Below are 72,089 nucleotides of genomic sequence, written 5' to 3' on the forward strand. Positions count from 1 at the left end.
GAATCCCTCCCCCTACACCATTTCTTCAGCCATGTATTCATCTGATATATCTGTTAGTTCTACTCTTGCTAGCATATGACACTGGTAGTAATCCTGAGATTACTACCTTTGAGGTCCTACCTTTTAATTTATGTCCTAACTCCCTAAATTCAGCTTGTAGGACCTCATCCCTTTTTTTTACCTATGTCATTAGTACCAATATGTACTATGACCATTGGCTGTTCACCTTCCCACTTTAGAATGCTCTGCAGCCTCTCTGAGACATCCTTGACCTTGCTACCAGGGAGGAAACATACCCATCCTGGAGTCTCTTTTGCAGCTGCAGAAGCACCTATCTGTTCCCCTTACTATTGAATCCCCTATCACGAAAGGCCTGTTACTCTTCTTCCTCTTCTCTTCTGCAGCAGAGCCACCCATGGTGCCATGGACTTGGCTCCTGCTGTTTTCCCTTGAGAAGTCATCTCCCCCAAAATTACCCAAAACGATATATCTGTTAGAGAAGGGGATGGCCACAGGGGACTTCTGTACTACCTGCCTTTCTCTACTCTGCCTGATGGTTACCCATCCTCTTTCTGCTTCTTCAGTCTTTACCTGCAGTGTGACCACCTCAGTGAAAATGCTGTCCACGATAATCTCAACAATGCTGGTGCTCCACAGTGAATCCACCCGCAGCTCCAGGTCTGAAATACGGTTAGCAAGTAGCTGCAGCTGGACACACTTCCTGTACACATGGTCGCCAGGGTCACTGCATCATTTTTTGAATCGTGACATACTCGTGCTACTTTCAGCCCCAAATCTCCCTTGTCAGTATTAGGAGGTTGAGGGGGGTGGAAGGATGGGGGGGCGGGGGGGGGGGGGGTGCTCCGCCTGTCCTTGACCTCTCCATGTTCTTATGGCTCCTCTTCTCCTCTAAGGACAGAGGAGCATTGATTAGTCCACTCTCTACCTGCAGCACCATTGCAGCCTGGCCAACAGCCCCTGAGGAACACCTCACAGGACACACTTGAGTCATGGCCCTCTAGCCATAAGGCACTCAGTCCAAGCAGCCAGGGCTCACCCCCTTGGCCATCTCCGGTGTCATTGACAGGGGGCACTCAGACTAACACCCCTGACCTCTACGGGGGGACGGCCAGCCTTTAACACTTCTGCACACTGATCCATGCCAACACAGTACTCACCCTTGCCAAGCGCAGCAGGTCATTGAACCTTTTGCAGCACTGCACCCGTGTGCACCTCACAGTGTCATTGCTGCTGACATCAGCTGCCACCTCCTCCCAAGCTTTTTTGGTGTGGTGCAGTGACCTCCTCCTGCCATCCCTCGGAACCAGGGTGTCCCAACTGACACCCACCCCTTCTTCGAGAAACGTGAGGCACTCGTCTGAAAAACAGGGAGCCGAGTGCCCACCCAACCTGCCCTCCCGCCTTATGTCTCCAGCTGCTGTTGAGGCCATTGTTCCAGTCTCAAGACAGTTGAATACGATTCTCCTCGGCAGCCTTCAGGGAGCTGCTGCTGCTGATTTTAAACCACCCGCCGGGTCGCCATTGGACCCAGTGCCCGACAGGCCCCTGCCCGGCCCTTCCCGACCATTGGGAAGATGCATTTCATGCTGGACAGATGCTTCCCATTGTCATGACGCTATGCCCCTTTAATTTTGAATATATGGTTTACACACGTTCAACTGACTGGAAATGTTGCAATTTGAAATCACCCCTGGGCCGATCGTGCTCGAGAGCCTGTTTCCCAGCTGCTCCTGGGCCCACCAATTACATGCACCCAGCAAAGGAAAAAGTCAGCCCCAGTTGAGATCTCACTAGTGCTCTGTATAACTGAAGCATAACTGTATAACTGAATAAAATGTATAAATGCATAATTGTATTCAATTCCCCTCATAATAAATGATAACATTCTATTAGCTTTCATAATTACTTGTTGTATCTGCACACTAGCCTTTTGTGATTCATGCACTAAGACACCCACATCCCTCTGCATCTCAGAGCTCTGCAATAGGCATTAGACCTACTACAGATGAAAATAGGGAGTCTGTTGAGGTCGCCTTTGTTAAATTGGACTGTCCTGAATACAGATGTGAAGATGACAGTTTGGATTTTTGGCCATAAGAGATGTAACAGAAAAGGATAGATTTCACTAAGGAGAAGCCAATTCCTTCACAATGTGCAGCAAGCATGGCAAGAGATAGGTGATGGTGGGCGTGGTGGCTCCCTTGTTTCCTGGTTGAGAGACAAGAAGAGATCTCTAGGCCTGAGGAAAAGTGTCAAGACAAAGTAGCCCACAGTTTGACACTTAAGCCTCTTAAAGATGCTTCCCATTGTCATGAGGCTATGTCCCTTTAATTTTGAATATATGGTTTACACACGTTCAACTGACTGGAAATGTTGCAATTTGAAATGAGGCAAAACAAACTACTTAAAAATGCAAGGCCACCTTCCAATGTGAAGGTGAAAACAAACAAACCTTCAGACCCATTGAAACTCGGCACTGTCTAAGGAAGAGACATTAAAATGCCAAGTGCTGGATATTGAAACAATGACTGCCCCAGACAGACCCATGCAAAACCCTGTGGAAATACACAATGGGTGAAGTATAACAGACCAGGCTGCAGCTACTGCAGAGAGATTGCAAGAAAGACTTCAGCAGAAGAAACAGGCTGAAAACTCATTCTCTCTCTCCCTCTCTCCCTTTTGGAACAAGTATAACCAGCCTGTTATACTTCACCCATTGTGTATTTCCAAGGAGTTCTGTCTGTGGCAACCATTATTCAGAAGGCAATGTTACTAGAAACCTACCAGCAAACCGAGGCCTCGTAATAATTGCAACATCATCTACACCTGACCACAAAACCAACTAATCTAAATCGGCCCCAACATTTAACAATCTACGCCTCAAGGACAAGCAAAGGACACTTAACCATATATTATTTTAACTTTTCTTTTATTGGGCTCCAACTTCCTTTATTTCTGATACCTGTGTGCTTGACGTCACATTTTTATTATTTTTTTCCCTCGTGCTTAGTGGTTAATAAATTTGCTGTTGCTTTGACTCAAAAGAGATTTGTTTGACTGGTTCCTTATTGCCTACTGTGTAAATACCATATTCTGATTTGGAAAAGACATATCCTTGTAAAAAATAAACTTGAATCTTGAATCGACCAAGGAGGCTGAATGGAGGAGAGCCATTTCACTCCTAGCCTGGTCGTAACACCAGGCCACACTTAATTGTTGCATGGTGTCTTTTGTAGGGTGGCCAAGTTGTGCGATTTGTGATAGAGTTGATCTGCAAACACTTCTTGAGTGGAAACATTAAGTTTATTTACAATATACTCAGCAGCAACTACATGTGAGCTTTCAACTCCAACTTTATCTCTACATTGAGTGCTGAGGTAGCCTGCGCTACTCTCCTATTGGTTATTACAGATCATGTGATCTGGCCTAACAAGTATCATTCTTAAAGGTACATTACACACTAAATAAAACCATAATTACTACATTCCTCCCCCGTAATTTTGCTATACATATTTTTCAAGATAACATAATATTTACACTGGGTAAGGAATTTACAAATTCAGATTTTCAGGTGGTTTCCTGGTACATGTGGAATGTCGCAGCTCCACAACTTCAGATTCTTTGACAGGAACCTCCTTTACTGGTGTTGCCTGAACATCTGGTGCTTTGGTGGGCACTGGCAGTTCAGTATCCTCAACTCTTACAGGAACATCAGACATGTCAACCCTGGGTTGTGTATCCTCAACAGGAAATGCAGACCCGGTCATGATCACTGGTCGAACCAATTCTTGGTGATTTGTCTCTCTCTCTTCCTTAAATGGTCCACATGTTTACGGATGACCTTGCCTTCCACCTCCACGTGATAAGATAGAGGTCCAGTCACCGCACTTGTTTCGCCCGGTAACTACTTTAGTCCTTCCCCGAAATCTTTCATGCATACAGGCTCTCCCATGGTAAATTTCGTCTCGCAACTATGCCAGTTGTGTCTAGTTTTCTGGCTTCCCTGACTCCTTTCCACCTTCCCCTCTAAATTTGGCATTATTAAGCTTAATCTCATCCTGAGATGGCATTTCAACAATAACTCTGCATGTGTGACACCTGTTGTTGTGTGAGGAGTAGTCCTGTAATGAAAAAGAAAGTGTGCTAGTTTGGCTGCCAAGGAATCAGCAGTTAGCTTTTTCATGCTTGCCTTGATTGTTTGAACCACCCGTTCAACCAATCCATTTGAGGAAAGGTGGTATGGGACAGTTTTCGCATGGGTGATACCTTTGAGGCTGATAAACTGTTGAAAGTCAGCACTCGTAAATGCCATGTCATTATCAGAAGCGACTACTTCTGGTAGTCTGTGAATGGCAAAGTTCTGATGTAGTTTCTCAATTGTAGCGGCCGACATTGGTGACTTCACCTCATATATGTCCAACCATTTTGAATGGGCATCGACAATGAGCAGAAACATACATTCACTATGTTGGACCTTTCCTGTGAACAATGTGTAACAGCACCCAGGGTCTACCTCAGTGAAATGGAGCTGTCACTGACAACTTTTGCAGTTTCTGAAATTGCACACAGTGTTTTACTAAACTCTCTATTTTGCCATCCATCCCAGGCCACCCTAGATAGCTGTGTGCAATGGTCTTCATTTGGGAAATTCCTGGATGGGCACTATGTAGTTAAATTAAAAGTGACTCCTTTCCCTTTGAGAGCTTTCTGCTCTGAAGAAGGGTCATACGGACTTGAAACATTAATTTTGTTTTTCTCTCTCCACTGATGTTGTCAGACCAGCTCAGTTTTTCCAGCATTTTCTGTTTTTGTTTCAGATTTCCAGCATCCGCAGTATCTTGCTTTTATCTTATTGTATAAAGCCCAGTTCTTCTAGTCTGCTCAGTTCAATGTCGACTTTTCCTGGCAGGGCATATGGCACCGGTCTCGCCTTTATGAAGCGAAGAGTTCCTTTTCGGATCCACATGAATCTTGGCCTGCAGTCCCTGGATTTTCCCCAGTGCGTCTTTAAAGACGGTGACGTACTTCCTAAGTAGCTCTGGTAGCCAATTTGCTCTCAATTGGGAAATTTCAGCCCATTCTAGCTTAATCTCCTTTAACCAATTTTGTCCCAGGTGGCTTGGCCCTTCATCTGCTACCACCATCATGGGTAGCTTTGCTGATTGGCTTCCATAATGGACAGTTACTCTGCTTACGCAGTTTACTTGAATGTCTTCATCCATATATGTTTTTAGCTTGGCGCCTGTTTCTTCTAAACTTAATTGATGTTCACCATAATTCAAATATCTGAAGGTATGTTCCCCAATTGCTGTAGTGGAAGCTCCTGTGTCCAATTCCATTCTAACAGGTTTGCCGTTTACTTTCACTGTGACAAACATTGGTTCCGTCTTTCTAATTTCCAGGTTAAACAATGAGTTAAATGTCTGAATTTGTTGTTTCAGTGCTCTTCCATATTATAGATTTCATTGGGTTTCTTCTTTTGTTTAGGAGCCTCCTTGAATCTTTCCTTGCATTGCTTCATCATATGTCCATTTCTGTGACAATAGTAGCATTCTATTTTTTTAAAATTGCCAATCACTAAAAGACTGATTGTTACAGTCAGTCAGTCAAAATTATTCTTCAATTTTGCTTATGCTTCAGCTAGTGGGGGCTGTTTCATGCTTCTTGGCGGAGTCTTGCTTTTTCACTCCTCTTTAAGTTGAGCTTTCCCACCCGTTATGCAGGCACCATTTTGCGCACCCCGTATTGCTTTTGAATCTCTTACTGTGCTTTCCAAGGCCAGCGCTATCTCTAGCATCTTCTTGAAATCAGATTAAGTTTGGACAATAATCTTTTCTGAAGAGTCCTCTTTCACACCACATGCTAAATGATCTTTGAACATATCGTTCAGAGTCGTACCAAAGTCACAATGTTCCATTAGCTGCTTCAACATTGTCTCACCAAAATTGGCTCCATTTCACGAATTAAACCTGAACCTCTGCATCGTGACTGAGGGCTTGGGTTGAAAGTGACCTTTGACGAGGTCCACCAATTCATTGAACTTCTTTCAATCAGGGGCACTGGCTGCTGTCAAATTTTCAATCAGACTGTAGATTTTGGTCTCACAAGTAATCAAGAGGATCTCTCACCTCTTCCCCCATAACCTCATTTGCTTGAAAAAGGAATGTAAGGCATTCAATGTATTGAGACCAATCGTCTGTGGCTGGTTCAAAAGGATCAATTCTCTCAAATTGTGGCATGTTGAGAGAGGATAACATCTTCAATTCTAACAGAGCTTGCTATTTACGATCACTGAGTGAGGTACAGAGCTGATTTCTTCTTAACTTGATGTCTTCTGTTCAATCCTGTTTTATCCTCGTTGCCAGTTTATTGTAGGGTGGCCGGGTTGGCTATTAGTGATAGAGTTGATCTGCAGACACTTCTTGGGTGGAAACATTAAATTTATTTACAATATACACAGCAGCAAGTGCATTTGTGCTTTCAACTCCAAATCTATCTCTACACTGACTGCTGAGGTAGCCCGCACTGCTCTCCTATTAATTACCAAAGATCATGTGATCTTGCCTAACAAGTATTATTCTCAAAGTTATGTTACACACTAAATACAACCATAATTACTACAGTATCACACGAAAATTAAAATAACATGTGAAATTACTGGGTTGTTGTTATCCATGCACATAAGGTAATGGTCATAACCCCCAATTAGAGTTGGAAAGTGCTGGCCCACAGAAATGAGAAGAAATAAATGCACATTTACCTGGCCTTGAAAATTGCATTGCCACTTCTGTTCACTGGAGCTGCTTGGAGCCTGCATCGAAAGACTCCTCGCAGGCCCCTGCGAAATCTAGCTCCAGCGTATTCAAGGAGGCCAAGCCCCCTTTTTCACAGTACTTGCTGCTGTAAAGAAGGTGAGTTTAAACCGCCAGGGAAATTGACAAGCCAGGGGAAAGCAAATGTCTCAGGTAAGTAGATAGGAATTGGGGGTTGGGAGTGTCCAGATGTCGGGTGGATTGGGGGTACTGGAGGTTGGGGGGCTTGGTTGGGGGTGTCCAGATGTCAGGGGGGTTGGGGATGTCCTGAGGTCACGGGTGGTGGGTCAAGGTCACGTGGGGGTCAGAGATCACAGAGTGGGGTCGGAGATCGTGGGGTGTGTCTGAGATTGCGCGGAGTCTGAGGTCGTGGGGGTGCAGGTGAGATTGGTGTGGGGGTGATGTGGGGTTGTTGGAGGTTGGGGGGAAATGGGGGGACTCGGGTGGGTATGGGGGGAATCCCGTGGGGTTAGTCTGGGCCTTTACAATATTTACACAGAAGTTAGAAGAGGCTTTAATTCTTCCAACTTTTTCTGGGGTACTATTGGTATAACCCCGGCGGAATCAAACGAAGTTAGCGATTTAAACCGCATTTTCGGATGGTTCCCAGCACTGTGCAATTGTCCAGAGGAAGTTAGCACTTCCAGGCAATTGCTGTGTAAACCCTTACCTGGGAACTAGCCAGAGGAATCCCCAGCTTATCTTTGGGGTACTCCGCAAATCTGACGCTGGGGAGTGCGGAATTTATGGGCCAGTGTATACCTTGACCGTTAGGGTGCCATTCTATGTTAATGAAAAGTTAAAATCCAAATATTTGCCTGGTTCTAAAGGGAAGGCTGCACACAGTCATAGAGTCACAAACTAGACTGGTGGCAATCTGTGAAACTCCAAATTCAAAATCAGCTGAAGTGTAGCCTTATCAGTCATTGGAGTCAAAGAAAAGGAGGGACTGTAGTCCACAATGAACTTAATGGTAGAACAACAAGGAAAGAATCTGTTTAACTTCCCTGTGTGTCCCTTTCAAACTTTCTTAGTAACATGCACCCTGACAGCCATGGGCAGGACTGACCACCTGGTTAGACCTTGTGGTGGTTAATTTTGAAGAGGTGGCACCAGTCTCGTGACACAGGCTTCCATATGAAGCATTGATGGTGAAGGTGCAGAGTAACTGTGCTCAACTCTGCATATTCAGCTTTGAGGACAAGGCCAATGATCCAGTCACATCTGCCCCTGTTCCCTCCACCTGAATGCTTCTGCATCTCCCAGTCCACCATTGCCATTTCATTTCCTATACTGAACAGTGTGGTTGATGCTAATGAGACAGCAGCTCTCAACAACAAAATCTCTGCAGGATAGAATGGGCAGCAGAGTACTGAATGAGCTAAAATTTCCAAAGGGTGGAGTCTAGAAGGCTAGTGAGCAGACATCAGAATTGCACTGGAATTGATGCTACTTTTTTTTGATGGGGGGGGAGGTTTTAGTTGTTGGTCCACCAAAGTTACAAAGAAATGGGAGAAGCCCCACAGAATATTACCTCCTGCGCATTTGCTGCTGGCAAACAAGGATCTATGCACAATAATGAAAACATATTTCTATGCCAACAGCAAAGTGAGCCCTAAAGCAGTATCTTCCCATATTAACCAGTTAAAGATTGTCTGAGTGCATTTCATGCTGTGTCATTGCAGCATCAAGAGAAAAGACAATATTGTTGATGTTTATCATATGCCACAGATTATAGGTAAGTAAAATGTGATACCATTACCTTGGCACTCTTCCTGCGCCGAGAAGATTTAAAACAATTCTTTTATAGTTGTCGCTAGCAATCCTCACCTGCTCTGTCCCATGATCTTCGTGTGTATTTTAAACAACAGTTTCTCTGTGCAATGAGCAAATGGAGATTAGTAAAACAAGATGGCATTACAAAATGGTACAAGGTCAGCTATAGATGCGATGCACCTTCTGGTCTAGCCGAGACATTGCGGCTGCACAATTTTCTGACCCAATTCTGAGCACACAGCTAGTGCCTAATAAAAAGGACAAAAAATATGCATTGCAGTCCCTGCTGCATTGGGGAAGGAAGGTACACCTGAGTTTTGACTGCCTGTTGAGTGGAGAGACTGTGCAGTTTACTCCCGATTTTGTGTTCGAATGAAAAATTCGAACGCTGAAATTAGGAATAATTACAGATACAGCTGTAAACACACATAAAAGAAAAAAGATGAGTTAATGGGCAGAATTTTACCCTTGGCGGGGGTTCTCAATGGGGGCGGGTGGGAGTGGCTGGGATGCTGACTGCCGCCCGTGATCGGCAGCGCACTGTGATTTTACGCGGGCGGGCCAATTAAGGCCTGCCCAGCGTGAGACGCAGCCTGTAAATGAACACAAAGGGGCAGGAGCTTATTGTCCGCAAGATCCAATGGCGACCTGGTGGCCAGTTCAAATGCAGCCTCAGCAGCCCCTGGAAGGCTGCCACCAAAGGATGTGAAGCCCTGTGCATGGAGACCGTAGCGGGTGGACATGGCAGGCAGAAGGGCAGGTCAGCGGGGCATTTGGCCTCGTGTTTCTCAGATAAGTGCTTCGCTGGAGGAGGTGGCAGCGAGGAGAGAAATACTTGTCCCCAGGGACGGAAGGAGGAGGCCCCCCACCTCATCAAAAAGGCCTGGGAGGAGGTGGCATCCAAGGTCAGAAGCCATGACATGGTGAGGTGCACATAGGCTCAGTGCCGGAAGCGCTTTAACAATCTCCTGCGATCGAGAAGGTTGAGTAACATGTTGGCGTAGGTTACTTTGCAGCACAGGTAAGAGCTGCCCATCCCCCAAGGACCTCAGAGGTGTTACAGTGTGAGTGGCAAATGTCAACGAGGCAAGATCTGGCCAAGAGGGTGAGCCCTGGCTGCTTGGACTGAGGGCCTTGCTGCTCCAGGGTCATGAATGTGCTGAGCCCTGCAATGTTTCCCTCAGGTGTAGTTGGCCAGGCTGCAATGGCAATGCAGGTACAGGGTGGACTAATCAATGCTCCTCTGTCCTTTCAAGAGAAAACATCCCATAAGAATACTGAGACTGGTGGGGGACTCCCACACGCCTTCATCCTCAGTAAGTACGAGCAAGAGGCCCTGGAATAGGAGATGTGCCATGCACCTCGGTGAAGCAGCCGCAGTGAGGTTGGAGTGCCAGAGGGAGGTAAATGTGCAGTGCCCTGAGATGAGAATGTGGCTTTTTGCAACCATTCCAGTGTACTCTGTATATTGTTGTGAGCCTCGCACCTGGAATCCCCATTGATAATAGAAAGACGAGGGCACCATGATGCACATATCTGTCTTATTAGTGTGCCAGGCATGCACACTGACAGTCTAATGAGTTAAACTAATGACATGCCCTTCTTCTCCCTTTTAGGTTCACTAGCAGCCCTTAGTTCTGAGGAGCCTGAAGGCCCATCCCTGACCCCAGAGGACCAGCATGCTGAGCATGCACCAGCGTCAGACCCTCTCTGTCAAGCAGGCATCAGCGCAGAAACCAGCACCTCAGTGGGCATAAGATCGCTGTCTAGTATCTCGGTGCACATTGGTGAGAGCACTTCACATTCACTTGAAGTGCAGGCAGTTGGAGGACTGCTGGGGACCAGGACAATGCTCAGTCGTTGGCTGATGATGGACCTCTGGAATTGCCCATGAGGCAGCAGATGCTGAATAAACAGCAGGGTGTTTGGGAGGATCTGGCAGAGATAAATGAGGGAATGCGTGCCATGGTGTCCGTTGAGGAAGAGTCCATGCGGAACATAAGCACTGCATTGACCCTCATGGCTGAGCGCATTGCCTCCTCCATGGAGAGAATGACGACTCTCATGGAGAGGCCCCACCAGGGACTCAACCAGGTGTTCCTGGGGATGCGCTCAGACCTGCAAGCCCTCACACCGGCAATGACTTCAGCTGGTCAGTGTCAGTGTGGGAAATGGATTGGGCACCCAGTATCCCAGCTAGGTGCCTGTCCAACATTGGTGAACAGGGAGGTCCAGTGCGACCTCACGTTGGCATACGAGCTGTCTGTCATCCCTGCGGGCACGCTTTCACGGTGATCTGGATGATAGCAGCAGATCCTCTGCCCCTCTGCCAGTGACTGTGGCATCTGATTAGGCTGCGGCGACAGGGGAGATGCCAGCCATGGCACTGGCCACAGGCTCCACGGGCCAGAGGACGCCCGCTAAGGTCATCAAGGCCAACAAGACAGCAGAGTCAGCAGGCTGCCTCCAATGCTGGTGCCAGCGAGGGGGGAGCAACTAGACATAGCACCCGCCAGCAAAGACTTAAAGCACCTTAAACACAACACGGCCTGATCACGGGTGATATTTCTTTCCCTCATTTTCCTGTTTTTTTTAATGGTGTGATATGAAACACCAGTCAATGTTAATTTCTGCAATGTTTGTCAGTCAGCAGTAAATGAGATGTTTTATTTGCAACAGGCCTCTGGATGCTTCATTTGTTCTGTAGGTGCAGGGTAAGCCATAATGTCATGATGGACATGTGACTCCTTAAACTTTATTGCAGTGGCACATGATGTATGTTGTTGATCAAGGAGCTAGTCCTATCAGGGATCGAGTATGGAGCCTGCAGCCCTGGCATGTGATGGTGCTCCTTATTTGATAGGCTAGCTGAAGGAGCATTGGATCAAAGAGTCCTGGGTGTCCCTACCTCCCTGGAGGTTACCCAAGTCAGCGTGTATACCCTCAGCGTTCTCCTGAGCGTGCTCGTCCTCGGACTCACTACTTCACCTGTCTGTTGCCTGTGCAGCTGCGTCAAGATCTTCTTCCTCCACTGCGTCCCCCCTTTCCAGTGCCAGATTGTGGAGAGCACGGCATGCAACCGCTATCAGTGACACACGATCTGGGGGGTATTTCAGTGCGCCCCCTGAATGGTCTAGGCATCGGAAGCGCATCTTGAGAAGACCGAGGGCTCTCTCTACTACCACCCTTATGGAGGCGTGGCTCCTGTTGTACCATTGCTTGGCCTCTGTTCTTGGGTGGTGGCGAGGCATCATGAGCCGCCTTCTAAGTGGATAGCCCTTGACACCCAGCAGCCATCCATCTAGTGCTGGAGCATTGAAGAACCTTGGGACCTGGAAGTGACTCAGGATGTAAGCATCATGACAGCTGCCTGGGTACCTTGCACAGACTTGCAGAATCTGCATCCTGTGATCACACACACCCTGCACGTTCATGGAGTGGAAGCCCTTCCTGTTGACGAAGGCACCTTGATGGCCACGTGCGTGCAGTCAATTGCATCCTGGAACCCGGGGGAACCCAGCAATCACTGCAAAGCCTCTGGTTCATTCTGCCTGGCTGGTCTCGTCAGTATGGTAATGAATGAAAGTCAATGCACGCCTGAACAGGGATTCTGTCACCAGTTTGACGCAGCTGTGGACAGCTGATTGGAAGGCTCCACATAGATCCCCCACTGGGCCCTGGAATGAGCCAGAGGCATAGAAGGTTAGGGCCACTGCGACCTTCAGAGCCACTGGCATGGGGTGTCCACCCACACAGTCGGAGCTGATCTCAGGGCCAATCCTCTAACAGATGGAGGTCACTGTCTCCCTTGAGAGACAGAGCCTCCTTCGGCATTGCACCTCATATATTGAGGTAGCTGCATTGCTGACTGTAAACCTTGGCAGCAGGATATCGCCATCTTCTGCGGCCCTTTGCGCCTTGGCCATCCTGTTGGCCTTGCGCCCCTTGTGCCTGTGCCTCTCTTTCCACAGGTCACCCCCCTGGAAGCTGCATTGGGACACCTGGCCTTCTCCTCCTTCTGGCCCTCTCTTCTTCCTCAGAGGAGGTGCCTCCACAGAGAGCACAATCCCCATTCCCAGGGTAAGGGAAGGCAGTCTGATACTTGGAAGGCCCCACATGTTGTGAATCCTGTGGGGGCCTGGAAGACAACCCTGAGTCCTGAACTGAGGCCTCTAAATACTCTGAATGCAGCTCTGAAACAAAATAAATTTATCCTGTTCACAGAAGCAACCAGCAGCAAGTGATATCCAATTCGCTTACAATTCACTTTGTCAAGCCCACTGACCCCTCTTATCCTGCCTGCAAATGAGGTTTTGCAAATTGTGGCCTGCCCGCCTGCCCGTTTTGTCCAACGGCCCGAAAATCACATGGGCTACATAAAGTCGGAGACAATTGGTCTCTCAAGGGCCTTAACTGGCCACTCAGTTAAAGGCAGGCGCATCTCCAAATGAATCATGTGCCCACCTAGCGAAATATCGTGAGAGTGCACATTGTTGTCAGCATGCTCAGCTGATGTCAACATGCTTTATTTCATTCTCGGGTGTGTTGGGTGTGCACCCACACGTCAAGTGTAGTATTCAGGTTTCACTTTTTCGAGACTAAAGACTAAATAGGTAAACAATCTTTTTAATAAGATTGAAAATTATAGAGGCAAGGAAGGGGAGGAAGACTATGTATTGCCATTTAGGAAATGGAGTTATAAGGGCGAATGACCTGAAAAGTGTTTATTAGAAAATTGTTAGACGATATCAAAGATTTCAGTGATGCAACTAAAAGAATGAAAGTAGTTCAAATACTTGGGTAAAAGGCATAGGAAATACCCAAGCAAACAGTAATCTGTGAAAATTGGAGAAAGGAAAGAATAGTTAGCGCATTTATTCTTTGTTGGTTTAGTTAAACTTGGCATCACGTCCTTGTCTAATTGAATTTTGGGTCCTTCACAAACTGTGTCCAAAGGCAAAAACTCTGAAAGCTGATTCATCATCCCAGTAAATTACATTGCTCAGAGAATGCTGCAGACAAAAGTTTTGATTTGCTGGAAATTATGCAATTATATTTGATGGTCCAGTACTTTTCAGGAAATATTCTTTTGCAATTAAATAGTACTCAACTTGTGTGAAATTTACCCCTCAAAGTGTTAATAAATCTAACAGTAGGGACCTGTAGATCAAAACATGAGCAGCTGTTATTTTCTGAGTAGAAGTGATTATAGATTGGCCTTTTCAAAATGCATAACCATAAGAGGATATGTTTTTTTGTGTGTGACATTACCCAGCTAATGCTGTTCTCACAGTTGAATGTCAGATGTGGTAAAAATGTAAAATGTTGGAGGGAGTAGAAAAGAAGGTGATGAGACAAAATGCAAAACCCAGCAACTTAGTTGGTCAAACAAAGATGGAGGACTAGTATAGTCATGATCAGAACTTCCATTAAGGCGATTTGACTCACACTGAACAAAGCTCTTGGGCAGAATTTTGCCCTCATCGGGCGGGCTTGGTGGGGGTGAATGGGAGCAGATGTGAAGCCAACCGCTGCCCCGATCAGGGCCTGACCGCAATTTCACACTGTCAGGCCAATTAAGGCCCGCCCAGTGTGAAATGTGCACTGAAGCGTTCAGCGTTGCCTTTGTGGAGGGGTGGGGGATGTGGGGGGTGGGGAGGAGGGTGAGTGCGCAAGTTCACAGGTAAGCACAGGAAAAGCTCCCTGAGTAACTGAGCTGCCTCAGGGAGATGAAGATTTCGAACAATGAAAATAAAAAAATTAAAAATGTTTACAACATATCCCCTGGGACATGTTAGAAATTAACTTGAAAAATTGTTATTTTTTAAAATCACTGAACGAAATCTCATCCCGCCCGTGGATGACGTTTCACAAAAAATCCAAAGGCCGATTGGCTGCCTGCTAACCGCAAGGTTGGACAGGCAGCGAAAAATTTAATTCAATTGGTACTTTAATGGCCTTAATATACCTGTTAATTGTCAGCGGGTGTGCTGCCGACTCCTGCGCGCACCCACCCACTGAAATATCGCACGAGTGCACGATGACATCAGGACTCTTGCCTGACATCATCGTGTATCATTTTATGCTAGTTCGGGTCACGTGCATGCCCAGCCAACGAGCAGAAGTTTCTGCCCTTGAGATGTTGTAATGGTCTATTTGTCAGGTGAGAATAGAAAAGAGGTGATATTATTTGTGTAACTAGCTTATTTTTCCAAAACAGCCATTTATAAAACTGGTACTTCAGTGATAAAGTGCATTGGTTATGTATCCTTCAATGATGTGAAACTTAGAAAAGATATTGTATTTCATTTCCTGTAAGGTTCCAAAACAAATGCAGCATTAAATACAACTGCTGTTTATCTTTGTACACCAATAATTTCTGCAGTTCCTCTCCTGATCTCTTACTGTAACTTCAGCAGAAATCCTTGGTAAATTATATAAATAACTGTTTATGGAGGTCTTCTGGTGCATGGATAGTGTCCCTGCCTCTGAGCCAGAAGCTCCAGGTTCAAGTCCCACCTCAGGACTTGATGGCAAAGAAGCTGCATCCATAACACAGCCAAACAAGTTGAGTAATAACTTGTAAATCCTTCCAACTATGACAGGCATAAGAACAGTAGAGATTCCTCATCAGCCATGGAAAGAAATTGGAGTCTCTGCCATCAACCTCCATAGCTCTAAACTACAGCATGCATGTAAATGGGCATATTGCCACAGCGATTTGGACTCCTTGGGGTGACGGATGGCCATTGTGGATCACATTGATGCCAACAGCACAGGGTTCCATCCCTGTTCCAGCTGGGGTGGGTTCAGGATCTGCTTCCTTGCCCTGCCCATAGTGGAGGTCATGGCGCTGTGGGTCAGATCCTCCTTCAGGCAGAGATCTCAAAAAGAAGAAGAAGCTGCTTATGCAATTTCTTTGGGTTTTCTGGTATTCTTTCTTCTGCTGAAGTCAATATGTGAAATCAGGGAACACCTATGGGATTGTGTACAGCCAGCCAACCCAAAAGGGTCTGATTAGATTGAGCTGTTTTGTAACTGGCTGAGAATGGCTAACATTCTAATTATTGACAGCTGATAGCCAAAGATGAAAGTGAGAAATAGTGAGAATCGTGACCAACAGATGAGAGAGAGAGAGAGACCCATTGAAACAGACTGGAACACAATCAACCAGAGAAAGGTCTGAATGACTAAGTAACAGCTATCCACAAACTAATCAAAATGCTAAATTCAATATTTGTGGGGATTAGTACTGCCAAACCAACTTTATCTCTCATCACAATGCTGATAGATCTCACAATTCTCTTGATTCTCTTCCAAAATGCTGCATGACAACAGGAGAGATCAGCTGTTACTTTGAGCTAAACTGTTAAAACCAACCATTAGAAGAATTTTATAGCAGCAGCCAGACCAGATTTCTATTTTTCTAATTCACATTCCAAAGGTCTTTTAGAGCTGAAGTGCTGTGAATGGCCATCAGTGAGAGAAAGGATCCACCCTACACTGTTCTCCTTTGTTGATCTTATGTAACTGGAAAAATGAGTGAAAAAAATACCTGAGTATCCAAAATTATATATCAATACAATTAAAAATATTTTTAACGTATAAAATTATTCTGAACATTCTGTCAGAGAACTAAACCAGAAGTGGGTTATTCTCTGTTTTACAGAATATATTCACAGGAAAAGCTTTAGATGGATCTTCTGTACAAAAGAGCCTTCAGTGAGGATATGACCTTTAAAATACAAGTTACCTGACAAACCCATCTGTGCAATGGTATATTGCTGTCTTTTCATGCACAACGGGATAATTTTTTTGAACCATTAAATGGCTTTTCTAATACTTAAAAATAGCCTAGGAAACATTTTACTTTGTGAGAGAATTGCAGCTGCTTTATCAGCTGCCAAATTGTCACTGAAGTAAATAGATTTGTATATAACATGTCAAGAATGGAAGGAAAGTAAATGGAACAACAGGGGAACTTTCTAAGGGGCATCTTTCTGAATCGTCTTCACTCTGTTGTTTTACATAGGTCAACTGTAGCTTTTAACATTTCTGTTATTTTAGGTTTACATTGTTCTTTACATATTGTACTCTGCCATTCATGCCCTGGTTGCCAATACTTACAGATGTGTTAAGTTGAGCTATTGACATGGCTGTGTGTTGTTAGAGTGTCATGCAATTGACAAGGATACCTTAATTGTTCAATGAAAGGGGAAGACAGTGGGTATATAGCCACAAAAATTATATTGGTGAAGACTTGCAAATCGCTTATGAAGTATTGAAGCTCATGATTGGGATTCAGTTAAGATTAGAAAGTTCTGTGGCTGTGGGGAATTACTGATACAGAATTATTTTTCATACAACTGACCATTTCTTCTTGGCGGTAATTGAATATGTTAACCTAATTATCAACGTAATAGTTAATGGAATTTGTAGGATTAGCAACATGCTGGCTACCTCAATATTATCAATGTTTTATTTGAGGATTGAGTCTGGTAATTACTGTTAGTGATATTGTGGATGAACACATAATGTGTGCCAATGATAATTCTCTGTTCTTGATTCTTGTTGAAGTGTTAACCCATAAAAAAAACAGGTTAAGATTGCTTTAAAAGTAGCAGGCTTTACTGTTCATCTTTAAAGAAATGTTGGCCGTCAAGTGGAGAGGAGGGGCTAAATTTTAGTTCTAAGGTCCTGATCCTGATGGGAACCTGGAAGTGGCCTTGGCAGGACCTTGGAGGAGATTTTCGAGTGGGCGGCTAATTAGGAAGGCACCTCCAGGAGCCCAGTCCAATTAATGATGGTTGGCAGGTTCCACAGCTGGGAGGACCAATGAGACTGTACAAGATGGTGGCAATATCTGAAGAACTGCAACTGGTATCTATGTACTGTGACCACAGCTGCCCCTCCATAAGATGGCCAACGGCCATGTCCTTGGCAGCCCCAGAAGATTTATGCTGGGCTCCTTTGCAGAATGCACCTCTGCCCCCCACCCCCCCAGGCCTGCCATTGGGAGGCCGTCTCCATTCCATCTATGGCTCCAGTCACATTGGGGACCTGTCCGTCATCTGCAAAATCCAGATGGCTAATGAAGAGTGCCCTCGATTGGCGCTTTAATTGGCCTTATTGGCTCCACTTTGCTGGCAGGCAGATAGACATCACCTCAGAAACTGCCTCCCTGAAAAAAGGCCGACAACCCGCTATGCCAGCTGATAGCAAGAAATTGCCAGCAGACTCCACCTCGGGATGAAAATTCTGCCTGCAATTTCCAGCCTCTGGATGAAATACTCACATCGACAAGGAGTAGAATGCCTTCCCCATCAGTATTGTTGCTCCAGTGCTCTGGCCTCTGAACACTAGGCCGGCATGTCTGATGCCAAGGGATTACCATCCCTAACAAATGGAGCCCATCCATTGATCAGGATAATGACCTGTCCACATTAAAAAGAATCTTTATTATGTTAAAAGCCAGCCCATGATCTGTTGTATGTGGAAGGAGTTGCTTCGTGTGCTGCCAGGCATGGAATAGATAAGAATATTAAAAATGATAATTTCTGGACTAATCAGTCCAACAATCTACAATTTTGAGAATAGAAACTTAGGGTTTTTAGAAATGGAAATCTAGTGCAGTCAGGGCAGTATGATAGGAATTTGGGGCAAAATTTGTTTCCCTCAGATGTCCAGCCATTTTTGACTCCTGAAAGAGATTCTGATGAGGAGACTGGATGCTTCTCCCACTTGCCTCACCTTTCCATCATGCTGCTGATATTGGGGATGGAGCTGTCGGGATGCTTGGTGTTTCTGGAAATCACAGCCTTTCTGTAGTGTATTGAAAATTGCTTTGTGCATTTTGTCTACTTAAACCTACTATACATATATAGCAGAGAGACTCTGGGGAAGAATAAAGGAATCCATGTTTTAACAGCACATGCAATTATGATTCAGAATTCTTCTTACTGAATCTTATTTTTCTTGTCAAGACCTTCATAGCTTCTACCTCCTATACAGGCACACAGGAAATATACCTGCATGAAGTGGACATGGTTGTTCTACAGGACCTTATGCAGTTCCTACCGATTTCAAGCTTATTGAAGATGAGTAATCTCACTCAATCCATGTAATTTGTCTCTTCAGAAGAAACAAAAGTCCCCTGCCCTCATATTTGATTGAAGTACTAGGGGAATGCTGCACTGTCGGAGTTTTCAATGAGACTGCAGACTGTATACCCTCTCAGGTGGACCTAAAAGATTTCACGGCACTATTCAAAGAAAAAGAACATAATATTCCTGGTAAAAGCAAAATACTGCAGATGCTAGAAATCTGAAACAAAAACAAAAATTGCTGGAAAAACTCAGTAGGTCTGACAGCATCTGTGGAGAGAAAGACAGAGTTAACGTTTCGAGTCCGTATCGATCTTCATCAGAACTAAAGAGAAATAGAAATGTGGTGAAATATAAGCTGTTTAAGGGGTTTAGGACAGGAGGAGCTGGATAAAGGGTCAGTGAAAGGTGGAGACAAAGGAGAGATTGCCAAAGATGTCATAAACAAAAGGTCAAAGTGGTGTTGACGGTGGTGATATTAGCTAAAGGATGTGCTAATGGTGACATTAAGGGTAGAAAGAAGGATGAGCAAGTGACAGATGGCCCTAGTGGGGGTGGGGTGGGGGGAAGGGATTAAAATAGCTTAAAAGGTGGAGATAAAATAATAAGTGGAAATAAATTTTAAAAATAATAATAGAAATAGGTGGGAAAAGAAAAAAAAAATATATATATTTAAAAATTAATAATTATGAGAAAAAAGATCAAAAAGGGGGTGAGGATGGAGGAGAGAGTTCATGATCTGAAGTTGTTGAACTCAATGCTAAGTCTGGAAGGCTGTAAAGTGCCTAATCAGAAGATGAGGTGCTGATCCTCCAGTTTGCGTTGAGCTTCACTAGAACATTGCAGCAGGCCAAGGGCGGACATTGTGGACAGTATTCCTGGTGCTCTGGACAATATTTACTGCTGACATAACACAATGAATAAACAGATCTCTGGTCATTGGTCTCACTGATGTTTGTGGGACCTGGCTGTGTGCAAATTGGCCAGTACATTTCTCTACATTACTACATTACCGTGACTATACTTCATTGAGTGTTCTTAATGCCTACCTGCTCAGACTGATAGGCACCTCTCAGTCACATTCTGAGTTTTTCAATGCTGTTCACTAATTAAGTGTGAAGGACAACAATGGATTAACTCCTTGTGTGAGATTCCGCTGAAGTTATAAGTTTAAGTGGAAACAAAAAGTCACATATCCCAGTTCAGAATTAAAGGCAAAATAAACATATATGTTTTGCAACCACAATAGAGGAAGGGGTTAAGGCCTGATGACCTTAAAAACCAGACAATGGAGGGAGATCAATTCAAGTACTACGTAAATCATAAATCATAGATAAGCTACCAATTGAGACTAAAGGTTTGGAGCATTTGGAGACGTGATGGCCAAGCCAGCAGCAAGAAAATGGTATAAACATGAACAGAAATCGGTGTACATTACTGTTCCTGCAGACAGCTTGGGCAACTCCACCAATGGGGCTTACAGATGTCATCGGAAGACCACCAAGGACTGATTGTAAGGGCTAAGTTAAGAATAAGGGGGTTTAGCCTTTAACAGGACAGGGTCCTGGATAACATAATTGTAGTTGTAATTGTAACTTGTAATTGCTGAGTGTAACCCTTCTCTAGGGATTGTGGATAATTTTGAGTTATCAGAAGAAACTTGTCTCACTGGTTATTCTGTTTGAGACACATATTTGTAATTCTGGTGTCACAAACCTAAGTGTAGAGGGGCTCTGAGTGAGGAAGAGAATTCCCTACATGTGTGATGGCATTCATTTTTCCTTCCTATGTATAATATGTTCGCTTTCTCTGTAAATGTTCTGCTCACGTTTACTTTGTTGAACTTGTTCTGTAATTTCTGATCTGCTGTTTTCAATTGCAACGCCCATCTGAGATTAGTATCATTTCCAAAAATTAGCATCCACACAACTTATAGGTGAGATTTTCTGGCTCCATTGTGGCAGGATCTGTTGTGGGAGATTCGGCAGCCCAGCTAAAGGCCCATCGACTCCCGACAGGATCAAATGATCCTGGTGGCATGTGGGGCTGGAAAATCCTGCCCCTTGACTGAACGTCTCCAGTACATCAGTTAAACATGTTATAGATACAGTGCTAAACTTTGTATGAAATATTCCAAATGGTTGAGTTACTGAGGAATTTTGTATAAAGTAAAAATAATTTGTTCCAGTCTGTGCTCAGGTTTCACTGAGATATACTGTACTTAACATTTGACAAAAGTCTTGCTTTGATTGGACCTTTTTTTGTATTGATAACCATATGTGGTTATGCTGGTGTGTTACCATTCACTCAGGGAGTCCGAGTTGCTGTGGCAACATGCACTTTCAAATGCATGTTGTAGTCTGGAACTATGGATAGTGATGGTCGAGGCTTCAACTTTCTTTCCATCACATGACTGACCAGAAATTGTTCCTGCTCTTATCACTTGCCGCTGCAGTGAGTTGGAAGGATTTGCAGGTTGATGAGCAACCTGTTTAGCCATGGTTTTATAAATGCACCTTTCCTGGCCAACAAGCCCTGGGGCGGGAATCACACCCAGAGCTTCTGACTCAGAAATAGGAACGCTGCTCAATGCTCCACAAGACCCCCTGATATAAGAATGCATATGAATGAAATTACTCTGAACTGCAGTCCAGTGGATTGGCTTTTGCATAAATTCTGTTTTTTAACGAGAATATTTATTCTCTAACCAACATCACCAAAACAGATTATTTGATCATTGTCAAATTGCTATTTGTGCAACCTTGCTGTGTAAAATATTAGCTGCCATATGTCCTACAGCACAACACAATTACACTTCAAAAGAATGTAACTGGCTGTAAAGCAATTCAGGACATCCTGAAGTCATGAGGGGCATCATATAAATATACATTTTTTCTTTCTCACAGGTAAAAGAAAGCTAGAGAAGGAACCGTTCTATTCACTTTGCAGAGCAACATGAAAATTTATGAAGATATTTGGTCAGTACCTCAAGTAAAATTGTAAAGATATTAAAACAAAGTTCTTATGACTTTGCTAGAAACATAAACCAGAGGAGATTATAATGAATGCATTCATGCTTCTATAGATAATGATCAGAAGAATTCTTTTCCTTCCCAAGATTAACTCCTATTGTAACAGGAGGTGAAATATTACAATCAGCATTGCACAATTGGTTGTGAATGCTTTGTTTTTTAAAATCTGTTTTTGTTCGGGAACCCTTTCTTTTTATACAGTGACTACCTTAATGAATTACATGTTTGTTACAGGTAATGAAAGTAGAACACTATTATTAAAATGAACTGGAGACCTGTGTGAGTTACAAGAATTGTGGAGGAAAGACTTAAAAATGCCAGTTCAAACGGAAAAATCAATATTCCTTTTTTGCAGCACCATTCACCTTCCTTTTCAAGTTTGAATTGTACAGCATAAACAAAGGTACAATACATCCAAGAAACTGTATATTGCCATGGCTTTAATTAGAATCTGGGGAGCAGGTTACTGGCCAAAATAGATTCTTAGCCCCTTTATCACTTTCCTGCAGCTATTAGTATTTTTAATCCTTTGTTGAGAATGTAATTAGTATTGGAACAATGGAAAGAGTAATTGCTAATGGTGGCATGTGTCAGGAGATGTAGGTCATGAGTACAATTACTTTGCACAGAAAATGTTGAAAAATGTGCTGCAGATGCTTTTAACATTAAAGAGGATTTAGTCTGTATGGGGACAAGAGATGAAGAGACCTTCCCCCGACTCCCTGTGCCCCAGTAGACCCCTGGTCCTTGGCAAACCCAACAGGATTGTGAGTGGATTGTGAGTCCCCCATCTGCCGTTGGTTGAATACCAGCAGTGGACAGTCCATGGTCACCAATGCCCTTTTAGAGCTTGGTAACTGAAGGCAGAGGAGTCTTCACAGTATATAATAAAAATGATAAAGAATATATATTATCTTATGAGGAAAGTTGTGATCAATGCTTTAATAATTAATAAGAAACTAGAATACTTGAAGATACATAAGTCACCAGGTCCAGGTGAAATAATGAAAAGTGCAGAAATGGACAGCAATAGCAGGGAGTTGGAATTAGACATGATATTAAATACTAAGAAAAAGATGCTAATAAGATTCAATATTTAAATGGATCAAAATCATTTTCCTGTATATTAAAGGTTTATTAGTTGCTTACTTTTAGTGATAAATACTATCAATCTGTTATAAAGAAAATAATTCAAAGAAATGTAATGGAATTAAAAGGAAATAAATGCAAGTCATCCTGTGTTAATTACAGATATTTTATCTAACAAATTCTAATTATTTATCAGTGTAACAGAGTCAATAACTAAAAATAATTGGCATTAGCATTGTTGATTATTGATAAGGCCCTTTCAAGGAATATACAGCAGTGAGTTAAGGGGATCAAGGAGAAGATTGCCAATGCTAATTGGCAATGTCAATTTTTCTTACAGGGCAGCTGTGACTGGTAGAAGTTTCAGCAGTTTCTCCTGAGACACCCATCAATCATAATAATTAATGACTACTGCAAGTAATGCGAATATAATGTCTACAGTTGGCAAGTTATGATGTTCAGTAAAGAAACTATCATTTAAAAACCTGAATTTGATGTTTAGCAGATTGTTGAAAGTGTCATCAAAAGTATATCGTCATGAAGGTCGTTAGAAGAATTTTGAGCTACAGAAATAAGAGAGGAAGAAAATATCCATGAAAATTAATTTAATATCAGTTCATCTGCTGTTGAAACTGACCATTCCTGCATTTATTACCTCTGGACCTGACTGCTCCAATGCCCTCCTGACCATCCTACCTCCATGCACCCTCTGTAAACTTGAGCTCATCCAAAATTCTGCTTCCCATTTCCTAACTCACAGCAAGTCGCATTCACCTATCACCTCTGTGCTTGATGACCTATATTGACTCCTGATCCGATAACACCTTGGTTTTAAAATTCTCATTGTTGTTTTCAAAATCCTTCGTATCATTGCCCCTCCCTGTCGCTGTAACATCCTCCAGTCCTATAACCTAACAGGGTGTCTTTGCTGCTCTAATTCTGACTTCTTACGCAACCCCAATTTTATCACACCATCGCTGGTGACTTTGCCTTCAGCTGACTAGCCCTAAGCTCCAGAATTCCCCCATGTAGTAATTATAGTTTGGATAATCGTAGGGCTGTAGCTTTAAGAATAACCCTGTGTTGTAAGATTACTTGATCTTAGCAGCCCGGGGAATCTATAGGGGAGAGTTCTTCTTTAGCGATAGAGTTTGATGCATGCATGCAGTTGCTGCTGTTGTCTTGTACCAAGAAAAGTTGCCTAGAAAATCAACTCTATAACAAACTGGCAATAACAATAAAGCAGATCTGGTACTTCCCCTTAGCCAGCAATTGTGAGTATCTAAGATAAATAAAGAGAAAGGAAGATATACTCATCCAAGATGCCATAGTTTAGCAGAATCGATCCCTTTGAACCAGACACAGATGAATGGTCTCAATATATAGAACATCTGGTGTTCTACTTTCAAGTCAACAAAATCAACAGGGAGGAAAAGAGGAGAGCGATTCTCCTGAGTATTTGTGGAGGTAAAACCCAGGGCTGAATTTTCCCTTTGGCATGCAGGGGCGGGCCCTGCACATCCGCAGGTAAAATGAGATGCGGTGACATTTCGCTGGGCGGGTGCACGGTGATGTCCGACGTGCGCCCGCCATTAATTAACAGGCCATTTAAGGCCCTTGAGGCGCCAATCGATGCCAATTTCTTGGCACCCGTGCGATCTTTGGCTTGTGCACAGGTGAAATGGACAGGCGGGTAGAACACATTTGTATTGACCTCATCCACGGGTGGGATAAGAGGGCTCACTGGGGTTGTGAGTGTGCACAGTCAAGTATTTATTTATGAAAGTTTTTGAAACTTGTCTGTGTGATCTGCAGTACTTCAAAACGCATACCTGCTACTTTTTCTAGACTCTTAACCTTCAGGTCAGCAATCTGCAGTGAGGAATCTTTTCTGGGCCTGCATGTTTCAGGAAGCTTCCCTTAGCCTGGGAATGGGAGCTGAACTGTCCACTGGAGGCAGCTCCTCTGAGGAGAAAGGGAGGGCTAGAAGGGGGAGGAGGCCAGGAGTGCACATTCAGCCTCCAGGGGAGCCACCTTTGGGAGGACAGGTGCAGGCAGAAGGGGCGCAGGGCCAAGAGGTATTCCAAGGCAGAAGAGGTTGCAGAAGACGCCACTATCCTGCTGCCAGGGTATACAGTTGGTGAAGCAGCTACCTCAATATGTCTGAGGTGAAGTGCTAAAGGAGGCTCCATCTCTCAAGGTGGACTGTAAGCTATATCTGTCAGATGAAAGGGCCTGAGAGTGGACACGCTGTGTGAGTGGACACCCCATGCCAGTGGCTCTGAAGGTCACAGCTGTCCTCAACTTCTAGTCACTGGCTCCTTCCAGGGGTCAGTAGGTGATCTTTGCGGTGTCTCCAAATCAGCTGTCCACACCTGTGTCAAGCAGGTTACAGACGCTCTGTTCAGGTGTGCATTGACCTTCATCCACTACCGTTGGGACCAGACAAGCCAGACACAGCGAGCCAGAGGCCTCGTGGCCATTGCTGGCTTCCCCCGTGTCCAGGATGCAATAGACTGTACACATGTGGCCATCAAGGCGCCAGCAGGGGAGCCCGGTGCTTTCATCAACAGGAAGGGCTTCCACTCCATGAACATGCAGAAAGTGTGTGATCACAGGATGCAGATTCTACAAGTCGGTGCAAGGTACCCAGGCAGCTCCCATGAAGCCTACATCCTCAGACACTCCTAGGTGGCTCTTCAGTGCTCCAGCCTGGTTTGATGGATGGCTGCTGCGTGACAAGGGCTATACCCTCAGAAGGTGGCTCATGACACCTCTCTGCCATCCAAGAACAGAAGCTGAGCAGCAGTACAATAGGAGCCATGCATCCACAAGGGCTGTGGTGGAGAGAACCATCAGTCTTCTCAAGATGCACATCCGATGCCTGGACAGCTCAGGGGGCGCACTCCAGTACCCCCCAGATCGTGTGTCGCTGATAGTGGTTTCATGCTGTGCTCTCCACAATCTTGCGCTGGAAAGGGTGGATGCAGTAGATGATGAAGACATCGACGCAGTGGCTGTGGCTGCACATGATGAGTCCAATAGCGAGTCCAAGGATAAGCATGCACAAGGAAATACTGAGGGGGTAAATGTTGACCCGGGCATACTCCAGGAAGGCAGGGACTTTGGGATGGTTTAATCCAATGAACCTTCAGCTAGCACACCACATATGGACCATCAGGACAAGCCTGCGCTATAGGCTCAATACTCAACACCTAAGTGCAAAACCTGCCAGATTAGGAATAGTCACTAAGGGCCTTGTTAATAAAGCTGAATGTCCAACCAAGCACTCATTACAGTTTTGGAAACCATACACATGCAGAAGAAAAGAGGCACCCTCAGCCATGAATTTATTCTGTCAAGCAAACCAAATTATTCCAAAAAAAAGAGAATATTGTTAGAAAACAAAGCAAATCAAAAGGACCTCATCTCGGGCCAACACAAAAGCACCAGTAAAAAACCCTTGGTGTGCCTAAGGTACGTTATGTTTTCATTTCCGGGTGCTATCGTCTTCGTGCTGCCCCATCGCTCGGATTGGCACCTGAGACAGCATGCTAACTCTGCTCTCCTGTTCGCATTGATGACCTTGGTGGTCATCCTCTGGCCCATGGAGCCAGAGCTTGCCTCACCTGGGAGGGAGCTGCCAGTTCTGCAGCTGCATCTCTCTGGTTGTTGCAGCTGCACCGGATGCTACGGTCACTGGAAGAGGGGTGGAGGAGCTGCCGTCCTCATCCAGAGTGCCCTGAGAGATGCCCACAGATACGCCAGGCAGCTGCTGCACTGACATGAGGTCACTTCAGACCTCCCTGCTCACTGTGGATGGATGGGCACCAAGCTGTGAAAGTTGATGCCCAAACCATCTCCCTCACTGGCACTAACCAGCTGAAGTCAATGCCGATGTGAGGGCTTGCTGGTCAGAGTGCATCCCCAGGAAGCCCTGATTGGTCTCCTGGAGAAGCCTCTCCACGAAAGTCACCACTCTTTCCATGGAGGATGCATGGCGTTCAGATATGTGTCTCATTGCTTCGGTGATCATCTGCAAGGATTCCTCCACCGCGGAGACTAAGCCTTATGTATCTCCCCCAGATGCTCCCATACACCTTTCCGCATTTCCTGCACCTGCTGCGTTGCGGACGACTCCAGAGGCACATCATCATGCACCGACTGAGTATGTGTCTGATCCCTGCAGTTGTCCGACTGCTGGCACCGTGGGCACTCTCTGTCTCTGTCAGCTCCTCCAGCAACTGTGAAGTCCCCACACCTCTGTGCCCCGGGATACTAGCCAATGTTCAAATTCCCACCAAGGTGCTGATATTGGCGCTGGTGCCTGCCTCGCAGAGATGGTGTGACAATGGTGAGACTTCAGGCCTCTCAGGTGTGAGAGGGGGCCTTTGCTGCTCCTCCTCCCAGCCCTGCTCCAACGATGCAGAAAGGAAGAACAAGGACAGTGGATCAGTTAATATGAAGACAATGACAATGTGCATCCCTGTCCCCTGGGTTATTATGCACTCATCCTTCCATAACCAATGGTCAAGCCATATTGCAAAATTAAATCATTTAACATTCAGCAGGGAGCTGGAGAAAAATGCTGACCTCATTGTTGGGCATAAATACCAGGCCGTGGCACCCCAGCCTCACCGACACCAGTGGGCCTTGGCACATGGTGCCTCTCCAGCTCCCAGGGCCTCCTGCTCGAAGTGGCTTAGAATGGCGATCTGTGCCTGGCTGCTGCCAGTCCTCACACTCTCTGCTGCATTATGAGCATTCTTCTCCTGAAAATGAGAGGCGAGCATTGATTAGGGCAAATTGCACATGGACCCTCTTTGTACCTGTCCCACCCCAACCAGAGTGGGACAGATCAGAGCTCCAGAGCCTCCTCACCCTGCTGCTGCCGAACACTCAAACAAAGATGCAAGGCCTGCTCCACACCCACCTCTTAGACACATGCTGCCTACATCACATTAGGCACCACATGGTATATCCTTCCATAGCATGGAGGTGCAAGCATGTGGAGCGCAGAGGGCAGCAGATGATTCATTGCCTCACCACCTTGAAGCTCCCCTACCAGCACGTCATCACCCTGACTTGGACATGTCCTGGAGTTCAAACACAGCGCCTGGGTGCAGCACCTCCAGGTTGCCCCCAAACCAGTAATGTGGGACTCAGTGTACCACATGCTGTGGGGGTAATATACATCTCTTCATCACCCTCACAGCATGACCTCATCGCCCACGGCCGCTCCCGCTCCGCTCCCCCACCAAACAGAAAATTCAGTCCCTACAGTTTAATTTGATGGCCCCCAGTGCCCTAGATTCAAAGACCTATAGTGAATTAGTAGACCTCGTAAAGGGACATTACCAACCCAAGCCTTCAGTCACAATGCGGAGGTTCGGGTTCAATTCATAGAATAAAGCCCCAGGAGAGACCATTGCTACCTACGTGGCGAAATTAAAACAACTAACAGAGTAGTGATTTTGGCAAAACCCTGAATGATATGCTCAGGGATTGTTTGGTATGTGGCATGCAGGAGGACGCTACTCAGCGAAGATTGATGGTTGAAATGGATCTTGATTTTAAGAAAGCATTAGAAATATCGCTTGTAATGGAAAGCGCTGTAAAGGATTCACAAGCAATTCAAGGTGCACAAAATAGCGCCATTCTCCGAGTTGGGTGGGAACAGTCAGCCAAAAGTGCTGCGGAATGCTGGAACTCTGATGCAAATTGGGAGACAATCCACACTAAATGAAAATTGAGTTAAACAGCAAAATCGAAAACTAACTTTTATTGACGTGGCAATAATCATACTCCTAACGATTGGCAAGTTAAAAAGATAAAGTATTATTATTGTCACAAAAGTGGACACATATTGAAACATTGCAACGGGAGATTAAAACAGGCTTCTCGGCAGCAAATGAGGTCAAATGAAGTGTATAGTGTGGAAGAGCCAGAAACAACCAATTCTGACCTTCATTCCTTATCCAACATGAAAGTTGGGAAGACGGAGCCAATTATTGTCACATTGCAAGTAATGGTAAACCCTTAAAAATGGAAGTAGACACAGGTGTTTCTAGCACTGTAATAGGAGAACACACTTTCATATATTTAAATAAAGGTGCTCAATAATTAAGTTTGGAACAAACCTCTGTCAAGCTGAAAATCTACATAGGCGAAGAAAGCCAAGTAAAAGGTATCATCAGAGTACCTGTTTATTATAGATACCAAACAGCACAACTACCAGTGATGGTATTAGATGGCAGACGACCAAATTTGTTGCAGAAAATTAACATTGATTGGCCAGTGAGATTTCCAAAAGAAGCAGGAAGAGTTCCTGAGTTGTAAAAGGAACAAGGCAAAGTACTTCAGAAAGAGCCTGAAGAGCCCAAGGACTGCAACTGGATGAAAAAGGGGTGCGTAGCCATTCAGCAACCTGATGAAATGAAGACTCTCTGAAACAATGACATGGATGAACAGCAGAAAAAACTCAAGGAGACTCTGCTGAATGACAGAATTCAAGATGAGGAGAGTGAGTTTTGCAAAGAAAAGGAAAACCTGTTGAAAGACCTTCACACACTACAAGGATCCCTCAGGTCAAAGTTTGTAAAAGTCTGGGAAATTACAAAGAGAAACAGGAAGAATTCAATGTCACTCTAAACAAACTGAAGAACCAGTTGGCAGAGAAGATGCAACAATGTTCAAGGTTCCAGGAGGAAGCCAACAGATACAAGAAGGAGACAGAAGAGCTGAAGAATCAGCTGAATGAAGCTAAAGAGGCCTTGAAAGGAAAAATCAAAGAACTTTCCAAAATGCATGTAGATAATGAAGTCATAGGTAGCTCAATTACTGAGCTAAGACAAGTTGAGCTTTCACCTGAGAGAAGTCTGGCTGACAGTGAAGTAAAAAAAGAAGGCTGAGACTAAATTCCGTGGTAGAAAGAGGAAGAAACATAGGAAGAGAATGCAGAGTTACCGATGAGGTGCCATCTTGGAACAGGACTGAGTATGATACTTCCCAATTTGAAGGAGAAGGTGCAGGAAAGTCAAGGGAACAAAAAAGTGACTCATGATTTGCATAGTTGTGAGCGACAATTTACTGTTGGAGAAGCAGCATATGTAAGGAATTTCTGCAGAGAACCAAAGTGCTTACCTGGTATGACTATTGTCATACTGTGTGGAAATGGAGGGCCAGATCACCCGTAAGCATGTGGATCATTTAAGAAGAAGGGAGATATCCCAACAGAATGATATTCCACCTGTAGCCATTGTTGAACCAGTGGTTCCTGGTGAAGTTGCTCAACCAAAGACAGACACGCTCAATGTCCCTGTCAGAGTGGAAGACACTGAACTGCTTGTGCCTAATGAGGTACCTGATGTTAATGTGGTTACAGAGAATGTGGTTCCTGCAAAAGAATCGGAAGTCATGGAGCTACGATGTTCTACGCGGATCAGGAAACCACCTGAAATACTGAACATGTAATTTCATGACCTGTGTAAATATTGTAATGTCATGAGATAAATATCCTTGTAAATACAAAGCGTAAAGAAATGTTAAAGGAGAGAAATATAGTAATTATAGTTTGGATAAACATAGAAGTGTAGTTTTAAGAATAATCCTGTGTTGTAAGATCACATGATCTGTGTAAAACAATGAGTTAGCAGCACGGGCAACCTCTAGGTGAGAGTTCTTCTTTAGTTATAGAATTTGATGTACACATGTAGTTGCTGCTGCTGTCTTGTAAATAAAGTTCAATGTTTCCACCGAGAAAAGTTGCCTAGAAAATCAACTCTATAACACCCCAATAAATTTCTCCACCTCTGTATTTCTCTCTCCTCCTTTAAGTTGTTCTTTAAAACCTACATCTTTGACCAAGATGTGTCCTAATACCTCCATATGTGGCTTTGTGACAAATGTTGTTTGGTAATGCTTCCTGTCAAGTGCCAAGGGACCTTTTACTATGTTACAGGTGCTGTACAAAGACAAGTTGCTGTTCTGATCAAAATGGCAAAAGCTGAAGGAGCACAACAATTTCATTGCTGACAAGTCATCAACAACCTAGCATATAAACCACAGAAATCTTATGATTTGCTTCCAGCCTCAGGCATAACCTTGGAACAGGCCTATAGGAAGAAGCAACCTGTGGGTTTTATTCTCCTCTGGTCACTTTGTTCTTTTTGATTTATTTTTATTATTTGATTAAAAATGCTGGTCAAAACAAGTCCTCTTGCATTTGTTTACGACGTTGCTATGCAGTGATAAGAGGAAATCATGCACACTGGTCTAGTAAAAATGCTGAGTGCTAACAAATAACATTAAAGTGAACTGCTTTACTTCTCTTGGACTGGTACTTGCTATTGTAGTGCTTTCTCAGTCAGTCTTATCTTGTCAGGCTGAAGTCTTAGCTTTTTCTTTGGATGCAAAATCCTTCTTGAAAATAGATATTTTGGGAAGCTATTTTTGTGAATTCCTGACTTGTTAAAATTTGCATTCTGGCAGCTGGCAAAAGTACTGTGGCTATTCAGCTGGCTATGCCCTGTGTTTCTTCAAGCCACCGGCAGGAGCTGTTCATCGGCCTTACAGACATTTAGCTAGGTCTCACCAAGGAGCTTTTACTCTCAGGAATGAGATGTAAAGATTCCTAAATGTGCATTTCATCCAAAACTGTAGCTAACTGCTAAAATAATCAGTTCTGTGACATATTCCTTTAGTTACTCACTCGTCATTTTGTTGGGGGTAAAAAATTTCATTTCCTTAAGGCTGAAATGCTGTTCAAATGCTGTCATCCTCTCTCCTCAGGTGAATTCGAATGGAGGCCTAGTAAATTGCTTATTGCTATGCAGCTGTAAGCAGACACAAAAATATTTTCATAGCTTAATCTGTCAGTCAATGCATGTCCATACATAATTGCTTTTCGATAACTGCAATTTTTTCAATTTTTCCTGACCCGTGGTACTTTCTAGGATTAACTTAACTCTCCATTCGGTATTTTCACTATGCTTATTGTTAACTACTTTTTAAAATATTCTAGCGAAGTTGCTGTTAAGAAATTAGAGGCTGAATTCTCCTCCCGGTAATGATACTGCAGCAGGGCAGAATTCCCATCTCCTTCTGCATTCTTATCAAGACCCTATGTATTTTGGAGCATCACATATGCAGGATCAGTCCCTGGCAGATTTCTCATCATCAAATAGGGAGTCCACCACTGCGGGATTGGAGAGTTCAGGCAGGGCTGGAACATATGATAAATCTATTTCAAGTGGGTAGAAGACCCCTCACAATGGAGGAGGGAACATCAGGTTGGACCATCCTCCTCCAATGAGTCCAATGTTCAGTTGTATCAGCGGCAATGAAATGAGAGGAACATTGTGGGCCATGCTAGCATTTACAAGTTACCTGTGGACACAAAACAGCCAGCTTTTTCATTTGAAACATCCTTTGCAGAATCCTAAGATCTGAAAGGATAGAAGGAGACCAGTCAGCCCATCATGACTGTGCTGGCTCTTTGAAAGAATTATCCAATTATAGCCAATCCCCTGTTCTTTCCCTACGGCATTGGAATTTTATCCCATCAAGAGTATCTCTCTCTCTCTCATTCCTTTTCCTTTTCTTTCTCTGCCCTTTCTATCTGTTCCCTTTTGGAGTGTCCTTTCTGCCTGGTCCCTTTGGAATGTCCTTTCTCTTTCCTTTTCTTTTTCTTTCTCTGCCCTTACTTTTTCTGCTGCCTCAAGTTCCAATTTTTTTTATTTGCAACTGAATTTGAGCCCATTCAAATGAACCACCCCTTGAAGAACTCGATCTCCCGGGTATTCCTTCCAATTTCAAATGCTGTACCATTTCTTCAATTATCTCTGCTTTCCTAACTTTGGCAGGCAACCATACTCTTAATTTATTTGTCAATTCAATTAACCTGGCTTTTGGGATCCCTTGTAAAATCATAGGGATATCTCTTTCACTTGTAGGAAATCTTTAGCTGCTTCCTTTGCCATCTTATTTTTGACAGTAAAAACCTGGTGTTTCCTTTTAGCTTTTATTACATAATAAATCAACACCCAAAAAGATTGGTGAAGACAAATGTAGGTCCCTTACAGTCAGAAATAGGGGAATTTATAATGGGTAACAAAGAAATGGCTGACCAACTAAATACATACTTTGGTTCTGTCATCACAAAGGAGGACATAAATAACATACCAGAAATGTTGGGGAACACAGGATTTAGTGAGAGTGAGGAACTGAAATAAATCAGTATTAATAGGGAAATGGTGTTGAGGAAGTTGATGGGAATGAAGGCTGATAAATCCCCAGGGCCTGATAATCTACACCCCAGAGTACTTAAGGAAGTGACCCTAGAAATAGTGGATGCATTGGTGGCCATCTTCCAAGATTCTATAGACTCTGGAACAGTTCCTACAGATTGGAGGGTAACTAATATAACCCCACTATTTAAAAAGGGAGGTAGAGAGAAAACAGGGAATTATAGATCAGTCAGCCTGACATTGGTAGTGGGGAAAATTCCAGAGTCCATTATAAAAGATTTAATAGCTGAGCATGTGAAAAACAGTGGCAGAATCGGACAGAGTCAGAATGGATTTTTGAAAAGGAAATCATGCTTGACAAATCTACTGGAATTGTTCGAGGATGTAACTAGTAGAGTTGATGAGGTGCAGCCAGTGGATGTCGTTTATTTAGACTTTCAAAAGGCTTTTGACAAAGTCCCACATAAGAGATTGGCATGTAAAATTAAAGTGCATGGGATTGGGTGTGGTGTATTGAGATGGATAGAAAACTGGTCGGCAGACAGGAAACAAAGAGAAGGAATACATGGGTCTTTTTTCCGAATGGCAGGCAGTGACTAGTGGAGTATTGCAGGGATCAGTGCTGGGACCCTAGCTATTCACAATATATATTAATGATTTAGATGAGGGAACTAAATGGTCTATCTCCAAATTTGCAGTTGATATAAAGCTGGGTGGGAGGGTGAGCTGTGAAGAGGATGCAGAGATGCTTCAGTGATTTGGACAAGCTGAGTCATTGGGCAAATGAATGGCAGATGCAGTATGATATAGATAAGTGTGAGGTTATCCACTTTGGTAACAAAAACAGGAAGGCAGATTATTATCTGAATGGCTATAAATTGAGAGAGGGGAATGTGTAACGAGACCTGGGTATCCTCCCACACCAGTCGCTGAAGGTAAGCATGCAGGTGCAGCAGGCAGTAAAGAAGGCAAATGGTATGTTGGCCTTCGTAGCCAGAGGATTTGAAATTTGGTCAGAGATGTCTTGCTGTAATTGTACAGGACCTTGATGAGACCATACCTGGAATATTGTACGCAGCTTTAGTCTCCTTATCTGAGCAAGGATGTACTTGCTATAGAGGGAGTGCAGCGAAGGTTTACCTGACTGATTCCTGGGATGGCGGGATTGACATATGAAGAGACATTGAGTCAGTTAGGATTATATTCGCTGGAGCTCAGAAGAATGAAGGGGATCTCATAGAAATCTATAAAATTCTAACAGGACTAGACAGGATAGATGCAGGAAGGATATTCCCGATGGTGGGGGAGTCCAGAACCAGGGGTCACAGTCTGAGGATATGGGGTAGACCATTTAAGACTGAAATGAGGAGAAATTTCTTCACCCAGAGAGTGGTGAGCCTGTGGAATTCGTTACCACAGAAAGTAGTTGAGGTCAAAACATTGTATGTTTTCAAGAAGGAGTTAGATATAGCTTTTAGGGTGAAAGGGATCAAAGGATATTGGGGGAAAGCGGGGGCAGGCTATTGAGTTGGATGATCAGCCATGATCATAATGAATGGTGGAGCAGGATCAAAGAGCCAAATAGCCTACTCCTGCTCCTTGTTTCTATGTTTCTATGTGATAGTGTCACATGAGGGGACATGTCAGGAATACTTTTTCCTGCCTTTGATGAACTTTTGAATCTTAAGCTGAACTCCCTGAGGCAGCACTTTGCCTCAGGGAGATCTGTGCGCTCTTTCGTGCCTGCTCCCACACACCCTCCCCAGTGGGGGGTAAATGCTGCCCTATGTTATGCTTTAGTTACAAGCTTAATTTCCTCAAATTGCTATTATAAGAAATGTAAATCTTTGTCAGTATGGCCTGAAATTAGAAGAAAATGTGGAGTGAGAGCTGCACTGACTGATAAATCATAAACATTGCAAATGCTCTCTCTCCAATTCCCCACTCTTTCTGTCTGACTCTCTCACTCTGTTTGTCTGTCTCTCCTTTCCTACTCTCTCTGTCTGTCTCTCTCTCCTTTTTCCCACTCTGTCTTCCGGTCTCTCTTTCCTTTCTCACTCTATCTGCCTCTCTCTCTCCCCCTCTCCTTTCTCGCTCTGTCTCACTCCCAAACCAGCCTGGGACAGTGGAGGCTCTGGCCAACTCCCAGACCGAGGCTGCACCTGGACCTGGAGCCTGGGCCTCTTCCTCAGTCTGCAGAGGCTGAACTCCTGTCCTGGGACACCAATCAAGCTAGGAGGGGTAGGGGGGGGTGAACTGCCAATGGAGCCGAGTATCCTGCTTCCTTTCTCTCCCGCCCTGGGTTACTCACACTTCGCTGCCGAATCAGCAGCCAGCAGCTTCCCATCCCTGCCCTGCACCCCTGCTCCCAGACCTCGAGCCTTGCTCTCTCTCCATAACCTAGGCCTCTGATGACCATGACCGAGGCTCTGGCATCAGAACGTGGTGGCAGACGGCCCAGAGTGCAGCAAACAAGAGGCGGAGCCAGATTTCAACAGTTTTTGGCAGATGGGCTGGGGAGTGCGAGGCCTAAAATGGCAGAGACAGATGTGTCATGTGCATGTGATACATTTTTTTTTAAATTGCACCGTTGGTTGGATGATAAAATGCAAAAATCTGGATTCAGCCCCTGGGCCAGGGGTTTCACCACCCGTACCCTAAGTCTACTTTGCCTCTCGCTTTACCTTGTGCCAAAATGCATCAAACAGTTAATCTGTTCACTCTGCTGATGTGTTTCAGAGAGCAAGTTTATGGTGCTGAATATTGTAAGAGTGGCACAAATAGATTGGTAATAAAAAAAAGTTTCCATATGATATCACATATAAAGCAAACTTGGAATAGAAACCCTTTCAATGTATTGTGGAAACTGATGACATATATCTTACTTTGCCTCACCTGGTCTTCGAAGAAAGGCTGTGACTGTTTTGCAGAAGGTTCTGTATGTTGGTGCCTCCTTCAATAATACATAATGCTGACTGTAGTCCCGATAGAACATGGTCCAGTTTTTCGTCAGCTGAACCCTGTAAAGCATTTGGGTTTTTCATATTCATAATTTGTGAACTCACAAATGTTTCAAAAGGGAGAAATCATGTAGCAAGCAGAAATGAAGACTCATTTAGCTTTTCTTGCAAGCTTTTTAATTTAACACCGTGTCTGCAAAATTAAATTGCCTTTAATGAATGGAATTCCTCATTAATGGCTGAAGTGAAAATAAAAGTCATTTTCAAATGAGTCTTAATTGAGTTAATGACGGAAGTTTTTTTTCAGGTGATATTGAACCACATGTTGAACCTTATGTCGCTGGAGGTTAGAGAATTCATGGCCACTGCCTAAGGTATGTCGCAAAGCATGCTGGAGGAAAAATTGGGTAAGGCCCGAAAATGGGTGTCGGGATCATGATGTGCAATTAACCTGTACCTGTTTGTTGTGATTCAGGCAGCATGCAAACATTGTGCTGCTGCTAATTTACATGATTGTCATGTGCAGCCTGTACTCAGCCTGCTGTTGCGTGGTTACACGCTAGAATAGGTGGAGCAAAATCTTGAGAGGCTAGCATGAGCTCAGGCTCGCCTGCATTATTTAAAGCAAGCCTGCATCTCTTAAAGGTTGTACATTGTGGCTGGAACAGGTGCTGGAATTCATTGCAGAAGTGACTTGGACCTGACAAAGACAAATGAATGGCAGAACATGGCAGAAAATGGGTTCCTGGTTTTTTGATGCAACACTGGAGGCCTTGGTACAGGGGGTGGAGAGGAGGAGGGAAGTTCACCAGCCACTGGACACCAGGAGGCCCTGCAGGAAAATCCTGAGAAGGCAGTGGGAGCAGATAGCCATACAGATCAATACCAGTTACGTAGCCCCAAGGAACAAAATGCAATACAGAAAAAAGTTCAATGAATTCATTTAAATGTTCAAGGTTAGTGAATGCATCTTCAAATGTCATATCCTACCAAATAAACCATTAGCCTCACACATGCTTAATGCACCACAGCCTCTACACTCACATATCGACAATCTCCATCAAACTTGACTCATATTTCATATTCATAGTGTTCCGTGCACCCACCCCCATTGTATTTCTAAGGCAGTGCTGTGGCCAAAGGAGATGGTATGTCTGCAAAGGACAAAAGGGACCCTGACTCCTCTATTAAATACCTCAAGATTCCAGACCTGGGAAAATACATCTTTCATCCATCACCCAGGGAAGAAGTGGGAGGTCTGTCATGTGACCACTCCCAAACTGCTGGAATTTATAATATTGCCATGTGGAACTGAACCCAGACAGTTTACCAGTTTACGATCTAACAGGTAGCAGCAGAAAGAGCTCCGTCCAGATGAAGTGCCTGGCCCTCATCTACACTGTGAACTACTGGAACATTGGGACATATGTACCTGTGTCATCAAGAATAATTCACCTCTACATAGCTTCTCCCATTGTGGAAATCCTCGCTTCTGGAAAGTTGAATCACCCTGCAACAGTTTCAGCCTGCGAAACTCTGAAGGATTACACCACCTGGACATTTTATCCTGGACTCTAGGCTCACGTGAAATCATAACGATGCAATTGTGTGTGATTTTTCTTGGCCTGTCCAACCTTACGGTTGGCAGACGGGCAAATCAGCCAGGCAGCCTTTACATTTTTCATGAAACCTCATCCAAGGGTGGGATGAAATCTCCATTAGGAAATAAAATAAAAAGAATTAGATGGGGGCAGCATTTTTATGAGGTATGCCTTTAGGTGCTTGATTGTGTTGTGTGGACAATTTTTTGCAGCTTTTTAGTGCTTCATTTCATTAGTTGCAGGTCTGGAGCGCCCTGAGGCAGTTGTCTGCCTTCAGGGGACTCTTTTGAAGCGCTCGCCCACACCCGTGGTGATGTCATCGCCAGCCCTCTTCCCACCCCCCTGCCAACAGTGCTGAGCTTTTCAGTGTGCGTTTCACACTGGCTGACCATTAATTGGCCAGCCAGTGTGAAGTTGCGGTCTGAGGTCGATCACAGTCAGGGGCCGGTTTCCTGGCTGCTCCCGAGCCCGCCGCTTGTGTGTGCCTGATGAGGGGAAAATTCAGGCCCATAACTCTTATTTTTATCATAGTCTTGCCCTGTACCTCTTTCTTTCCCCTCATCCCTCTTTTATGTGGGAGGGCATTGTGAACCCCCTTTTCTGTGTTTTGCGTGTGTGTATAATAAACCAACCCTCTTATTTGACCTTATCTCGAGTTTGCTGTGGGGTTATTAGCAGAGGTTTGGGGGAAACATGCCGCCACTTATAAAGGGGGAAATTCAGAAATCAAAAACACCTTTCCATTTATGGCTGGGTGGTTAGAAGAGAAATCAATGCTGTTTAAATTAATTCCCCCTCTGGTCTGTAACAGAAATTGGGAGCCCAAGTCTGGAAAAACCCAATTTGAATTTGGCCACAGTCTAAAATTTTTAAAGGAGCCTAAATTGGATACTGAAAGAAACCAAATGGAAGCCAAAGAGGGAAAATTCGATGACTGGAACTAATTTTAATACAAGTAATTACCACAGCAAATTCCATGTCCTAATACTAAGAAAATGGCAACATTTGATGCCCAAATGTATGTTCAGAAAGAGAATTTAAGCGGGGAGATCCTGAACATAGATCAATTGAAAGTAGTAGCTAGGGAGATACAGTTCAAATTGCCCAGCAAAATCAATAGAAAGAAACTAATTCAGGCGTTGTTAGAATATCTGGATCTGATGTTACCAGAAGAGCTCTGATTCCCAAGCTGCAGGTGGAGTAAGCGTGCCCCTCTTGTTTTTTTACCTTCCTTGATCTCACCCAGACTGTTGTGCCTCACTCCTTTCATATATCCAAGACCTGGCAGTTGTTGAAGAAAGGCCAGGCAATGTTCCAGGAGCAAAAAGTGCAAAGGAAAGAAGAGTTTGATGATGATAAAACACCATCACTTGATCTCATGGTCACAGCTACCAGCTCAGATACTGCCATTGCAAATACTTTAGAGGACAGCATAGAGGTGGGATCTGCGTGAAGTGGCCTATAGAGAAGACAGAGGAATGGATCACGTAATTGCCATCTCCCTGCAGAATGGGCTGCACATAGGTTCTGATGTAGAGAAATGGGAACTTTGGCGCTAGCTTACAGAGAAAGACTGATGGATGTGGATTTTGAAATGTTTGGTGCATTGGCAATATACCTGCTGTCACTGTCATGGATCATGGAGGAGTTTGGCACCAACTTTGCACAGGGCTTTGTGTGAAGCTCGGCCATTGTTGTAGTATGGCTGAGTTGTACTAGTAATAACAGCATTGATCAGCAGACACTTCTTGGTTGGAAACTTTGGGCAGAATTTTGCGTTTGACGGGCAGACGGGCCTGACTGACTCAGCGGTGGGCGGGCAGCCGATCCCCGCCGCTGAAACAGGCCGCGCCGCCATTTTGCACGGGCGGGCCAATTAAGGTCCACCCAGCAGGGTTCCGACTCCCATGTTCATCGGGGAAAATTAAATCGGCGGCGGGCGTGTTCAGACCGCTGGTTCCAATGGGGAACCGGCAGTCTGTATAAAGAGTGGCCAGGCAGCCTCCTTTAGGCTGTTCACCATGGCCAGTCACGGGGCAGCACAAGAGCTGAGGGTAGAGGAGGAGGAGGGGGGCAGGTTGCAGGGTATACCAGTGAGGGGGCCACTGTGCCCCTCGGTTCTCCTATGCCTGTCTTGCTGCCTTCCTCGAAGAGGTGTCCAACCATCGGGATATCTTGTTTCTGGAGGATGGGAGGAGGAGGGCCCCCCACCTCACTAGGCAAGTGTGGCAGGAGGTGGCGGAGGCTGTTAGCTCTCATGATCCTGTGCGGCGCACCGGAACGCAGTACCGCAAGCGCTTCAATGACTTGCTGCGCTCTGGTAGAGTGAGTACCATGTCGGCCTTGGCCATTTGATCCAACAGGTAGCCTTAGCCTTTGAGCCCCCCCCCCCCCCCACCACCCCTCTGCGCCATGTCTAAGTGTCGTTACTGCCTTGGGCATTTGATGCACGCTGGGTGGGCAAACAGATAGTGACCATGCTTCCATCAGCCTTAGTGGTTGAGGAGAAGGTGGGTTCTCCCTGAAGCATATGTTGGTGTTTGTCATGTTTGAGTAGTCTAGGGCAACCTGCAGGGGAGGCTGCTAGACACATACTCAGAACTTCAACACGTCATATTGATGGTGATAAGATTGTGGAAAGGGAGCCTCAAGATGTCGTGGCCAAGAGCCATCTGCTGGCCTCGGCGCCACACCAAGTTGCGCCTCCTTGCCATGGGTGTTAAGACCCGTGTGTTATTCAAAGTGAGGGATGCCGAATGTGTCCGAGGTATCTGTTGGGGGTGGATGTCGGAACCAGCCATACTATCTTCTGGGGACTGATCACCCGTGGTGTGGACAGGAGCCACTGGAGGCCTCAGATGGGCCACTGTGGTTAGGGTGCAGCATGCACATGCAGAGTACATGACAATCAGCCCCAATAAATGCTCTTCTAAGTTCTGTAGGCAAAAACTGAGAGCAACATGCGGGAGCGTCAGCAGACTGATAGTGTAGCACCTCACCACCTATAAGGAGCAGGCCATGGAGCTGGGGAGGAGGCAGGTGGCCAGGTCAGCAGGTGTTGGTGGGGTTGGGGTCCAGCAGCCAGGTATTTGAGGGTCACAGTCCCATCTACTCTGTCTCCCCACCATCCAAAGCACTGATGATTGCTGCAATCGTTAATGCAGCAACACTGCTTATTCACAGACTGATACAGTCAGACGTGTGGATCATACACAAAGGTCCTTTGGCCCCTTGAGGATGCGTATCTCTAGCATCTTTCAAAGTCACCTTATCCCATTTGTGACCACTATACCCATGGCCTAACATGCCATGGCATCGCTGCTGCACATCCAAATCCTTATTGCATCTTAGGAGGGTTTGTACCTCCACCACCCTTTCAGCCAGTGCGTCCCACATTACTCTGTCCAAAAGGTCCCCAGCACCTCACCTGTCAACCTCATGGCACTCAACTTAAATAAATGCCACCACATTAGTCATCCCTGTGCCAAGGGGAAATGTTGCCTTCTGTCCACCCGGTCTATTCCCCTCATAACGGTATGAAAGTCAATAATGTGACCTGTCGATCTCTGTAATCCATGGCAAATGTCACAAGTGTTTGCAATGTTTCCTCATCACTCCAACTCTCAGGCCAGCATGCATCCAGGTCAGGAACCTCTGCATTCTCCCCACTCCAGTGCCATCCCTCCCATGAAGTGCAGGTCACAACTGAGTGCAGAAGTGTAGATGTGGCCTCGACAGCGTTTTCTGCACTTGCAACATGACCTCCCTTTTCCTACATTCTATTCCTCGGCTAATAAAGGCAAGCCTGGCTTCGACCTTGTTAAACGCCTTATGTTCCTGTTCTGCTACCTTAACGGGTCTGCCCAGCAAGGTCCCTGTAATTGTTGTGACTTCCCATGGTCCCACCGTTACTCATGTATTCCCGTACCTTGCTTGTCTTGTCCAACTGCTTAACCACACACTTATCCACATAACATTCCATGTGGCATTCCTTAGGCCATCTGACCAGCCTGTCTGTATGCGCATGTAATGTTTGGGCCTCCTCTTGACTCTTTTCCATCCCACCAATGTTCATCTCCTTAGGTTCTTGAAGGGTGAGCGATTTTTGAGGCTGGGGGGGAAAGGAATGAAAGGCTTTACTGACTGAACGCTAAATGATGCATTGTTCTTGTTAATTTCAGAATCGCCACCACATGGTCGCCACCAATACGTCCAGTGCCCCCCCTCCACACCTGAGGGCCAAGACTTGCAACTTGCGTCACATCCTTTCAGTGAGCCAGGCACCAGCGCAGCAACAAACACTTAGGTGGGGATTATGACATTGGCTAGTGTCCCGGGGCACAGTGGAGAGGTTACTTCACAATCACTGGAGGAGATGGCACGGACAGAGAGTGCCAATGGCACTAGCAGCCGGAGGACTGCAGGGGACCAGACACATGCTGGGTCGGGCAGTGATGATCTGCCTCTGGAGATGTCTGCCATGCAGCAGCTACAGGACAAGCGGCAGGGTGCACGGGAGCATCTGGCAGGGTTGCATGAGAGTGTTCTTCAGTTGGTCTTTGTGGTGGAGGAGTCCGGGTAGAGTGTCAGTGAAGGCATGAACCGCAGGACAGAGCTTCAGGCTTCCTCCATTGAGAGATTGGCGACTCTCATGGAGAGGAGCTTCCATCGGATTGAGAATCTTCTGATTGGGTTATGCTCTGACCTGCAAGCCCTTACAGCGCCAATGCCCACAGGTGGTCATTTGCGAATTGGGAGATGTTTTGGGCACCAAGTCTCGCTGCTCGGTGCCCATCCATCTGCAGTGAGCAGGGAGATCAAATATGACCTCACGTTGGCGCAGCAGCTACCTGTAATCGCTGTGAGCTCCTCTCAGGGCGCTCCGGATGAGGGCAGCAGCTCCTCCACCCCTCTGCCAGTGACTGTTGCATCCGTTGAGGCTGCAACAACTGGGGAGGTATCATTTCTGGAACTGGCCGCTCCCTCTTAGGCGGGGCCATCACAGACTCCATGGGCCAGAGGACGCCTGCCAGGGTCATTGAGGCCAACAGGACAGCAGAGTTAGCAAGCTGTCTCTCAGGCCACTCTGAGCCATGGGGCGGCACCTAGACGTAGCATCCACAAGTGTAAGCATAAGGCACATTAAGCACTCCACTGGTATGCCACTGGTGATTTTGTGTTGGTCCGAGATTAGGGATTATATCATTATGTATGTCTGAGCGACGTTTGTGGTTTATTTTGGTGGGAATAAAGTCCATTTTTCTGACCATGGCTGGGGGTGTTTCCTTTGTGCTGTGTTTGTATGTTTCACAGACATCTCATGAGTGTTTGAGTGGACATTGATGTTTCTGTACTAAGCCCTTAGTTGCAGCTGATGAGGTAAAAGATGAAGCACCTAAGTGCCACATGTGTAAATGCCAGGCAATGTTGGTCCTGCTGATCCATGTGTGTGGAGCTAGCTGAAGGTTCGTTGGATTAAAGCCTCCCAGGTGTCCCTGCCTCCTTGGTGTAGTAGCGGGTTGTCGTGCTGCCCCTCATCATCGCCCTGTGCTTCCTCATCCTCTCAGCCACTGCTGGATTCATCACGTGCAGCCTCATCCAGGGCGTCAAGGTCTTCATCGTCAACTGCATCCCCCTTTCCAACGCAAGATTATGCAGAGCGCAGCATGCTACCACTATCAGAGAGGCGCGATCTGGGGGATGTTGGAGCGTGCTCCCTGAGCAGTCCAGGCAATGGAAGCGCATCTTGAGAAGACCGATGGCTCCCTCCACCACAGCCCTTGTGGTGCTGTGACTCCTATTGTAGCGCTGCTCAGCTTCTGTTCTTGGATGGTGGAGAGGCGTCATGAGCCACCTTCTGAGGGGATAGTCCTTATGACACACCAGCCAACCATCCAGCCGAGCCAGAGCACTGAAGAGCGCTGGCACCTGGGAGTGCCTGAGGATGTAGGCATTGTGGGAGCTGCCTGGCTACCTTGCACAGACTTGTAGAATCTGCATCCTGTGATTACACATTGTCTGCATGTTCATGGAGTGGAAGCCCTTCCTGTTGACGAAGGCACCAGGCTACATGTGTGCAATCTATTGCACCCTGGATGCGAGGGAAGCCAGAAATTGCCACGAAGCCTCTGGCTCACCGTATCTAACTTGCCTGGTTGCAGCGGAAATGGATGAAGGTCAATGCCCGTCTGAATAGAGCGTCTGTAACCTACTTAACACAAGTGTGTATAGCTGATTGGGAGGCACCGCAAAGGCCACCGAGCCCTGGGAGGAGCCAGATGCATAGAAGTGGAGGGCAACTGTGACCTTCAGAGCTTCATGGCATGGGGTGTCCACCCACACAGTTAGGGGAGATCTTAGGGTCAATCACCTGACAGATAAAGTTGACTGTTTTCCTCGACAGATGGAGCCTCCTTCAGCACTGCACCTCAGTCAGATTGAGGTAGCTGCTTTGCCGCCTGTATACCCTGGCAGCAGGATAGTCGTGTCTTCTGCGGCCTCTTCCACCTTGGGCAACCTCTTGGCCCTGCACCCGTTGAGCCTGCGCCTGGCCTCCCAAAGGTGGCTCCCCTGGATGCTGATTGTCCAGTCCTGGCCTCCTCCTTATTCTATTCCTCCCTTCCTCCTCAGAGGAGCTGCCTCCAGTGGAGATGTCAGAACCCATACCCAGGCTAAATGGAGGCCTCAAGAAAGCTGCAGGCCCGATAATGATTACTGTCTGCAGACTGCTGAGCTGAAGCTTCAAAGTACAGAGAAAGCTATTGGAAATCGACCTGAACTGGTAACAATCACACAGGCAAGTTTGAAACATTTTCTGCATTAAATACTTCAGAAAAAACATGAGCAACCCCTCTGAGCCCACATATCCCACCCGTGGATGAGATTTGTTAAAAAATCAATTACCCGCCTGCCCGTTGGGCCTGTGCACTGAGCCAAAGATTGCACGGGCTCCTCAAAATCGGCTTCAATTGCCGAGTTTAGGGTGTTAACAAGGCCTTTAATTAATGGCGAGCGCGCGTTGCGCTTCATAGTGCCCACCCGCCTAAATATCGTGATGCCGCGCGCTGACGTCGGGACGCTCGTGCCACATTTTAAGCGCTGACGTGCGGCCTCTGCCACCCACACCTCAGCCATAAAATTCTGCCCTTTAAGTTTATTTATAATATACTCAGCAGGAGCTACACGTGTGCTTTCAATTCCAACTTTATCTCTACACTGACTGCTGAGGTAGCCCGTGCTACTCTCCTATTGATTACTACAGATCACATGACCTTCCTTAACAAGTATTATTCTTAAAGATATATTACACACTAAATAAAACCATATTTACTAGCTGTCCTCTACAGTGTCAAAATGGTGGCCAACTCCAGGAGGGAACCTGCAAATCCAACCATGATGCAGCTCAAACAAAAGCCACCCAATACCTAAGCCCATTGGAAGCTTAGAATTAAGTCATGCAATCTCAGCTTGCTGCTCTGCAAGCACACTTGGTTCCCTTCAGGCTCAGACAGCTGCCATCATGACTAGAGTTCTCAGTGCTTAAAGGGGCAGGCTCTCACAGCAGTCCAGCAATCTGTTTTCCAAAGACTACATAGACTGCTGAGGTGCAGCCCAGGGGGAGTGGCAGTGTTACCACAGAGCATGAACTTGCTGTCCTCCCTTGTTTTCATCCTCCCACCACTGACCCTCCACGAGTGCCTTTGCTGTTGCCCATCAGCCAGCCAGCTCAGATTGCTGCTGTCCATGCCAATGTGGTGCAGTCTAAAGTTTGGCCTTCTAGGGCTGCTCAAGGTCATCCTTCAAAGCCATCTGTGTTGTCCCCACTGAAAATCAGCAGACTTACACCAACAATTCTGCAGCCACTGAAGTAGTACAGTGTTGGAGAAATAGGAGAGGCGAAAATACACAAGGCAAGCATTAAGGGAATGCAACGAGGTGATTGGTTTTCTTTTGTATGGAATGTTGGATGGTTTGTTTGATAAAGTTGGTTTGGAATATTTGTTTTGTGGTGGTTTTTATTTCAGTGTTGTGTCCATGAGGTGGCTGTGATGGGCAGTAACAGAGGAACGATGAAGTGTGGGACTGCTGTTGACTGAGTAATTAGGGTTATATTCACAGCTGAGTCTATCATGATAATTCCTACTGGAAAAGGATTTGTTGGTTGTCTCCTCCCCCTCCTTTAGCTGCTCGCAGAATTCTTGATGACAATAGATGGTCCTCTTATGGGCCAGGATATTTAGGTCAGCAAGCGATGTCTTGCCCCCGCTCGCCGACATGGGATGACATCGGGCAGAACTCCCAATGTCACCCTGCGTCATTTCAATTTTCAGGTCGGCAGGGGCGCAGCCGAATCAACTGTGCACCCGCCAACCTGTCAACGGCCTATTGAGGCCATTTAAAAAGTAATTGAAATAATTAATGGACCTGCCCGTCCAACCTTAAGGTTGACGGGCAGGCTGGGAGTCCTCGCGGGCTTCAGAAAAAGCATGAAACCTCATCCACGGGCGGGATGAGGTTTCATGAGGGTTTTTTAAAATTTAATAAATGTTTGATTAAAAGTGATGGACATGTCCCAACTCATGTGACACTGTCACATGAGGGGACATGTTAGGGAAACTTTATTTTTGCCCCTTCACCATTTTTAAATTTGGCACCTATCTTCCTGAGGCAGCACTTAGCAGGATACAACAGACCATCGTGAATCACAGCACCCACTCCAACGAGTACTGCAGTGCTCCTCCAGATTGGTCTAGGCAGCAGAAGCATTGCTTAAGCATCCTAATGGTCTACTCAATAATATTATGTGTGACAGTAAGGCTTTCATTATACACATGCTGCCCACGTGTTCTTGGGTTCCATATAACAGCTATGAGCCAGGCAGTCAGTAGATAATCCTTTCCATCCAGTGAGTACCCTCTGGTCTCTAATGGTGGCTCAAACACTGATGATACAGTGGACTGGCACAGAATGAAGGATCAATACTGCTGCTGGAATAGTGGACATCGACCTTCTTAATGCACTGCTATGGTCCAGGACAAGCTACACATTGAGGGAATGGAGTCCTCTCAGGAACACCTCTGCATCTAGTTACAGCGTCTGCAAAGCCATGAATTTTCAGTCAATGGTACCCTCTAGTAGGAAGTGCCCACTGTCCCCATGAAGCAACTTGCATGCTCTTGCCTGCTTTTCCCTGGTCAGAGAGAATGTATTCCCCTCTGCTGGTGTACAGAGCATCAGCTACCTCTAGCAGTGGATGGCAAACTGCAGATTTTACATGTGTCTTCTGCTCCAGCCTAGAAAGGCTCCCGGTGCAAAAAGTTTATGGCCATAGTCATTTTCACAGAGACTGCCAGCAGTGTCTTCATCATACTCTGAGGGTTCAGGTCTTCCCATAGAGGTGACAGATTTTTAGCGAGCGCCTTCTCATTGAAATGGAGACATTGTACATACTGTTCCTTGCTCAGGCTGAGGTCAGAAAAGTATTTACTGAACACACTGGGTGCCTAAGGCCTTGTGCTAAGAGCTATACTCCTCCCTTCCTCCTCCCTCTTTGAATAGTCGATCACTCTCTGCGTCACCTTTGCTCATTTTCCTTGTCATTCTGAAGTCCAAATCAAATAAAAACTACAGCATCAATGACTGCGAGAAAGTTGTCTGAGCAGAGCCCTTGCATTCAGAACTAAGGTCATCAACACATACACCACTCCCTGTAGCCTTCATCAAATGAAGTAAATAACAATAGCAGCAGAAAACTCACAGTAATGTAAATTCAGCATGAACTGGTAGAAATCAATCAGCAACTAACCTGAACAAAGCTGATGGTCCCCTTACATCACACTGGTGGGGGGATCTTTCTTGCTGCTGAATGCAGGTTCAGCTGTGCATGTTTAAGCAAGATTGTTAGTTGGAGCACTGATTTTGAAAATGGCATGACCAGCATCGAATCAGTGTTATACACTATTGTCATGATCTACCTACCTTGAGTACCTTGGGTGCATGTTCCTAAAGCCCATGCTAACGCTTTCACCAAAATCACATTGACATGCAGTGCAGAAAACATTTTTCGCCCAAAATAGCACCTGTGATTTTGAAAATATTGGTGCTATGGAGTCAAATGTTGTGCCCACTATATTTTGATGTACTGTGGCAGACTATGAAGAAACAATGGGCTAAATTTAAATGCTGACCAGAAAAGGCTCTCCAGTATGAGATAACAATGCATATTGAGTAGGATTTCTACCTTTTGTAACAATCAATTACTAATTTCCCCAGACATGAAGGCAAATGTTTTGTAAAATGAATGGTGAGAGCCCAAGGAGTTCTTAAGTTGTAATTTCCTAATTTTCAGTCAAGGAGGTATGAAACAATATCTAGAAACAACAGAAGCCTAGGTTAAATTCCCGTGAGCAACCTCGCAGCTAGTACTGAGAATATGTGCCTGTAAAATATAACCACGTGTAGTACTGAAGGGCAGAGGGAATCATTTACAAGCTCTAAGTCAGCTTTTTGATTTGTATTAACCTGTCTTCTATACTATCCGGATATGCTGATCTGATTCTGTGAAAATTAACAAGAACAGAAGTTTAATTATACTTACTGTCATCTTTAATATAACTGACTTCATGAAAAAGACAGCCATACTATTGAGATTTCAGAGAATGGATTCAAAAATCTCCATTCCTTTGAACTTACTAAATTACTAAAAGATGTTAAATAATAACAAAATGCTGGAAACGGTTCAGCAGCCCAGCACCATCTTCAGAGAGAGAAACAGAGTTAACATTTCAGGCGGTCTGAATCAAAAGATGTGTCTAAACGAGGTGTGCCATTCATGGCTCCTTTGGACACATTTTATTTATTTACTTGCCCCATTAGCACTTCTTTTGGCCTTGAACCATGAACCTTTTTGTCAGTTTAATCTCCCTTTCCGCCCACCCTATTGCCTTCCATTTTACGTATTTCCCATCCTCCCACCTTCAACTTATTCAAGACCAATTGTGTTTCCACCTTCTCTCAGCTCTGATGAAAGGTCACACACCTTAAAATTTGGGATGGAGTTATGGTTGCAGCAGTGGATCCACAAATCTTCAGTGCCCATTCCTGGGCAACTCAAGCGATTAACAGCTAATCAGGCACCTACCTGGTTGGAATTGCTGTTCTCAGATCATGGACAACAGATGTTCCACACCTGAGAGCTGCCAGGAATCAGACTCCAAGAGCTCTTCAGCACTAACAGTGCTACCAGGAGTGGTGGCCGCTGCCAGTACTGCAGTAACCCCAGGAGGAGGAGCAGCCAAGGAGCCCTGGAATGCAGGTAAATGAGGGGGGATGTGCCAGGGCCAATCAGACAGAAGCCAGTGAGGGAGAAGACTAGATCAGAAAGGGGAGCAGGGATGGAATTCCCACCGGGGTGGCCCTTGCCTTCAGTGGGTCCCTTCATTGGGCACAGGTTGTCCAAGCAAGAGGGATACACCTCCCAAGGTGATTTCCAGGCTTGGCAAGAAATTCCTGGCAGGCTGCCTACATGATGAGGCCCTGCCACTGGTAGAATACCAGCAGACCCTCAAGTGTCATTTGTTATGAGCCTGGACCAGAGCCCCCGATGTTTGATATGACCTGTCTGGGACCAGTAACTGTTTGTTTAAAGTAGAAAAAGTTTGGCATTCAAGGCACTTGCTAAGAGAATAAAGATTCCACAGGTTTTAAACAAATGAAGGTAAACTTTACAAGGTCAAAAAGATAAAATAAGATTTACAATAGCTTTCTTATACTCTTTCAGGGTTAATATGAGACACATCTGAATTCATAGGCACACTGTGGTCGAACACACCACAATGTATAATAAATGGCAGATGCAGTCAAGACAGATTCCATGATTTGTCAGCAATCCTCCCAGACATAAGTAAACACTGTAAGTCAACCAATCACATTGAAACTCCGTCTCTTAGCAAAGTCTTCACCTTTGAAGATCCCACCTTGGAATTTCTCTCCAAAAGTCAGTCCAACTAGGACAGCCTAAATGATGATCCACCTTGCAGCGTTTCAAGCTCATCTCCTGAAAATCCATTCCCCTGCATTCCCAAGTCTGCATTCCAGCACCAACTCACAAGCACAGCTTCAGCTTTTCAGTCACACTGAGCAAAGCACTACTGCTCCAAAAGGTTACCTGCGCCCCAATAGCCTGTAGCACAGAGTCACCAACCTTCTGCTGCCTACTCAGATCTCCAGGGCTTTACCTAAGCCCTCTTTATTTAAAGGCTGACAACTGCAGCCCTTTTACTGCTTAGAGCCTCTTTCTCTGCTCCTCTCTCTTTCTTCTTAACTGGGACCTCTCTCTTCCCCTTTCCCTTGTCTGGGACTCTTTGGGGCCTCTGCCTATCCCTCTGATGGTTCTTCCAGTGGTGATTCAGGTGGGCCCTCTCCACTGTCTCGGGTCTCCCTCCTTTTATAGCGCCATGCTGGGTCCCATGGTAAATTCTTGTGCCATTTTTGCACCAGCTGAGCTGCTGTAAGGTTGTCTGAGCCCTTTAACTGCAGGCGGAGAAACCCAGAACAGAGACATTGCCGCATACTGCACACGCAACGAAACTCGAAACCTGCCGGGGATCATAGTCCTCAGCCTCCACCTGAGAACAACCCTCCTTGAGAGGATGGTAAGTCAGTTTCATAACACATTTCAGTGGTCACTTAAGGGCCTCAATTGGCCTAGGAGTGGGAAGGCTGTCCTCAATCTTTCTTGTCCTGGATTTAATTAGGGGAAGTCAGGAAGGCAAGGGGTTCTCCACTCCAAACCTTTCCTCCATTAAACTGCCCCTCCACCCATCTCCCAGCCAACACCCCAGGGGTGGCTTCGGGGGGTGGGGGGGGTGGTGCTGGGGCGGCATTAAATTCTGCACATTAACTCTGTTTCTCTCTCCACAGACGTTGCAATATCTGCCAAATATTTCCAGCCATTTCTTTTTATTTTAGATGTCCAGCAACTGCAGTGATTTGACTTTACATTAAAATACATTATTAGCCCAGATATAAAATGTAGTCATTTCTATATAGTATACCTTGTTAGAACTTGCTCATTTGCATTGCTTTGTGATGAATCTACACAAATGGTATGTACAATGCCTGTTGCAGATAATTGAAGAATTAAATTCCCATTAGTTATTAGATTAAGAAAAACTACTGATTTTATGAATGGTGTCCTGTGGATCAAAAGCCATAAATCCTGGCACCTCATGCTCTCTTATATCCTTGTACAATTTGCACCATTGGTCTGTATGGGGATAATAACAAAGACTTTTAGAAGAAAGGAATCCCCACAATGCCAATGGAAAGAAAACCAATAGGCAGGATTTCACTTTTGGAAACTTTTACTGTAACAAACCACCCAAAACCAATTAAATTCAAACATTAACAGGCAAAGAATATTTCAAACAAAAAGATAAATTTCACTTTAAATAATATTGCAACAAAGATACATCTCACATAGTTACACAAACTAGCATTACTTCCCACAAATATGTCACCATGGACAATCTCACAGTTTTACAACCCAGCTTCCATTTTGTAGGATCTCTCATTTCACATCCAATCATTTCAACCCTTGAGTTGTGTAGTATAAGGGTCTGGCACATATAGAGTTAATTTAGGACTGAGTACGGTACCACTCACACAGTGATTTAAGAAGGCTTATGACCCAGAGTCAGTATAGTGTTGAATGGAGACGTGTATAGACTTAAGCATGGGGCAGGCCCTAGCTTGTATCCTTTACTGTACATGTGTACATAGTCCCAGCAGTTAATAAAGATTTATAGTTAACCTACAGGAAGACTATGGAGACTTATTTAAAACATACTGATCTCCAGCCAACACCCTCCCTACATGGTAGCAGCAATGGGATAAAAACCCAGAACATCACTAAAATGCAGAGGCAAACCGAAGTGCTGGAAGACTGAGAATAATTCAAACGACCATCTTGACCTGAAAAGAAGCCCCAGAAACAGAGGTATAGAGGCAACATCACCAGCAGAAGGCTCCAAAGAAAGGCTTGGAAGCTGAATGCAGAGATTTAAAATTCCTTACCGCAGCAGTAGCAAAGACTCCCCTGAAACTCTTCTGGAAGTCCAGATTCAGAGACAAGAGTCTGCAGAACTTGCAACGATGAGCTAAATGTTTTAAAATTCCAGGCTGCAGCAGATCCTGAGAAATCTTTAAATTAATTCAGTGTCAGAAGTGCTGTTTGAAAGAAAGCTGTTAATAAAACTCAATTCCTAAGTCAGAGCCTAAAAATGTGGCATCTGACCAAAACAAGACAGAGAATTAATTAAATATTTCTAGAACATTGCAACTGTCCATCTCAGTAAATAGCAAGTAGAAGCTGCAATTTGACTGACTTGAGAGTCTAAGAAGTAAAATACTGAACAAAAGAAGTCTGCAGGCTGCCATTGTTGAAATGTTACTTTCAAACGGAGCATTTTTGCCATTGTGCGGAGCCTGCAAAATACTGGAAAGCATGGGAAACGCCTATGGGCAGAAATTTGCTGTCAGCGAGCAGAGGGCAGGACGCACTCGCCAACGTGTAAAATGACGTGAGATGACATTGGGCGGAACCCCCGACGTCATCCGGGTCCATTTAAATTTTCAGGAAGGTGGGGGCACAGCCAAATCAGCTGCAGGCCCACCGACCTGTAAGTGGCCAATTGAAGCCATTGACAGATCAATTAAAGTACTTAGTGTACCTGCCCATCCAACCTTAAGGTTGGCGGGCAGGCCAGGAGCCCCGGCGGCAAACAGATAAAACATGAAACCTCATCGACAAGCGAGATGAAGTTTCATGCAGGGTTTTAAAATTTTTAATAAAGTTATGTTAATTATGAACATATCCCATCTCATTGTCATATGAGGGGGCGGTGTTAGGGAATATTTTTGAATCTATTTTAATATTTTTAAAAGTGTAAGCGATCTCCCTGAGGCAGCACTTAGCCTCAGGGAGATGTGCACTCCTCTGTGTGCATGTGTGAAAGAGCGCATTCTCGCTTTTGGGGAATCCCCCCCACCCGCACAGGGAGCGCATAGCTCTTCCCACTGGATGTCACGCTGGGCGGGCCTTAATTGGCCTGTCCACATAAAATGGTGGCAGGTCCCGCTTCTCAGGCTGGGATTGTCTCCCCGCCCGCCGGAGATTGGGATGGGCCCGCCCGCCCGACAGGCAGAAAATTCTGCCCTATATCTCCAAGTGAACGGTGATGCCATCTTGAAATCCAGAAAAAGCTCCAGAGAAAGTATAAGAAAATGAAACCTGAGCAGACAACTGCCTTCAGACTGAGTTCAACAGCCCAGAGGTGCAAATTGCTGCCCAAAATTATTAGTCTGAAGGTTCTACAGAGAGAATAAGTTAAAGAAAATCAGCCCTGTCAGTGCAGTGGGAGCCTGCCAAGACCCAACAATCATGGAAAGACAAGCAGGGAGAAAATAAATGATTACTGCACAGCCATTCTTCAAAGGGCGACAACATTTAAAGCTTTAACTGCAAAATAAATGACCATGGATCAAAATTCCAACTGTCCAGATCAGTTTAAACTTTTCCAAGGGCTAAATCCAATGGGAAATGTTGCGTTATTGAGAAGAGAATTTTAAATTATTGGAGTACGTTAGGCCTCAGTAAAAAATCAGAAGTCCAGATTAACACTTCTGAACTCATGGTAGAAATAATCCTAATGTATGGCATTGATGAATCCTCAACCAGCCTCATGGAACTATTAACAGCCTTTAACAAATATTTTAATCTTCAAATTGAGGAGTGTGCAGAGCTTAAAAAGAGGCATCAAAAACCCCCAGCAAAGTGACAAAAGGACAAGAGGTAGTACCCGAACAAACCTCGCAAAGGCACCAGAGAGGCAGGGACCTTTCTAGAAGTCCCAAAGGTATACTTTTTGGAGACTCTGACATGTTTCCATAACTCTACCAAATAGCTGTCATTGAATGAAAAGGACAAAGCCCTACAATAGGCAGTAAAAGAAAAAGTATAAGTAAATTCAGAGAATGTTTATATCAAAGCTGAACTGGAAGGTTTGAAGTCTCAATGAGACTCTATTAAACTGCAAGAAAACTCAAGATGAAGAAACTGAGCTTCACAATGAAAAGGAAAATCTGTTGAAGGACCTTTATACGCTACAAGGATCCCTCAAGTCAGAGTTTGTTTCTCTGGAAAATTACGAAGTGAAACAAAATGAATTAATGCCACTTTGAAAGAACTGAACAAGCATTTGGTAGAGAAGAATTCAGAATGTTCTGTATTCTAGAAGGAAGCCAAAATACATAAGAAAGAATCTGCAGCACTGAAGAAAATTGTTGCACATTTGGGAGGAACCAAATGTTTTCTGCCAAACAGAAAACTGTTCCATTTAGAGAAAACCTTGCCTGTTTTCTGTCACCCAAATTCTCAGTGTATCCTGAACTGCCAAACAACCTGAAAAAAAACCCCACCACCACTGTGATTAGTTTTCTATTTACCCTTCACATCTTAGCTCAGGTCCCACGGACATTTCTTAGAACCTAATGATGTCATAATCAGGAAATGAATTAACGCTCTTTCAGAATACTTCCCAGTCCATTTCGATATTAGAGGGGACATTGTACAAAAAGAAAATACAGGCTTTTCCCAAAGCACATGGGTCAGCACACCATATGCAGGTGATTAAATTATTTATTTATGTAATGCAGCTATGGGAAAGTCATAAACTAAAGATTAAAGATTAAAATATATCTGCAGGGAAACTGTAAATCAGTGACTGGTGTATCAAAGAAAAAAAATGTGTACTTGAAATAATCATATTAACAGTTCTACATTTCCATATCATGGAGTTTTCTCATACAATATACAGCACAAAAGACTAAAGGACATTATCATGATTAGTATGATTCTATACCTTTATTTTTAAAATCACATTTAGCTTATCAAATAACCAGTGCTTTCAAGTGGCCTTTCTGCTTCAGTCCTGTCATTCTGGGCATTTTTGCCCCCCTTTACTTTTAAGTCTGGTGCTGGTCACTGTGAGCTCTATTTTGGAACCTGGTGGCCCCAATCACCTAAATCAATAGAAACCCAGACTCCCCACATTTCCTATCCTGGACCCAGATCCTCTGATCTAATGGCACATTTGGAGATGTCATCAGTTTTCTAAGCATGTGGCATTTTTATACCACAAATTTCAGTCAATGAATGGGAGAGCTGTAAGTTTCCTGCATCCCTACATAATATAAAGGCCCCTAACGTTTCTTGGCTTTGTCCATAAATCACTCGAAATAATTCCAGCTGCAGTAAAAATTCACAGTCCTGTCTTACCATGTAAAAGATTTACCATTTCACCAACAGTGTAATGGGAGAGTGGAGGCAGTAGGTGGGCATCGGAGAGTAGAAAATGTTCCAGTACATTTCATGTAAACTTAATACACATCATTGTTTCTGAAGTGCCTGATTAACTGTTTTTCTTTTTATTGCTTGCACTCGCAGCGTCGATCAGTAGTCTTTGCTCACTTACACTTATTTCCTTTGCTCTTATGCAGCATTAATAAAGCTGAGAGTTACTGAAAATTAAATTAAATACAAGGTTCTTCATCACTTATCCGTAAGGCTGGACTGTACAATGCCTGGAGCCTCTCTTCTGGGACAGCTTGCATTAATAGCCTCTTTGTGAGATGAACTAAAATTAGTGAACTGCAGGTAAAATGCTACAAATTGGCAATCTTTTTAAATATGCAAAAATGATATTAATTTTTCATCTTATATGAATACATTAATTACTGTTTGTGGGACCTGGCTGTAATGCAAATAAGCTGTCATGTTCCCTATGTTATAACAGTGATTACACTTCCATAGTACTTCATTGGCTGATATGTTCTATGGAATGCCTTAAGGTTATGAAAGGCACTTTATAAATGCATATCTTTACTACTTTTTTCATTCTTTTACAGGACATGGGCATCTTTGGCTAGGCCAGCATTTATTGTCCATCCCTAATTGCCCTTGAGAAGGTGGTGAGCTGCCTTCTTGAACTGCTGCAGTCCATGTGATGTAGGTACACCCACAATGCCGTTAGGCAGGGAGTTCTAGATTTTTGATCCAGCCTCAGTGAATGATCGACAATATATTTCCAGTTCAGGATGGTGTGTGGCTTGGAGGGGATCTTGCAGGTTGTGATGTTCCCATCTACTGCCTTTGTCCTTCTAGTTGGTAGAAGCCATGGGTTTGGAAGATGCTGTCGAAGGAAACTTGGGGAGATTCTTATTTTACACTTTCCTATGTTCTACTTAAATTGAATAAAGCACTCTGCTTAAGCTATTGAAAGTAATCATTCAACACAGTTAACTTCTAAAATGATCCTTGATCACATAAGTGATGATATACATAGTTAGAGGCAGGTCAACAGGCTGACTGCATAGACAGGATCAGTGAACTAAACTAATCATTTTCCCCAGTTACGAGAGATTGACTTCCTAATTGTAGTTTACATGCATTTTGGGAAACATTGCTAAGAATCTATAATGAATTGGACTCCATTTACAGACCTAACAATTCTTAACAAGAATGTTTCTTTGGGAATTCATGATACTGCATGATAACTAACTGTATTGACTCCTATTGGAAGATCCTGTCACTAGGTGATGACTAGTACTATCAGAAGAGCTTTGTCCCTGAAGGTCTTTGAGCTTCTTTGCTGTCCCAAAGCAAATAAAAATAATTTGTTAATATACATTATCATCAGATCTTTAATTGCTACGCATCAATCCTTGCTCACAGAATTATTGATGAAAAAGGCCACTTGGCCCATCTTAACCATCAAGCTAGAAAGACACTGACAGCATGCAATTGTTTCTTCAATAATTAGAGCATATCACTTTTACTACTTCATCCAAAGCCCATTCCATGCATTAATCACAAAGTCTGAAGCACTTGCATGCATTAGTTCTGAATGTGTTCCTTACTAGTTTGAATTGCACCCTTTACTTCCACTCTTGCAATTTGGTTCAAAGTAATTTTCTGTTTTAAACCCTCCCTTAACTATCTTATATATTTCAATAATATTAGTGAAACATTAACAAGCTTGGGTGATCCATTGCTTCTTGCCTACAGGTTATGAACTCATTTTTTTCAAAAATATTTTGAGGTGGTCCCACCCATGCTTTTGAAAGATTTACTATTTCATGATAGGTTACAGAGCTCTAGGCTTGAATGAGTTCGCTCGTGGTGGTGAAGATGTGGACTCAAAACTGTGGGCAACTCATAGTGTCAACAGTGATTTAAACACCATCACATGAAGAATATAGTGACTCAGCTGTGCTGACTCCTACACTGAATTCTCCAATCTTAGTTCCTTTAAACAAAATTCTACACCAGGAGCCTGGCTTCAAGTTGCATCTACAGTTCATGAGATTTGTTGTTTAAAATTTAATATATAGTTTGCTTACCATTATTTAGCAAGCTTACTGAAGACAATCAAAATGGAGTTATGTAAAAGAAAAGATGTTCCTAACCTTGCTGGTTCAATAGTAATAATGACCAAATTCTGTTGTTAAGGGAAACTAGACAAGCATATGAGGAAGAAGGAACTAGTTGGCTATGATGGTAGATTTAGATGAGAAAATTGAGAAAAGATGGGAGGAGGCTCGAGTGGAGCATAACCTCTTGCACAGACTGGTTTGGCTGAATGACCTGGTTCTGTGCTGTATATCCCATGTAATCCTGTGTTGTTAGTATATATGGTATACTGTGCAATAGTAATCAAGACCTCCCCTGTATTCTATATGCTTTCAAATATTTTGTAATAATAACCAATACCATACTTTCACCAGAATCAATGCCTTAAGTAATTATTTTAATACAATGCATTTTACATTGTCCACACATGCAGTAAATAATTATCTATAATGTTGCACTGTGATTATTTCTCCTTCTTTGCTTGTGTTTACACTATGACACGCATTTGGTAAAATGAAAAGCCGGCCCTTAAAACATTGCCCAACATGAAGGTTAATGCCCTCTGTAAGAAAAAAAGAGGTTGTACATTATTACGTGCATAAATGGAAGTTCTTTTGCTCTCCTTTGTTGTCTTCAGTTAAAATGGTTAGTGGCTACAAGTATTGATGTGAGAAGTGAAACTTTGCATTTGAAATGTTGCATTGCTTGATTATTTTGTAATGTGTTCTTCACGATTTGTGTGCCCTCTCTCATAAACAATTAAGGAGATACATTGTTAATTCCATTATTCACTGAAGTCCCAGGTGTCCTGAGCCTTTGTCATGCCATTAGCAGCTTGCACTTCCAGCAAATTATGACAGTAAAAGATTTTGAGCTGAATGGTGCAGAGAAAGGTCTAACGGAAATGTTGTGAGATGCCATACTTCAGCAAGATTCAGCCCACTACGTTCCACAGGTCCATGGTGCCCCAGAACACTCATCACATCACCCCCACCCCACCCCCCCTCCCACCCCTACCAGTGCCTGTTGGCTTTATGGTAATGATATAAGAATGGAAATTGCAGGAAAAACTCAGCAGGTCTGACAGCATGTGTGGAGAGAGAAACAGAGTTAACGTTTCAAGTCTGTATGACCCTTCTCCAGAGCTACAGAGAAGCCAAACAGATTGTACACAATGGGTACCTTCAAACAATGGCAATCTATCATTCCATCAGAAACATATACGCGAGGTTATTGACAAACCAGAAAATGACGATGATGTGTACAATGAGATCCAGAGTAGTGAAAATATGTTTCACACCTTCAATCTCGTGGAAAATATAAATACCATCTCACCATCTGAATTGTTTGCCAAGATTCAAATTATCTGCCCTAAGGAAGATGGAAACTATTTGTTATTGGCCAAGATTGACACGGGGCAAATGCCAACATTCTACACCTGCAGATTCTAAAAGACATGTATCCACAGACGTAGAGGGTCATGGGGAAACCTACTACTGCACAAGTTTCAACGTAAAACGGTTCACTAATCCCATGTGCAGGATCAATAGTCCTGGAGTGCAAGTACAATAAATCCTCCTGGGTGAAACTGAAGGCCCGGTGACTGCAGGTCTACCAGCATGCCATGACCATACACTAGTGACAATCCATGGAATCAGCTAGACCTTACAAGTCAGGTCAATCTCAGAAACTAATCCTATCACGTCAGTTCATGACCTAACATCAAAATGTCCAGAATATTTTGACAAAATTGGCAGTCTCAAGGGAGCTGCAACATTACATGAGAATGGAAGTCCATCAACTGATTTGGTACATTTTACATCACACAAATGCAAGCAGCTACAAGAGGAAATGTTAAAAGATACTACATGACAGAAACTATGGAAATCCATCACTGAGGATGGCCTAATTCAAACAGCACGTCCACAACGAACACGTGGGACCATTTTGGCCTTACCAGGATGAGCTCAGCATCTCCCAGGGAGTCATTTTTAAAGGCAGGCAGGTCATCAAACAGGAATCTTTGCATCCTGGCATTCTTCAACAACTTCATCACTCTCACATGGGCATAGATTTGATGAGAAGGCTCAGAAGAGAGATGTATTTATTGGCTGGGTGTAAACAATGACATTGAAGTTGTCTTCAAAAAGCATGAGGTATGTCAAGAGCATATGCCAAGTCAGCAAAAAGCATCATTGATCCCACATGTAGTTCCTACCCATCCTTGATCTAAAACTGCATCTAATCTCTTTCATGCCCATGGCACTGACTTCATCATCATCATCAGAGATTGGACATGATATAAAGAACAGCAAAGAATGACAAAAAGATTAATAAGGAGGGAAAAATCAAGGTATGAGAGAAAACTAGCTGGAAATATAAAGACTGATAGTAACAGTTTCTATAGATATTTAAATAAGAAAAGAAATAACAAAATGAGTGTTGGTCATGTAGAAAGTGAGTCTGGGGAATTAATAATGAAAAGTAAGCAGATGGTAGATGAATTGGACAGGTATTTTGCATCGATCTTCACTGTAGAGGATACAAGTAACATCCCAGAAATAGCTGTAAATCAGGAAGCGGAAGGGAGGGAGGAACTCAGCACAATTACAATCACCAGGGAAGTGGTACTGAGCAAATTGTTGGAGTACGTGCTGACAAATCCATGGGTCCTGATGGATTTCATCCTAGGGTCTTGGAAGAAGTAACTAGTGAAATAGTTGATGCGTTGGTTTTAATTTTCCAAAATTCTCTTGACTCAGGGAAGGTTCCTTTAGATTGAAAAATTGAAAATGTAACTCCTTTATTCAAGAAGAGAGGGAGACAGAAAGCATGAAACTGCAGGCTAGTTAGTTTAACATCTGTCATAGGGAAAATGTTGGGAGCTATTATTAAAGATGTTATAACAGGCTACTTGGAAAAGTTTAAGGCAATCAGGCAGAGTCAACATGGTTTTGTGAAAGAGAAATCATGTTTAACCAACTTATTGAAGTTCTTTGAAGGAGTCACATGTGCTTGTGGATAAAGGTGGAGGTACTATATTTAGATTTTCAGAAGGCATTTAACTAGGCATCACATCAAAAGTTATTGCAGGAAATAAAAGTTCATGGTGTAATGGATAACATACTGGTATGGATAGAAGATCGGTTAGCTAACAGGAAGCAAAGGAAAGCCATAAATGGGTCTTTCTCCGGATAGCAGGATGTAGCAAGTGATGTGCCACAGGAATCAGTGCTAGGGCCTCGACTTTTTACAATTTATATAAATAACTTGGACGAAGGTACAGGTGGTATAGCTGCTAAATTTGCTGTCAGCACAAAGTTAGGTAGGAAAGTAAGTTCTGAAGAGGACGTAAGGAGGCTACAAAGTGACATAGATAGGTTAAGTGAGTGGGCAAAGATTTGGTAAATGGAGCAAAATGTGGACAAATGTGAAATTGTCCATTTTGGCAGAAAGAATAAAAAAGAAGCATTTGATGTAAATGGTGAGAGATTGCAGAGCTCTAAGATTTGGATGGACCTGGGTGTCCAAGCGCATGAATTGCAAAAGGCTCATATGCAGGTACAGCAAGTAATTAAGAAAGCTAATAGAATGTTATTGTTTATTGTGAGGCAAATTGAATACAAAAGTAGGGAGATTCTATCTCAATTGTACAGGGCACTGGTGAGACCACAACTGGAATACTGTATACTGTATTGGTCTCCTTATTTAAGGAAAGATGTAAATACATTAGAAGAAGTTCAAAGAAGGTTTACTAGGCTGAAAACAGGAATAAGCGGGTTGTCTTATGAGGAAAGGTTGGACAGGTTAGGCTTGTATCTACTGGAGTTTAGAAAAGTAAGAGGTGACTTGATTGAAACCTTTACGATCTTGAGGGGTCTTGACAGGGTGGATGTGAAAAGGATGTTACCTCTTGTGGAAAAACCTAGAAATAGAGAGAGAGGAGAATTTTTTTCCCTCAGAGGGTTGTGAGCTTTTGTAACTCCCTTTCTAAAAAGGCAGTGGAAGTAGGCTCTTTGAATATTTTTAAAGCAGAGCTAGATAGATTCTCGATAAACAAAGGGGTGAAAGGTTATGGGGGTTAGGCAGGGGGTTACAATTAGATCAGCCATGATCTTATTGAATGGCGGAGCAGGCTTGAGGGGCCGAGTGGCCTAGTCCTGCTCCATGTTCGTATGTTTGTATGAGCACTTTACCAATCTACCTACTCTTACCCATTCAGAAACCGGAAAGCAGATTTTAAAGCTACAAGAGAAGGTGACCAACATGCATGATAGATTTGCAGGTATAGAATTGCCAAGTTTACAGTTGAGATGAGAAGTTTGCATCCAAGGTCCCACAGAAGCTAAATGGCATTCAGCCTAAGTGACAAGGTTTGAGGGAACCAAGGTCCTATGAAGTAATTACAAACAAATGCACAACAGTGAGGCATAACTGAGGACAATAAAATCTATTCCAGCTCCTCAACCACCATGCAGCCTCATTGCATCAACAACACGATCCCAAACGCAACCAGGGACAACATCCAAGGATGACAATTCCACAGATCATTGTTAGCAAAAACTTCCAGATAAGGTTACCATTACAAAATGTGGGCATACCAACCGATTATCTCTATGCTTAAGGAACTCATAGATTCATCGCTTATATAATGGTAACTAAACATGAACATGTATTGTAAATAAAAACAGAATTACCTAGAAAAACTCAGCAGGTCTGGCAGCATCGGCGGAGAAGAAAAGAGTTGACGTTTCGAGTCCTCATGACCCTTCGACAGAACTTGAGTTCGAGTAAATAGCTATACTTCTTTGGAAGGTGGAAAGTATGTTTACAAAGAAAGGGCATATTGTAATATGCCTATAAGAGATAGCAGCATGCCATCACTAAACGGGAAGTGTGTCACGTAATACAGTCTCAGTTTCACTTTGGCCTGCGAGCAGAACACAGCACACAGCTCTGCTGCTGATGTCTATCTTTGTTTGAATGTTCTCATATGTCTGGTTTTAATAAATGAACCCACAATGTATTTACCCAATCCCGTATAAATGATGGTGCCATTATATCATTATGTAAACACAACGCTTTGCAGCAAGTTAATGCTTGTATTCTATATCCTCTTTTGGATATTGTACCTTTACTTTGGGTAAATGCAGACAGTCTGTTATGTGGGGAACTGGTGAATATGCAATATATTTTTTTTATTATTCATTCATGGGATGTGGGCTTTGCTGGCTGGGCCAGCATTTAATGCCATTCCTAGTTGCCCTTGAGAATGTGGTGGTGAGCTACCTTCTTGAATCGCTGCAGTCCATGTTGTGTAGGTATCCCACAGTGCTATTAGGAAGGCAGTTCCAGGATTTGGACCCAGCGACAGTGAAGGAACGGCGATATATTTCCAAGTCAGGATGGTGAGTGACTTGGAGTGGAATTTCCAGGTGCTGGTGTTCCCTTCTATCTGTTGCCCTTGTCCTTCTAGATGGTAGTGGTCGTGGGCCTGGAAGGCACTGTCAAAGGAGTCTTGGTGAATTCCTGCAGTGCATCTTGTAGATGGTACACACTGCTGCTACTGTGCATTGCTGGTGGAGGGAGTGATGTGGATGTGGTGCCAATCAAGCAGGCTGCTTTGTCCTAGATGTTGTCAACCTTCTTGAATGTTGTGGGACCTGCACTCATCCAGGCAACTGGGGAGTATTCCATCACACTCCTGATGTGTGCCTTATACATGGTGGGCAGGCTTTGGGGAGACATGAGGTTGGTTATTCATCGCACAATTCCTAGTCTCTGACCTGCTCTTGTAGCCACAGTATTTATATGGCTAGTCCAGTTCAGTTTCTGGTCAATGGTAAGCCCCAGAATGTTGATAGTCGGGATTTCAGTGATGGTAATGCCATTGAACATTAAAGGGCAATGGTTGGATTCACTCTTGTTGGAGATGGTCATAGCCTTACACTTATGTGGCACAAATGTTACTTGCCATTTGTCAGCCCAAACTTGGATATTGTCCAGGTCTTGCTCCATTTGGACATGAACTGCTTCAGTATATGAGGAGTCATGAATGATGCTGAACATCGTGCAATCATTAGCGAACATCCCCACTTCCGACTTTATGGTGCAAGGAAGCTCATTGATGAAGCAGCTAAGATGGTTGGGCCAAGGACACTACCCTGAGGAACTCCTGCAATAATGTCTGGCCCAGCCAGCGAATCCCACATCCCATGAATGAAAAATACAATAAGTATGTAGCTCCATTGCAATGTCTACAGCTTGGCCTTCCTACATTGCTCTCCCTCACTCACAAAGCAATGGTGAAGGTGAATTCCCCACTGGATAACCCAATGTGTCCTGTTTTGGGAACATTTGGATAGCTGAGAGAAGTAGAAGCCCCTCAGCAAAAGACTGTATAATTTCAGATGACAACATTTGTCAGGAGCAACAAGAAAATAATCCATAAATTAGTAGAGAAGTAAGGCAGGAGTTTTGACCCTCCAGGAAGGGTGGAAGGGAGAAGTGGGAGGAGGGGTGTCAATAAGCTCTTAGAAATTGGAACCTTCAGCAGTATGTTTCCAGCCCAACGAGGAAGGAGGCAATGCTAGACCTGGTTCTTGGAAATGAGTTGGGTGAAGTGGATGAAGTATCAGTGGGGAACATTTAGGGGGCAGTGGTCATTGTATCAGACATTATAGGTTGACTATGGAAAAAGGTAAAGAACAATCCAAAGTAAGAAAAATTAACTGGGGGAAAGTCATCTTCAATGGAGTAAGAATGGATTTGGGCCGAATAAATTGGAGTCAAAGGTTGACAGGAAAAAATGGTAGCCGATATCACGACTCACTGGGGGATAGTGCGCTGTAATATCAAGCCATTGTTTCCCGAGCCGCGACAAATGTGAAAAGTTTAACCAAACCACCAGATTGCCGCAATTCCACCTAACTGTTTAATTTAGGTTAACAGAACACAAGCACCAGGTTAGTAAACTTAATAAGTAAATAACTGTTTATTGAACAAACTGTCGTTAACCAGTGGCAAAAGAAAGGAATATGGGTTGCTAATTTCTAACTCTATAACTTAAACTCTACCCCTTCTTAAATTCCTATATACACACACATACAAGACACATAAGTCACACAAAAATATGGATTTTAAGGGTGTGATAAAACAGTTCAATAGCACCAACCCAGAGTACAGGATTCAGTGGGTTGATTTTGGTCAATGTCTTCTAAATTATTTTCAGTTCTTGTTGTTGACAAGAGATGGTCTTCCAGCACTTTCAGTCTTCAGTTCACTGATTGAGAACTCTCTTTTTGATGTCTCTAACAGTGGCTTTCCCCTTTTCCTTTTTACAGGTGTTTCCTCAGAGAGAGAGCAGGTTATAGATTTATGAGGAAAATAAATTTTAGATGTTTTCTCTTCGCAGGCCAGGAGCTTTTTCCACTGTTACCACAAAAAACCCTGGCCACAAATTAAAATGCTGTTGTCAGGCAGCTCCCTTGGTCCAGGATTCCTTTCCGGCACTATCCTATTTTTCATGGCACACTCTGTTCCAGCAACATTGCATATATCCCTCATCCTGTTCCAATGGACATGCCCTTCAAATTGCAGCCACTGCAATCCTAATCCAACAGAAATTGAAAAAAAAATATCCTTCACAATAGCCCAACAGGAATAAAAAGATATGTTCCTTACACCGATCAATGGGCTACCATATGAGAAGAGATGATTCAGACTCAGTCAATGTGTATTCCCTTGAAAGGGAAAGGTAGGGCAATTAACAAATCCAGATCTTGCTGGATGACAAAAGAAATAGAAATTAAAATAACGAAGGAAAAGGTGTCAGCTGGAAAATACAGTTGAAAACCAAGCTGAATACAGAAGGTTCAGAGGAGAGGTGAAGAAGCAGATAACAGAAATAAAGAGGGAGTATGAAAAGAGATTGGCATGTTATGTTAAACTTGGATAAGTCACTAGTTCGGCCCCAGCTCAAGTATTATATTCATTTCTGGGTGTCACATTTTGGGAAGGATGTGAATGCTTTGGAGCAAGTGCAGGAAAGATTCACGAGAATGGTTCCAGGGAAGAGGATCACAAGGTCCTACTTCTAGTTTAACTGGGGTGGGCTGGGAATAGATGAATAATCTGTTTTTGAGAGTCACCTGAAGAATGATAATAGTTAAGTGAGGCTGTACGCCTCAGGTTTTAGCAGCCATTTGAATTTTTTGGTTGTGGGTCACACTTCCCAGGGCTCAGGAAAACTGACAACTAAAGGGAGGCGGGGGAGGTGCTGGCCACAGAAAGCATTGCTAATGGCCCAAGTAAGGCATAGGAATGCTTCCTCCCAGCCCCTCCCCACAATCCGATGCTTACCTAGAAATTGATCTCTGCTTTCCCATGTGAAAATCAGACGATGCTTACTTGAATGTGTTTGAAGAGAAATGCGTTGTTTATTGGCATCAAGCCATGCTTTCAGTCAAGTAACTGGAGAAAATGCAGTGGTGTGGTAAATATGAAACTGGTATCAAAGATTTTTTTTTGATGACTGGTTGGAACCTAGTAAAGATACTTGAGCTTGGAAAGAAGCCTGTGTAAGAAAACTAACCATGAATACTATTATACCATTCAACTGGTTCTATGTCAAAATGCATTTTTCAAATCAAATAATTGATCTCAGTTGACTTAACCTTAGGTCACCTAAAGCATGAAAGTCCAAATCTTATGATAGTTTTTAAGGTAATTTTAAATTGGCAAATCTCTTGAGGCAAATTGCAAGACATTCCAGCGATATCTAAGGTGCAGAGATTCTGTAAATGTCAGATAATTAGTAATGAAGGGTGCCAGATATAAATATGTACTCATGACAGTTTGACACATAACAGGCACAATCATCTTGAATTTGTTCACAGCTTCTGTCTATTAGCATACATGCTGCTGTTTTTAAAAGTAAGTAATAAGTCAGAGCATGAGGGAAGTCTCCTCATTAGAGAGGCTATTGACTTAGACAAGGACAAACAAAGCAACAGCATTTTAGAATGAGAGTGATGCCCTTGACATCAAGGCAGCATTTGACAAAATGTGGCATCAAGGAGCCTTAACAAAATTAGAGTCAATGGGAATCAGGGAGAAATCTCTCTATTGTTTGGAATTATACTCAGCACAAAGGAAAATGGTTGTGGTTGTTCCAGGTCAATCATCCCAGTATCAGGATATCACTGCAGGATTCCTTAAGGTAGTGCCGTAGGGCCAAACATCTTCAGCTGCTTTATCAATGACCTTCCTTCCATCACAAGGTCAGAAGTAGGGATGTCCGCTGATAACTGCACAAAGTTCAGCACCATTATCGAATCCTCAGATACTGAAGCAGTCCATGTCCAAATGCAGCAAGTCCTGGATCTAACCATCTCCTCTTGACATTCAATGGCATTAATATCACTGTATCCCCCACTATCAACATCCTGGGGATTACCATTGACCCGTAACTGAACTGAACCAGCCATATAAATACTGTGGCTACTAGGCCAGGTGAGAGGCTGGGGACTCTGTGGAGTGTAACTTACCTCCTGACTCCCCAAAGCCTGTCCACAAGGCTCAAGTCAGGAGTGTGATGGAATACACTCCACTTGCCTGGATAAGTGCAGCTCCAACAACACTCAAGAAGCTCAACACCATCCAAGACAAGGCAGCCCGCTTGACTGGCAACCCATTCACCACCTTCAACATTCACTCCCTCAACCATTGATGAATAGTGGCAGCTGTGTGGACCACCTACTTGATGCATTGCAGCAACTCAACAAGGCTCCTTCGACAGCACCTTCCAAACCTACAAACTCTACTACCTAGAAAGACAAGGGCAGTAGATGCATTGGAACAACACCAGCTGCAAGTTCCCCTCCAAGCCACTCACCATCCTGACTTGGAAATATATTGCCATTCCTTCACCATCGCTGGGTCAAAATCCTGTAACTCCCTCCCTAACAGCACTATGGGTGTACCTACAACACATGGACTGCAGCAGTTCAAGAGAGCAGGTCACCACCACCTTCTCAAGGGCAATTAGGAATGGGCAATAAATGCTGGCCGAGCCAGCGATGCCTACATCCCATGAAAAATTTTTTTAAAAAGAAACCCAGAAACTTCTTGCCAGTTCTGAAATTTCTGAGCAGTGCTGAAATTATTTCTACTGCTTAACAAGAGATACTAATTTAGATTACATTAAAGTAGTTAATGATTGATAACAGTGACTAAAATTAAAATCACAACACATCAAATTTTGTACTAAAGAATTTCAATTAGCAGTCACACCTAATTTTCACTGAATATTGTGGGCAGAATTTAATGTAGGCGAAAGGGGTCTTGCCCACTGGCTGGAGAGTTCCATGCTGATATTTTCAGGAAATCCTGGTTAAGTGGGCAGTGGGCCTTTCTGGGATCAAGCAAAGTCCTGCCCATGGAGAGCTGCCAGCCAATAAGAGGCCAGGAGCCCTTCATTGCTCAGTTGCAACACCAGGGAGATGTTGTTTGCTGCCTGTAATTTATCCACCTGAGGCCCAGGATCGCTGATGGAGCCAGGCCAAAGATGAGTCATGGTGGGAGGGGGATCCTGGGGGTGGCATGGTGGGGATCAATAGCATGGATGAGGGGATGTTTCTCAGCGGGCACCGCCTCAACCTGCCTCCCCCAATTCTCGGTCCCTTGATCAGGGACTGGGTGCCTTTGAATGAGGGACTACCTACCCACATTCTTCTGGAAGCCTGCAAGAAACCCCAACAAGGTTTGCTTTTCAGGCTTCATACAAGGCAAGTGCCCCATTCACCAATGGATGAATGCCAGCAGTGGTGAGATGAGGCCTTAAATGGGCATTCATTGCCAAATTAAGGTCTTCAATTGATGGTGGGGCAGGAAGGCCATTCACAAGCCTTCCCTTCATGGACTTAGTAGGGACGGTGGTAGGATGGTGGCGGGGTCTATCGTGTTACTATAATGATATAATAGCTTGGGCTTATTTACTGTACAAGCCATAAGGCACCAATCACTCATAGGGGACTGGATAAACATGTTGTAGATTCAATTACTAAGAATAGGCATATGAATTGTTTTGAATAGGTATAAAGCTTGAAAACATCAGAGCTGTGTCTGTGTGCTCCACTCAAAGCAAAAGTGAAACTTAGACTGGATCATATGACACATTTCCCTTCTAGTGATGTCATGCTGATATCTCTTAAAGGCACATCACAACATCCCTCTCTTTTTAAAGATGTTTCCCCTTTCCAAAGAAGTACAACTATTTACAATACATGTTCATGTTTAGTTACCATCACATAAGTGCATAGAACTGATGAATCTATGAGTCTCTAACACATAAAGATAATCTGCTGGAACGTCCACATCTTGTGATGGTAGCCTTGTTTGGAGGTTTCTTAATTGCTCACCGTGATCTGTAGGATTGTCATTCTTGTATGTTGTTATTTAGTGTCTCGTTGATCTTGAGACTTGTGTGTTTAAACATGAACTGTTTATTGGTAATCCTTAACTATTTACAGATCCAAGTTACTGCCATGCACATTGCTGCTTCATGCAGGTTCCTTCTAGACTGTTCTCCAAATCTAATACCATGTGACTCTCTTCAGCATACCATGGGCAGTGCTATTCTCCATACCCACATCAATCCTTGTTCTGCTGAGCATCTTTACATTATAATGGCATGCATACACACACAAAACCTCCCTTTCTTCTAAAAAGAAAGTGTTCATCCCTGCCAAGCGAGTATAGCTATTCACAATATAATCTTTACTTGCTATCCCTACTCCCCCATCTCAAGTCTCTGACTTCATAAATTCAGATGGTCTTGAGGCTTGACAGTTCTTCCACATTTCAGTTTGTCATGTTTGGAGGAATGGTAATATTACTCCATGTTTCTGATACTTGGTTATTTCCAGCTGATTTGTTTTTTGCAATTCTTCGAGTTGTGCTTCTATTTATTAACAACCCATTTGCTTTCTTCGAACACTGTGGGTTTGTCCCATTCCTTCCACAAGTAATGCGCACTCTGTTCATTCCTTGGGTAGATGGAATTTGCTTTTTCCTTGGTGTCCACCATGATCTTGCTGAACGTTGGCATTTCGCAAATGGAACCTTCATTTCCACTTGTTTCATAACTTCAGCCACGTAATTTTTCTCAAAAACTCAATGGTCCTCAGTATGTCTGAGGCATCCAGTGTTATTCATTCCTCTAGTTCCTGTGCGCTTCGGTGTTGATTTTATGTTTTCTGGTCTCATTTCTGTATTTTTTTCTCTGTCTGCCACAGAACTTTGTCCTTTTTTGGGTTCACTGTTGGCCAGGTCTATCTATGGTGAAGTCTTAATAGTTTCAGTTCTGTAACTGTGCTATTCATGGCTTCCTTATCTGCTCATAGCTAGGAAAGTTCAATGGCTTCTCCTTTCAATGACTTCTCACTGTCATTCAGCTGGTTCTTCAGTTCTTCAGTCTTTTTCTTGTAGCTTTCAGCTTCCTTCTGGAATATGGAACATTGCTGAGTCTTCTCTGCAAACTGGTTCTTCATTTCGTTCAGAGTAATGTTAAATTAATTTTGCTTCTTTCTCTTTGTAATATTCTAGAGGAACAACCTTTGATCTGACGGATCTGTGTAGCGTGTAAAGGTCTTTCAACAGATTTTTTCTTTACTTTACATGGTCACTTTCTTTATCTTGAGTCTTCCTGTAATTCAGCGGTGTCTCCTTGAGTTTCTTCCACTGTTCTTCTATGCTGCTGTTTAACACAGTCTTCATTTCTTCAGAATTACCTGGAAAAACTCAGCAGGTCTGGCAGCATCGGTGGAGAAGAAGAGAGTTGATGTTTCGTGTCTTTATGACCCTTCAACAGAACTGGGTGAATCCAAGGAGGGGGTGCAATATAAGCTGGTTTAAAGGGGGGTGGGGGGGGCGCGGTGGTTGGGTGGGGGGGGAGAGAAGTGGAAGTAGTGGTGTGGTTGTAGGGACAAACAAGCAATCATAGGAGCAGATAATCAAAAGATGTCACAGACAAAGGAACAAAAGAACGCAGAAGTGTTGAAGTTGGTGATATTATCTAAATGAATGTGCTAATTAAGAATGGATGGTAGGGCACTCAAGGTACAGCTCTAGTGGGGGCGGGGGGGCATAAAAGATTTTAAAATAATGGAAATAGGTGGGAAAAGAAAAATGTATATAAATTATTGGAAAAATCAAAAGGAAGGGGAAGAAACAGAAAGGGGGTGGGGATGGAGGAGGGAGTTCAAGATCTAAAGTTGTTGAATTCAATATTCAGTCCGGAAGACTGTAGAGTGCCTAGTCGGAAGATGCGGGGCTGTTCCTCCAGTTTGCTTGGGCTTCACTGGAACAATGCAGCAAGCCAAGGACAGACATGTGGGCAAGAGAGCAGGGTGGAGTGTTAAAATGGCAAGCGACAGGGAGGTTTGGGTCATTCTTGCGGACAGACCGCAGGTGTTCTGCAAAGCGGTTGTGCAGTTTACGTTTAGTCTCTCCAATGTAGAGGAGACCCGGGACACCCTGGTCCACTCCTCCATCACCCCCTACTCCTCAACCCCCACCTATGGCACCTCCCCATGCCCATGCAAAAGATGCAACACCTGCCCCTTCACTTCCTCTCTCTTCACCGTCCAACGGCCCAAACACTCCTTTCAAGTGAAGCAGCATTTCACTTGCATTTCCCCCAACTTAGTCTACTGCATTCGTTGCTCCCAATGCGGTCTCCTCTACATTGGAGAGACCAAACGTAAACTGGGCGACCGCTTTGCAGAACACCTGTGGTCTGTCCGCAAGAATGACCCAAACCTTCCTGTCGCTTGCCATTTTAACACTTCACCCCTGCTCTCTTGCCCACATGTCTGTCCTTGGCGTGCTGCATTGTTCCAGTGAAGCTCAACACAAACTGGAGGAACTGCACCTCATCTTCCGACTAGGCACTTTACAGCCTTCTAGACTGAATAATGAATTCAACAACTTTAGATCTTGAACTGCCTCCTTCATCCCCACCCCCTTTCTGTTTCTTCCCCCTTCCTTTTGTTTATTCCAATAATTTATATAGATTTTTCTTTTCCCACCTATTTCCATTATTTTTAAAACTTTTATGCCCCCCACCCCCACTAGAGCTGTACCTCGAGTGCCCTACCATCCATTCTTAATTAGCACATTTGTTTACATAATATCACCAACTTCAACACCTCTGTGTTCTTTTGTTCTTTTGTCTGTGATATCTTTTGATTATTTGCTCCTATCACTGTTTGCTTGTCCCTACAACCACACCACCGCCCTCTACTTCTCTCCCCCCACCACCACCCTGCACCCCCCCCACCCACCCCCCCCACCCCCCCCAACCACCTTAAACCAGCTTATATTTCACCCCTCTCCTTGGATTCACCCAGTTCTGTTGAAGGGTCAGGAGGACTCGAAACGTCAATTCTTTTCTTCTCCACCAATGCTGCCAGACCTGCTGAGTTTTTCCAGGTAATTCTGTTTTTGTTTTGGATTTCCAGCATCTGCAGTTTTTTGGTTTTATCTCTTCATTTCTTCATGTTGCTGAATGGTTACGCATTCCTCTTGCATTTGATCCTGTAGGACAATCAGCTGCTCTTTCAACTGTTTGCTTTCGTGTTGACCTTTTACCAACTCAGTCTGGGCTTCAGTGCATTGTTTCATTCCAAGATTGCTTTTTATGAAGTAATATTGCAATGTCTTTTTTAGCTCCTCATGTTTTTCCATGGCTACATAATTGATTCTTAAAGGAGTCTTTCAGGGTCACATCTTATTTGTGTGTCTTTTCTGCCTGCTGTTCTGCCTGGCAGTACACCTGGTTGAATTTTACCAACTCCTGCTTTGATTTATTATTGTATTCATTATTCGTCTTGGTACTTCTGTGTCATCTGTGAAATTTGTTTATTCAGATCCCAAACAGCTTGATTCATTGAAGACTTCAGTTTATCATACATTT

This window comes from Carcharodon carcharias, chromosome 14 (genome assembly GCF_017639515.1).
Source record: "Carcharodon carcharias isolate sCarCar2 chromosome 14, sCarCar2.pri, whole genome shotgun sequence".
In the NCBI taxonomy this organism is placed as follows: Eukaryota; Metazoa; Chordata; class Chondrichthyes; order Lamniformes; family Lamnidae; genus Carcharodon; species Carcharodon carcharias.